Genomic DNA, 70,095 nt, shown 5'->3' on the forward strand with positions numbered 1-70,095 from the left:
CTTGAGGAGACTGTGGTTTACTTTGGGGACTAGCTGAGCAACATCGATGACTTTAAAAGCCAGATAAGTAGATTTCGGCGCTTCTTAAGACCATATTGATGAGGCTGAGGGGCTAGAGAGGATATCTGAGAGCAAGATCCAGTAGCTGACCCTTCCGCAAGGCTGTCCAATTTCCTCACTGCAGCTCTCCCATCTCCCCATCCACTGCCATGGTTTCTGTTTCAAACACAATTAGTAGTGATGCTGATACTGCTTCTGTACGGAACATGGGCATTGGACACCACGGATGTGGCACCACTAAAATGGAGAGTACATGGTAGAGCAATTGATTTTTATTTTTACTTTGGAACCAGAGGGGCTGGACCCATCGGCCACCACATAGAGATTCCTGATTAATAAAACATTGCAGGTAGCCTTACATTTTTCACATCACCTACCAAAGCTTTTATACAGTCAGCAATTTTAATGGGGTGATTTGTAACCCCCCTAAAAGTCTGTGGTTGATTGAGTGTTCAATTGTGATTTCACTATTACTGATTATAAACAGAATTGATCCTGCAGAATAGGCACACTTCATGTCTGTAAGTGTAGCACAGGGAGAACATTGTTTTCTCTGCTGCTGATATTTAAGCTGCAGTCCTCTGCACCTTTTCTATCTCCCTCCCTCCTGTATTTTGGAAAATCACAGGTTTCCGCAGCCTTCTGCGTGCAGGGTGACTGCGTGGGTGGAAACATGGAAGGCAGAAATCTAAATGTGTCTGACACACCGTCCACTGAGCCGCGTTTGGTGGTTCCCCCAGAGCGCTCTGGTTACAGACTGCAGGCACCACAAGAGAGATTAGGGGCACTAAAAGTATCAACAAATACACAAAATGGAGGTGTGCAGATTTATCGTTTCCAATATGCTGAAATGACGCAACCATCTGAGCAACGTTCCATTTCTATGGTAACATTTGTTTCCTTTGTCATAAAATTGATATGAACGTTACATTTAAGCCATATGAGAATGGTGTTCAGCCAACGTTTGCTGCCTAAATTTAAAATCATAAACATTTCCTCTACATGGCATCTAATTTGTTTCACCTCAGTGCCCCAGTCAATAACACTGCTGCTTCTAGCGGTTGTGACCAGGAGACAGTAACAGCCAACCAAAGTCACCTTGTAGCCTGATTACAGGATGGAGGACTGGCCTCTTCAGTCCCCCTCGTTTCGTACAGTAGAGGAGCTGAGGGGGTGAAGGGCACCATCAGTAAAACGTTAGGCCACAGTGTCCCCTAACCCAACGGTGTGCCCTAACCCAACGATTTGCCCTAAGACCACGGTGTGCCCTAACCCAACGGTTTGCCCTAAGACCACGGTGTGCCCTAACCCCACGGTGTGCCCCTAACCCAACGGTTTGCCCTAAGACCACGGTGTGCCCTAACCCAACGGTTTGCCCTAAGACCACGGTGTGCCCTAAGACCACGGTGTGCCCCAACCCAACGGTGTGCCCCAACCCAACGGTGTTGCCCCAACCCAACGGTGTGCCCTAAGACCAACGGTGTTGCCCCAACCCAACGGTGTTGCCCCAACCCAACGGTGTGCCCTAACCCAACGGTGTTGCCCCAACCCAACGGTGTGCCCTAACCCAACGGTGTTGCCCCAACCCAACGGTGTGCCCTAACCCAACGGTGTGCCCCAACCCAACGGTGTTGCCCCAACCCAACGGTGTGCCCTAACCCAACGGTGTGCCCCAACCCAACGGTGTTGCCCCAACCCAACGGTGTGCCCTAACCCAACGGTGTGCCCCAACCCAACGGTGTTGCCCCAACCCAACGGTGTGCCCTAACCCAACGGTGTGCCCCAACCCAACGGTGTTGCCCCAACCCAACGGTGTGCCCTAACCCAACGGTGTTGCCCCAACCCAACGGTGTTGCCCCAACCCAACGGTGTGCCCTAAGACCACGGTGTGCCCCAACCCAACGGTGTTGCCCCAACCCAACGGTGTGCCCCTAACCCAACAGTGTGCCCTAACCCAACGGTTTCCACAAGCAACCTCATCAGCTCTTTTTCTGCTGTAAGACAAGGAAACAGTAAACCAATTTTATTGGACAAGCTCAGGTAGTAGTACTTCCCAGTGTCAAAACATTTTCACCCAACTGGACAACCATGATGTCCACAATACAATGTACCCTAAACACCAGTCATAACTTCCCCTCCTATTACCCACTGACTAGTCAGAGGGAGAACTGGGCAAAACTAAGAGTTAACATTTCCACTTTTTCCATACTCATGTCAGTCTCTCCATTGGGATTTCTCTCCATTTCGTATTGACATTTATCCTCACAAATCTCACTGGGTTTGTGTTTATTGATAAGAGTCATATTTAAATCTTAACCTTTGGAGTTGACAAACACAGCCATGGCTTTGGGAGGCTTGGGAGTCAGGCTGCGTCAACCAGGGTGATTTTCCAGAGCCACGTTCACCGAGTAAAAGAAGACATCTTTCTGAGTGTGCAACTCCAGGACTGTAATGTGCATGTCGGAGAGATGCTTTGTGGCCCAACTGCACAACAGACCCAGAAACAAGAACATAACTATCCTCACAGCCGTCCTACGCAGCAGTCATGACAGAAGCCATACTTGGTCAATTTGTATCTGTATTCTGAAGCCATCTATTGTATCACTGATTTACCTTGACAGTGGTTTCAAGGTAGTCAATGAAAACATCAGTTGATGAATAGCAGAATTGGTGGTTTACGAAAGATTGAAAAGCAGTCCTTGTTCATAGGGTAGACCTACAACCAAAAATAAGTGCAGGTCTGCATGCCAACCATCTGGTATTTGGAATTATGGGGTTGCTTTAAGACCGTTATTATAACCCAGTAGCACGAGTTCAGGACTAAGTTTATTAATTTGACGGTTAAGGATTATGGAGGTAATGTTATAAATAACATAACCCAAACGGGGACTAGAGAGCCATAGGGGTAACAATCATTTATTTACAAGTTTGACCTGTGTTCCTCACTTTTGAGAGGTGGGGGGGGGCTCAGGTGTAGTGGCTGTCAACCAAACTTTGCAAGTCAGTGTTTTCCTGAGTTAACTGAGCATAAAAACGTAACACAAGTGCTGTCTAACAGCCAGCCTATTGACCATGGAATTAACTGACGACAAAAAGTTTAATTAAATAACATTTACTTGCGCCAAAACAGACACATATGGCAGTACAGATGACAGACAGCATGTATGAGGAAAAACAAAAGCAATCTTAATTCATATCATCGAGCAGCACCTGTTGGTCTATACAGAACATGGGGAAATCTACCACCAGACAGGTGGCTGCACTTGGTAATGGTCACTAAAAAAACACAAAATATTGAGCAGCAGTTGCAATCTTAAAACAGACCAGAGGCCAAAGATATGATTGAGAAAACAAGAGTTTAGGACTCAGGAAATGATCAAGCTTTAAAGTATGTACAAAGGGATGTCGTCAGAAAGCCCACAGAGGGGAAGATGAGATGACAGAGGGAGGGGGGGGGGGAACTGTTAAGGCTCAAGTGTAATTGCAGTTCCCATTAGAAGTCAAGAGGTAATGGTGATCACAATCAAAATGTCAACCAGATTATTCTTCACAGACTAAGAACTCAATCACTGACCAATCATAAGCTTAATTTCCATGCAAACCTTCCGAGGCAGACCTAGTAAACACCTGTTAAGAGTCCCTGGACACTCCCATCGTATTAACACTTCAGATTGGAAGTCAACTTCTCCTGGACTGGAAAACTGAATGGAAATTCTACCCGTTTCAGTTTGTCAACCATCAGTGTGAAACTGTCAAGCTTGATTTAATTTCAGTTTAGCCTGAGGATCAACAGCCCCCCCTGCTGGTCTACAGGGGAGGGACAGCCACAGGGGAGCCAACCTAGCCATGGCTCATTAATAAATGATAGTACAGTTAATTCATGTTTAGGCTCTGGGTGGACAGAGGCCACAGATGTCCCTGCTTACTGTCATAATCTGTAGATATTAAAGTCTGGATAAGGCACAGCTACCATCCCCTCCGAACGAACAAGAGCAAATTAGGTGCCATGGTGGTTGAGATGCAAATACTCAGCCGACAAAGAGCTCACATCAACACAGAATATACAAGATTCTGCAGACAACAGAATGGGGGGGGAACGAGTGAGAACCGTAGAAATTCAACAAACCTGGAGAATTGTGATCTGCCCGTGTCCTCCAAGTGCAACAACAAACATTCAGTGTAGAGAACAGGCTCCCAAATGAGACGGAGGGGTGGAAGAGTGAAGGGTTGAAAACAGCATATTCCAGACTAGTTGTGTAAGGGGACAGTTCTTCTAAAGGACTGAAAGACAGTACTGCTACACAGATCTACGTGAATCCAAGGCCTGAATCCTGTCCAGACAGTCAGTACATAACCCCTGTAGGAGGAAGGCGCGCAAAAAAAAATTAAAACATCCCATCAAACAAAGTAATGAACTATATACAAAAATATCGGGAGGCAAAACGTTTTAAAATAGAAACCCGTTGACACCATCACAACAGGAAGAAAAAACTAATACAAAATATAAAAATTAAAATACAAAGTGCTTAGCCAATCAATGAAGGGAATACGCAGAAGAAAAAAAAAAGACCTGAAATCAGATGTTACAATTATTTTCTTATAGTACAAGGTAACTCCCAGTGTGTTAACAAAGGGATTTCCTGATAGAAAAAAGACAAAAAAAAAAAAAAGGATAAAACTTCATTTACAAGCACACTGAAATCATATATTTACAAAAAAAAAAACATCAAAACTCCCATACACTGGCAAGCATTATGTCCCGATTAGCGACAGGCTGCAACCCCAGCGCGCTCCGGGGGGAGGGGGGGGGGGGGGGGGGGGGGGTCGCTGGCAGGAACACAAGTGAGAGACCACTGGACCGCCAAGCCCAAACCTAAAAGCTGATTGATTGGAGGAGCTCCGGGGGGGGGGGTAATGGAGCCATCTCCTGGCTGTTAACTGGCATCTCATACAAGAAGCGTTGATTGGTTTCCATTAGAAGATACGCTTGCGTTTCAGGTAGGAGTCAGCATAGTGGCCCCCAAGGCCCTGGGAGTGTTGTCCCACGTAGCCCCCTTCTGGGCTGGGCTCTGGAGACGGGATCAGACGCTTGTGACCACCAATTGGAGTCTAGAGGGGGCAGAGACATAAACCACTGTAAATGCCATGGTGAAAAATGGAGACAGAACAGGAAATGGCAGACCAACCGACAACGACAAAGAGGCACACTGACCTTCATCCCCAGACCAGAAGGGTACATGTTCGAGTGGCTCAAAGGAGGCATGCCCACAGCCTGAACAGACAAACAGTGTTCAGGGATCAAAACAGCACCACAATGCATTGGTCTCATCTAAAAAAGGCACAATGTACGTTTTGATCTTCAGTAAAGACGGGCGGCTTGGGTCTTTGTGAGCGCAAAACTAAGAGGAACAACCAGGTACAGTAAAGCCCGATCGATCCCTTCAACTTCTACACAGTCCACTCAAACAGAAAGATGCAATATCGAACAGCCGCATGGGACTTCACAGGATTCTGCTACAAAGACACTGCAAGACACTCATACACCATTTAGTTTGTCATCGTTCTGCCAGCATGGCTACTGTGGTTATGCAACCATGTGCGGCTTCAAGCATACCAGATAATGTGTTGTCCGCATTCGTCTGAGTGGACCAAGGACACGCAGATTAAGCCAATAACTTTCACTTAACATTTTCAGCCCAACTGTTTCATAACTTAGATTGTCCCCAACATGGGTGCTAGGCTAGCCAACAGATGTCAAGACCTCTCCGCTAAGTCTAAATAACAGAGGGCAGCCTTTATATTTTGAGCAGACACTCAACCCTCATTCGATCTGTTGATTACATTGGGAAGGAAAAGTGTGTGTTACCCTACCTTGTTGAGATGGCTGGAGGGGAGGCTGCCGGGGCCAGGTGCCACCGAGCTGTAGTAGGAAGACGAGGGCGGGCAACTATAGCGGGAGGAGGCCTGCTCACTGTAGCCGGGGTGACCAAACCACTACAGAGACATTCATCATGTTATTCTATGCTGCATGTACAGTTATACATGTATATATTAAAAAGTCAGACTACAAAGGGGAGTGGAAATTGAAAAGGCAAGAGGTGCCACAGCTTGAAGGCTGGATGTGAATAGTGGAGATGGTTTAGTGTCTTACCTGCTGTCCGAACTCTGCCAGAGCTCCAGTGTCCAGAGCCTCCTGCTGTTCATAAAGATGGCCCAGAGGATCCTGGGAAGAGAGGAGCCAGACGCCATTAAACCTGCTGCTCATGTAACCAAGTTAAGGTCGTACCGTACTCTTACTCCACAGCTGCAAGCTTTTTGGTGGCACATCTGGCTAGTACGTTGTCAAGCTGGCAGCCCCGTGTTTGCGAGGCGAGGACCCTAGGTTCAAACCATTGTGAGGACACGGTAGCCAGACAGGGAGGAAGTGGTGCTGATAAGCAGGCCCACTGTGTTCCGTCACACTAGAAAAACATCCATGCACTGACTGGGCAGCCAGGGAGGTAAAAAAAAACACAGGTGGCCACAATGACCTTAACCAAGACAGCAGTGTCCTCGGATATCAAATAAACATCAATGAGCAGACATTCTATCACAACATCAGATGAGCCAGGCCAGGCAGTAGGGCTGGACATTAAAGGTTAGAGGATAAGGGGGACCTACCTGGTGTATTGGGGGGTAGTCTGGGGTGTAGGACTCCTGGTAGCGCAGCCTGTAGTTACAGTGGATGTTCTGTGTGCGCTGGTTGGATGAGTTGCCTAGCGCTGGTCTCTTCCTGTAAGGGTGGGGCCTGCAGTTGGTGCCTGAGTGAAGGACGGCAGGAATGGAAAAGGAGAAAAACCCTACGGGTCAGTACAGGGAAGGAATCAGAGTCAAACTTCACAGTATGCAGACAGTAGGAGGGGCAGCTCACCTGATGGGAACAGGCTGTGGACATTGAAGGGGTTCTGGGGAAGATTCCCATCATTGGGAGGGTGTCCTAGAATGGACACCTATTGGAGAAGACATTAATAAAAATAAAAAATAAATTAATATGGGGACTTGATGTTATGTAATGAGGCACAATGACTTGAGCATGCCTGCTAGTAGGGACAATATTAGAAAAGTATACAGAGCATTTTAATCATCATCATACCCCAGGTGCTGTAAGCCCCTCTGCCCCCATCACACCACCCAGGTGGGAGATGGACATGCCCTGGAGAGTGGGAGAGGGGTTCTGGGAGAAGCTGGTAGGGGACTCTCTGCCCAGGGGGTGACCCATAGAGTGGGGGTTTAAGGGGCACATAGGGTCTGACTGGAGTCCCAGGGATGGAACCACACCGCCTGGGGACACGAGACAAACTTATTAATATAACACCCCATCACTGCAATGTAGAGAACCCTGAGATCACACTGAAAATCAACACCAACACAGTAAATAACCTAGATGTAATAAGTACTGCCCAAATCCACGACATGTGTAAAGAACCTGCAATGGAATCACTAACAGAGCAGCAGGGCTAGCATAGCATGCATATGCTCAGCATCAATGTAGAGCATTGCTCTATGTGATAAATAAGTCAAACTAGAGAAACGGCCACTAGTGAGTTGTATAGGCAATACAAGTAGACTTTAGACATGCCAATAAAGAATTGTGATGAATGGAAGGCCAAACCTTGAGGCAGGTCTCCCAGCAGATGGACTCCCTGCTGGAGAGGCATAGCAGCCAGAAGGTTGTCCCCCATCAGTCCTGCCTGTAGGAGACACGAGTTAAACACACGCTTCAGTGACCCACAAGATGCTAATAGTCTACATACCCGATATTTACTGAACCAAAATGTCACATTAAAGAATTATGTCAGTCAGAATTCACAGTAAAACACTTCAAAAACAAACCAGTTGCATATTAATATTACTAGAAAACCACCTCAAAAAGAACACAGCAGAAAGAAACGCTTTCCCGAGGGAGAGCATTTACCAGCTTTGGTTTAGGGAGCAGTCCCTTCACGACAAACCTATATCTACCACACACACGCTCAGTGATCACTCACACAGGGAAGTAGTCGATTCTCTTTATTGTGCAGCACCTGAGCCCAGAGAAGATGATTTCCCAATAAGGCTTGCTGATAGTAGAGGAGAGAATAAAGTAGGAGAAGTGTGGATGAGAGACTAATGAACCAACAAAAGAGGGGAGAGGAGCTGGAGGAGAGAGGTGGTGAGTATGCAGGGCATGGTATGCAGGGTACCTGTTGAACTTGGGCCTGGTTCTGGAGGAGGAGCTGGAGCAGAGCAGCAGACAGGGCGGGGTTAGCCAGCAGCGGCATGGTGGGAGCAGCACCAAGGAGACCTGCAGAGAGACCATTTGACCGTAAGACCTGACAACCTATTCATTCACCATGCATTTAAAGGTGCAATATGCATCCTTGTTGCTAAAATTCTAATAGTTTGCCTAATTTCAGTTTGTGGCAAAACAAGCAAGTGTAGAGAATCATTGTGTGATCTTAACTGATGTGAAATATATTTTCAGCTGGTGTACAAAACAAAAAGAAAGAGACAAAACCAAAATCCTTAAATGAGAAGCATAGAAATTGCACACATAGAAAATATCTACCACTTCTTAGACTTCCTTACAATGAGAATGACAGAGCTATAACTCACATTTCTATGTGAATTTGGTCAGGTCGCCAAGAAAGATAACTATTGTAGCTTAAAAGCACATGTCAAACTCATTCCACAGAATTTCTACAGCTTTTGGCTCCTGCTTTGGACTTGATTGATGAATTAAGGTCTAATTCATAAGGAACTCACCTCACCTGGTTGTCTAGGTCTTACTTGAAAGGAAGAAAAAAACAGCAGACACTAGGTCCACCATGGAATGAGTTTGACACACCTGCTTTAAAGCATTAACAGCAGGGTAAGAGACTCATACCATACATCGTCTTCCTTTAGGAAATGGCATGATCTTACTCACCTTGTTTCCTGCCCTGGGTGAGGGGATTGAGCAGCATCTTGAGGGTGGCAGGGTTACTGAGGCCTGTGAGGATCTGCATGGCTGTGGGCTCAGGGAGGAGACCTTTCCCTCGGTTCAGGGCCTGTGGAGAGGGAAGAGGAGCACCATTCAGAACAGTTGTTTTACCACAGTAACATAAGGGAGCAATAGTTCAAACATATGGTCTGGTGTGGCAACCAAGAAGTCTTTACCATGGTCTGGGCAGCGATGAGGGCAGCCAGCATGCTTCTTCCCGGGGGTCCAGGGGCACAGAAGGAGACACGGATGTGGGTCCCACCTAGCGCCCTGCCGTCAACCTCTCTCTGCACCTGCTCAGCCATCTCTGCCGAGGAGAACTCCAACATGGCAAACCGCCGGAAACTGTCATCCTGGCCCTGAGCCAACTGAATAAAGGAAAATTAAGTTAAATATGCGTTCCTTATGCAATCAGTCCAAAACTAATGACTACATTTGCCATTTAAATAGGTTTACACAGAATCCAGTAATATTAAACATCTTGACATTTTTTTTTAAAACACCATCCACACTGATTTCCTCACCACAATTAGTAGAAAGGAGTATTTGATACAATGGTAGAGACTAGAAGTTGACCGATTATGATTTTTCAACGTCGATACCGATTATTGGAGGACCAAAAAAAAAGCAGATACCGATTAAGCGTCCGATTTTTTAAATGTATTTGTAATAATGACAATTACAACAATACTGAACTAACACTTTAACTTAATATAATACATCAATAATATCAATTTAGCCTAAAATAAATAATGAAACATGTTCAATTTGGTTTAAATAATGCAAAAACAAAGTGTTGGAGAAGAAAGTAAAAGTGCAATATGTGCCATGTAAGAAAGCTAACGTTTAAGTTCCTTGCTCAGATCAGGAGAACATTTTTTTTATACACATTTTTTTTTACCCTTTATTTAACTAGGCAAGTCAGTTAAGAAAAAAATCGTATTTTCAATGACGGCCTAGGAACATTGGGTTAACTGCCTGTTGCACACAGAGTCAGGGTATATGCAACAGTATGGGTCGCCTGAAAGTTGGTGGTTCCTTTTAACATGAGACTTCAATATTCCAAGGTAAGAGGTTTTAGGTTGTAGTTATAGTATTTTTATAGGACTATGTCTCTATACCATTTGTATTTCATATACCTTTGACTATTGGATGTTCTTACAAACACTTTAGTATTGCCAGTGTAACAGTATAGCTTCCGTCCCTCTCCTCACTTCTACCTGGGCATGAACCAGGAACACATCGACAACAGCCACCCTCGAAGCAGCGTTACCCATGCAGAGCAAGGGGAACAACTACTCCAAGTCCCAGAGCGAGTGACGTTTGAAACGCTATTAGCGCGCACCCCGCTAATTAGCTAGCATTTCACATCGGTTACACCAGCCTAATCTCGGGAGTTGATAGGCTTGAATTCATAAACAGCAGAGCGGCTAGCAAAACGCACGAAAGTGCTGTTTGAATAAATGCTGATGAGCCCTCTGCAGCATACCATCACGCAGTCAGACTGCTCTATCAAATCATAGACTTACTTATAACACACAGAAATAGGAGCCGTAGGTCATTAATGTGGTCGAATTCGGAAACAATCTCGAAAACAAAACATTTATTCTTTCAGTGAAATACGGAACCGTTATGCATTTTATCTAATGGGTGGCATCCAGTCTAAATATTCCTGTTACATTGCACAACCTTCAATGTTATGTCATAATTACGTAACATTCTGGCAAATTAGTTCGCAACGAGCCAGGCGACCCACACTGTTGCATATACCGACTGCGTGCAATAAATACAAGAGAAGTCACAATTTCACCTGGTTAATATTGCCTGCTAAGCTGGTTTTATTTTAGATAAATATGCAGGTTAAAAAATATATACTGCTGTTTATTGATTTTAAGAATGGCATTGATGTTTATGGTTAGTTACACGTTGGAGCAACAGTCCTTTTTCGCGAATGCGCACTGCAACAACTATATGCAACGCAGAACACACTAGATAAACTAGTAATATCAACCATGTGTAGTTAACTAGTGATTATGATTGATTCAGTTTAAAGCTAGCTAGCAACTTACCTTGGCCTCTTACTGCATTCGTGTAACAGGCGGGCTCCTCGTGAGGCAGGAGGTTAGAGCGTTCGACTAGTTAACCGTAAGGTTGCAAGATTGAATCCCTGAGCTGACAAGGTAAAAAAATCTGTCGTTCTGCCCCTGAACAAGGCAGGCAACCCACCGTTCCTAGGCCATCATTGAACATAAGAATGTGTTCTTAACTGACTTGCCTAGTTAAAAATATTAAATAAAGGTGTAAAAAAAGGGGGGGGGGGGGGGAAGCCAAAATCGTCATCCAAAATTACAGATTTCCAATTGTTATGACAACTTGAAATTGGCCCTAATTAATTGGCCATTCCGATTAATCGGTCAACCTCTACTAGAGACAGTAGGTGGGATTAAACTTAATCATGCCCAGCGGCATTCTGTAATATAAAGTAGAGAAAGTACTTGGGACTTCATGTTCCCAAATCTTCTCTCCAGTTTGCCACAGCTACTACTGGAGTCTCAACGTTTAAAAGCAATTACCAATCAATTCTCTCCAGTTTGTCGATCTACAAGAAAGGCAATAAACAATGTATCAAGACCAAGTGAGCTATGAAAAAAAATGAGCTTCATATTCCTGAGTTTTAACCTGTCCAATAGTTAAATTGCCTCACTCGCACTATTACGCAACAGTGTTCTGCCAGACCTCAAACTACCGTGCCCTAATGGTATATGAATGACTGTGTGCTTATGGTGCCAAAAGAACACCCCTGTCTCATTCCAGAAAGGCCTGTAGGGCCAGAGGCCTGCTGACTGACACCACCTGGGAGTCAGATGGTCATCTCCATAGAAACCAGCAATGCTCATTGCTATAGAAACAAGTGGCCACAGGAAAAGCAGGTCAAAGGTGAGGGCTCGAAAGCCAGATTCATACAAAATACTCCCACCTATAGCGACCTCCTTTATGTGAACTGCCCAAGACCCTGTCATCACTATAGATGCCCCATGTTACATAACACAACCATCTGAACCTTGCAGCACAGCTACCTCAAACACACTTGATCAGTGTAAACAAAAGCAGTTGCAGTGTTTCCCCTACATGCACTTAGCAGCAGTCCACCACTGTTTTTAAATCATGGCCACCACTGAAAAATTGTAATTAATGTAATAAAAATATTTCAGGATGGTAAAACAGTCAGTGTCAACCTGTCAGTGTCAACAATAAAGTATGTAGACAAGACAATGGAGCTCTGATCTTTAACTAACAATCAAAGTATAAACAGTCCGGGACAATCAAATTTAAAAATGTCATTGCATTGGCACTCCATTGATTTTGTTATACGTTTGAGTCACCCAGATCGCATAAGAAAAGGGTATAAGCAATGGCAAAATGTATAATTGCAAGAAATTCTCTAAAACTGCCCATTTCCTCTGCACAACGGCAAAATGTGTAGAATTAGCTTTAAAACAAAATGGTGTTTGAGGCCAAGAGGGCCTCTAATACCGTGCCATTAGCCATGCACACGCTAACTCTGCCACCGCTGCTTCTAAAAAAACCTATGGGGAAACAGTTGGAACAGCTTTCATGACTAACAAAGTAAAAAGGTGTGCCAAAAGTACAAGCAGGTATGTTCTGCTTGCTACTAGAGTACACTGGAGCCACTCCAATACAAATTGAACTGAGAAACGCTAGTAGATATATACACTATTCATTAGAGGCAGATACACATGTTAAATCCTCTGAAAATATCAGTATCAAGTTTGTGTGAGAGGTCGTTGGAGTTCCTGTGCGCGTGTTCACATGTGACTGACCTGGCAAAAGATGGGTGCGTGCGTGTCGGCCAGGGCATTGCCGAGGTCCTGAGCGGTCAGTAGGCTGGGGGGCAGACGGTCCACACAGAGACACCTGGAGTGCAGCAGGGGGTAGGTGAGGGAGCCCACCTCAGTCCAGTGGACGTACAGCATCCTGGAGCCCAGCTGCTTCCCCAGCAGCTCAGACTTAGCCCTAGCCGCAGAGTCCTTCTTCATGTACTCCACGAAGCCGTAGCCCTTGGAGTGGCCAGTGGAGGCGCTGTGGACCAGGAAGCAGCGCTCTAGGTTGCCGAAGGGTCTCACCAGCTCCTCAAACTGCTGCTGGGAGAAAGCGTGGGGCAGGTTGGCGATGCACAGCAGCGCGTCAGTGGGCTGCAGCTGCACAGAGATCTCCCGCTCCCGCAGCATGTGCTGGTGGAACTCTTTGATGGCACATTGTGCCTGCTCCCCATGGAGCAGTGTGACAAAAGCTGAGGGGAGAAGAGAGAATATGAGCTAAGACTTTGAAGAACTATGTGGAAGGTTACATTGCTCAAAATAGGAAGAGAGTTGAGGAATCTGTTTGTCTAGCTCTGTCAGAGAGCCTGCTGCATCCAATTAGTCTTACATTTATTTCAGTCTTTTTACCTACCGGTTCCCTTGTATTTGTCCACAAAGCAGTACTTCAAGTCATAGCTGCGCAACAGCTCATGTACCTCCTGAAAGGGAGAAAGTGTGGTGAGCTACAATCAGTGTTTCCCTATAATTTTTTTCCACAGAATTCCAGTCAATATTTTTAAACGCCCTCCTTGGCCAGAGATGCCCTACCAAACGCCCTACCAACGGTGTAGGCATAAATTCTGCTTAAAACTAAGTGTTAGACACTACAATCACTTGAAACCATGACAAACTAATGTGATGTGTGAACATCCCTAATCTAAAGCCATCTGTTGTGTAGCTTTATCTATATGTCTATTTTATTCACTGACTTGCTTTTCCATTCATTTTGGGGGGGGGGTCGAAGCATGTTGCTATCAGTTTAAGTGTCCAATTAGGGATAGTGTGACATTGACAAGTGCTTTCCACAGCAATATTTGAGTATAGACCATCTGTAGTACCTAAATGCTCAGAAGTATTGATCAAAACAATTTAGGATGATTGCTTTTGTTTCAAATTGCCAAAGACCAATTTAAGCAAAGTCAGCCCCAGCTTATCGGGCAATGGTGGAAAAAAGTTGCCCATTCACTGTGCTAGAAGAAATGTTGTTCCACAATGCTTTGCCTGTTCCACAAACGAATCGCAATGCTGTCTAGCATTTTCTGAAAGCGGCTACGTTGCCTCTACACCTTCAACCCTTTGTCACTGCTACTCACGTTCCCATCTCGAACTCCCAATATGCACCAGGCAAACAATGAAACGCGCACAGGCCACAGTTCCCCACGAGTCAAGCATGTTCCAACTTAAAAAAAAAAAATGTTTCACACAAAATGTTTCAGGGCCATGAAGTTTGTTTCAATGAGGGACATTACCTGAAAATAATTTAACGACAGACTTTTGAACCAGTCACATACAATGTATGGTCAATCCATAGCCTGACAATTACTGGTCAAAACAAAACAAACAGTTCTGCTAACGTTAGCAACTAGCATTGCCTTTCCGCACGAGGATTTTTATTCTGCACTTTCAACTTGTCCATCAACCACGCGTGATGCTGGAATGGGCAATTACAGCCAGGCCGTGAATAACCACCAAACATCACCTACCACGTAGCAATACTTTAAGAGCGCAAATAGAAGTTTATTGGCGACATAATATGGAACTACGATTAGTTCGCAAATCATTGTTAGTTCCTAGGAAACTGTGCTAGTTAACGTTAAGATAAGATAGCTAACTAGAATAAAGACATCACCAGGAGTCAGCGAACTCCGTTAAATTACTGGTAATATAGCTAGATGTCAATTTCATGGCACGGGTGTAGTTATTTATCTTTTACATAACGTTACTAGATTAACGAGCTGCATCCTAGGCTTGATCTGATGAAATTACTGACCCGCGTTAGCTTTTTAACGTTACTGAAAACTAAAAAAAAGTTTAGGAAACGTACCTGATTGCTAACATCGGATGGCAGGTTTTTTATTATGATTTTCCGGCGATTGTAAAACTCTCGACGAGTTCTGTCCAAGCGACTCTCAATCTCTTCAGGGCTAAGCGTCGTCAACTCTTCATCGACCCTTCGCTGACACTCGTTGTCCGATGATGCATCCCCATCACTGGGCTCGAGTTCGGGATCCCTGGACACCCAATTCTCGTGTTCGACAGCGGGGTCATAGTTTTCGTGAAGTGGACGACTAGCGAAATTGGGCCCTGCATTTGGATTTTCTTCTCTGCCAGCTGCGCTAACGGACACCGCGGCCGCCATCACCTTTGCCTGAAAGTTTTCTGAAACTGACAACGCCGTCAGATTTGAGCAGTTTAAACAATACACACATGGGCGCAACTCGGCTTCTAATTGGACGAGAAGATGCATTTTTTTTATACCACGTCACGTCATGAGCGGGGCGGGTAGATGTAGCTTGCCTGTCATAAATCAAAACCAGTTACGCCCACTACAAATTCAACAAACCCACATTGAATTGAATTACCGGTATGAACATATTGATAAAATCACTATATAATTTCTGATTCAATAGAAGTTGAGGTGTTTGCATTACATTCAGCTGTGTATGTCCCTGATTGACAGGAAATGTTATTTTATTTAGGAAAAGCTCAACTAATAGGGAAATTATTTAGGCATAAAATCAAATTAGCTTTCGCCTCTAGGCACACTGGACCTTAGCATGTTTATCATACCACATCTGAGTAGACAGTTTGCTCAAGTTGGCAAACAGAAGTGGACTTCCCTTTGCTTTGCACTCAACTCTCCATTTTTAAAATAAATACACAATTGATCATTTACATTCGGTGAAAGTGTTACAAATGATGAACTAACAATTCACAACCTGGATTTTTTTGGGCTTCGGTCAAATTTATTAAACACCGTCAAGGGATACAAATGCTTCATTTTCAACATTCGCCCACTCAAACATTTAATACATACATAGGGAAAAACATGATATGATACAATAAAATCAGTAAATGTTTTATATTTACACCAATACAGAAATAAAGAGAAACTGTTGGTAATATACATGCCTCAATTGAAGTGTTATATTAATCATGTGAACATTATGAGTGACAAATCATGTGGAACGACAGCTCCTCTCCTCTTCTGGATAGTAAATATTTCATATGAATGGGATCCTCCAACTCGGGCTAAAATGTAGAACCTAAATTAGATCAGTCATGGAACATGGGCCCGATTCTCCTCCCGAGACAGCACTATAGCTGCCATTCAGGGAATTTCACACCTAAAAAAATAATACCTGTCACATCAAAATAAAACAAGTGCCATCACTAAGGGCTCATCTATATGAATGAATGGATGAGAATGACTAAAAACCTGAGTTCCTATTTATTAATACAAAGAGCAGTCTACTCCTTCAGAACAGACAGAGGGCACTGTGGTGCAGAGTGTGGTGTAGACTCTAGAGTAGATTTATGTAGCAAAGTGCTGAGGTATACAGGAGTAAGGCCAGCTGGCATGTGAAAAAGTAAGGTTCTCATTGGCTAATTTGGGACAGCCGCACATTGGGTTGCCGTTCGTATGTCTTGCGAATCGCTTCGATGGACGCAATGAGGGATTTGAAAGATGGCCGTCTCGCGGGGTCAAAGTCCCAACAATGCTGCATCAAAATGCGGACCTGTTCAAAACAAAGACAGGTTCGTTTCCCTAGGTGCATCTGGCTTACAGAAACAATGAAGACTGTGTAAGAGTGTTTAGCTGTATGCTTTACCTCGCTAGGACAGTCTCGGGGGCAGGGCAACCTATTGTGTTTCTCCAGCAGCTTGATCAGCACCAGCATCGTCATCTGACCCTTCACTTTACCCATCATCTGAAAGAACTTCTATAAAAAAAAAAACACACACATACAAAACGCACACGTCACAATTAATACACTCAGCAAACCGCACACAGACTGCATCACAATTATGTAAAGGGTTGGTGGCCTTGGTTAAATGGATCATGCGGATTTAGACGGAGACAGAGGGTGTCGTTTCGTACCACTGGAGGGCTCTGACGATATTCACAGTGGGTCAGGACCTCATAGAGCGTCACGCCAAAGGACCAAATGTCTGAAGAGAAGGAAAACTTGCTCTCCTTCAGACACTCAATCGCATACCTGTAAAATAAAGTCAAAGGTTACCTACCGTAAGATACCTTTTAATGCACACATCTGGACTCTAAATTAGCAGCCCAGAAGGGAAGTAATTGCTCAATGGCTCCAGGACTCACCAGAACACAGGACTGTCTCCATTCTCACGCACGCGGTAGTAAACATCTCCCTCTGGGATGTATTTGGTAAGGCCAAAGTCCCCGATCTTCACCAGATGCTCATTCTCCACCAGTACGTTCCGGGCAGCCAAGTCCCGATGGATGTATCGCTTCGAGTGCAGGTAATCCATCCCCTTAAAAAGGAAAAAAAGCCAAAAGAGCAGGAGGAGAGATGAGGGAGACCAAGGTGAAAGAGTAGCAGTTAGAGAAGAAAATAGAGTACTATAATCTATTGTTGTATAAAACAATACTCCAATATTGGATAGCAAATCTTCAACTTGAACCCAAACAGTGTACCTGCTACATAACTAAACAGAACCCTAGAAGGAATCTAGATTACATATCTTTATATTACCAGCCCCCCCCCCCCCCCCCCCCGTGCAGTGCTCGTCTCACCTGGCAGATCTGCTGTGCAAACAGGAGGCTGTGAGCCACGCCCAGGCGGTGTTTGGCTAGGTACTCTCTGAGGCTGCCCAGAGGTAGGAACTCCATAATCAGCTGCACCGTCTGCCCTCCTGTGGAGACAACGAAACAGGCATTTACAGCAGTCACTCATACATACAGACGCTACCCTACACATGTAAATGTGAACAGATGCTGGAAACCCCCCACACATGAACATGTCATCTGTAGGAAGGAGCCAAGCAAGAAATGTAATAAACAAGCATTGTATGAAAATGAGACTGCCAGTCATATACAGCAGATGGATGACAGACAGGTGAGCTTGACTGGATCACATGCCACTCACCCAGCTCAGAGCAGCAGCCCTTGTACTTGACTATGTTGCCGTGGTAAAGAGACTTGAGGATCTCAATCTCCTTCATCCAGCCTTCACTGAGATGGCTGCCTCCCTCATGCTTCAGGGTCTTCACTGCCACATAGTCCCCTGTCCCGTCGTTGGCTGGGTCATACACATAGAGAATCACCTTCCCAAAGTGACCCTGGAGACAGAGAGAGAGCACAAAGCATTCTCTCAGTTAGAGGGAGGCCAGGGAATAATGTTTTACATAACACCAGTAGATCACAAAGCACAACAGAAGATGAAGAGCACAGAGGGGTTTATAAGAGTCATGTTGTCCTGCAGAGAAATTAACTCACCTCTCCTAAGTCCCGGATCTTTTTCAAGTAGCGTTTGAGGAAAACGTTGGGGTCAGCGTCCGGGAGAGACTCCAGGGGGGATATGTCAGGATCTGATCAGAAACCAGGAGAGCAACATTAAAGCAACACTAATCAATCACGAAAATGTGGTCAATCTAAATGCTAGAAGAGGAAACGGAGAGAAACAGACTGTGATCCAAATAATAAAAGGAGAGGACATACTCTTGATCTGTAGTTCAGTGAGCTCTCGAAGCACAGTGCGGAAGGACGGCCTCTCCCGGGGTTCGTAGGTCAAACACATGCTAATGAAGCTGGCCAGTTCCTGCGACGAGGGCTCGGTGAGGCGACTCCGCGTCTCGTAGAAACGCTCTTTCTGTTGGCAGGAGAGAGGTCAGGGGTCAGCATGAATCACAGGCACGGTAAGAGGATGGCAGATAATGAGTTATGATTAGAGGGAGGAGAATTGAAGGGCAGTGACGATAGGGCTGTAGGTACCTCAGTGAGCGTGCTGCCACTCATGGGCAAATCTCCATTGTTGCAGATCTCCAGCAGTGTGGCTCCAAAGCTCCACTGGTCGGCAGCACTGCCGAATGGGGCACCGCTTGGCACACACTCCGGGGCGATCCATGGGATTCGCTCGACACGCTCTGTAGGGCATTGAGACAGTCTAAGTCAGACCAGGCTATATAATACCACTACATTCAGTAGGTTCATGAATCACATGGTCTCACAACACAAACTAAATAACCTCTAAAGCCTTCCTGCTAAGTGTCAATATGATGGCAAGTGCAAGACAACCAGGAAGTGGGCCTCACAGCAACCAGGTAGTGGTTTACACAGGGCTTCTTGTGACTCAATCTGATCTAAAAGAATGAAGACCAAGCAAAACCACCAGAGACGGAAATTGAGGGTTGACAAAATAACTCACTGTAGAGAGATTGTATTTATCATGTAGTGGGTGTTGCCCAACATGGATGTGGTCTGGTAGAAACTAACTGTTTTATTGGTCAAGTAGGAACTAACCTTCTCTGGACAGCACGTTGAGGGCAATGCCTGGATCGCTCAGCTTGATGAAGGGAAAGGTGCCTTCCTCCAGACCACGGCGAGCCACCAGAATGTTTTTAGCACAGACATTACCATGTACCAGTTGTTTAGTCTCCTGCAGTAACCAGGTGGTAGAGGTAACAACATAAAGTACATTCATGACACTCAATAGTGGGAGATGAGGGTTGGCAATACATTAACTATGGACACAAGGGTTTAGAGTTTGAAACGGGACTATCACAGAAGACAGGAGATCAACATCCTAAAAGGAGTAATCTTAGTTTGTTGTGATGTGAGGGTATCAGGCCGACTTACGAGGTAGCTCAGGGCACTGGCCAGCTGTTTGGCTACAGTAAATTTCCACTGAGGGGTGACCAGCGCCCTTTCCCTTCGCAGGAACACATCCAGAGGCCCAAACTCCACAAACTCCTCCACCATGATGTCTGCAGACAGGTCAAAGACAAGGATTATTATCTCGGATCACACCACTTACTGTTAGAGATGACCCGACACTTCACTGTATTGAGTCTAATTCAAAGGCTACGGTTTGGCTGAGAGTCAGGCTTGTGGTTGTACTGTACACCAGTCCTGTTGCCTAGTAATTCAAACAACCAATACAATTAACCTTCTGAGAGGGAATTGTCAGTGCTGAAGGAGGAAGTTGCACAGCTGAATGAGGAAGTGTGAGGTTGAGTAGTGCCATGGTGACTTACTCTCAGATCCTTTGACAGACACGCCGTGAACAAAGACCAGGTGACTGTGAGATACTTGGCTCATCAGACTGGCTGTTTCAAAGAACGCCTACGAGAGGACAGGAAATAGGAAGGATTATCAGGACATTGTAAACAAAGGTTCACATTTAACAGAGTCTACCATGAAAACGGTAGCTTCGAACCAACAAGGTAACCGTTGTGTGATTGAGGCAAACTGGGTTGGAACCTGGGATGGTGTTATCGCACAGAGCTAAAGTCCAGGCATTATCACACCGAGCTAGTCTTCAGGTCACAGGTAAGGTTACTCATCACGCAATCAATTACTGTAAGAGGATAATGATACATTAATGGTAACTCACTAACGCTATGTCCTTGTGGCTCTGGTCCAAGATCTTAAGAACCACTCGGATCTCTTTGCGATCAGTAAGATTGTTATTCCACTTGTCCTCCTCATTCTCCTCCTCCACTCCGCCCCTCACCAACAGACTGCCAGAGTAGATGTTGGTCCTGGTCCCACGGCCCAGATGCTGCTCCTAAGCACAGGGACAACCAGACATACAACCATTTTAGAAGTACTGGGTACAAACCGGATAAAGATAGAGAAGAGCATCAGTGTTCAGTAGGGAAAAATGTATTGGAATTTAGTGAAACTGGGAGGTACAGTTGCAAAGGTGTGCCCTACTGAATATAACCCAGGTGAAACATACACAAAGGAGGGCACTGACAGAGAAATATATAGAAGAGAATCAAATCAAATGTATTTATATAGCCCTTCGTACATCAGCTGATATCTCAAAGTGCTGTACAGAAACCCAGCCTAAAACCCCAAACAGCAAGCAATGCAGGTGTAGAAGCACGGTGGCTAGGAAAAACTGCCTAGAAAGGCCAAAACCTAGGAAGAAACCTAGAGAGGAACCAGGCTATGAGGGGTGGCCAGTCCTCTTCTGGCTGTGCCGGGTGGAGATTATAACAGAAAATGGCCAAGATGTTCAAATGTTCATAAATGACCAGCATGGTCAAATAATAATAATCACAGTAGTTGTCGAGGGTGGAGCAAGAATGCCCTCTCTCTCACCTGGGTGATCTCCTTGTCTTTGATCTGATGGAACCTCAGCTGAGTCAGACAGAGGGCCACAGAGTCAGGCTGAACACACTGGTCCGCACCCTGCCTCATCACCAAGAGGTTGGACAGTTCTGCAGCACACAAACACTCATTTAAATACAGTATAGGAAAACATGGACACACAACACATCCTTACAGAATAACATCTCTGTACATATGTTGAGCTGTGGTATGTTAGGGGCAGAACAACACCAATGCACATCTATAAAAAACACATCACACACAAACTAACCTGCAGGTCGGGGTTGGCAGCATTTCTTCACAGTGAAATTGTCCGTGCCAGACTTGAGCACAAAGGTCTTGAGGCTGTCGGTGAGCTCCTTGACACTGGAGAACTCCCGGTCCCAGCCTTCCAGAGAAAACACTGAACCACTATGCAGGATCCTGAACTGCTTGTGGATTGCAGCTTGTCCATTCTATAGAAAGCCAGAAAAGACACACACATGCATCCAAATATATAACTTCTAATGACATTATATTGCTTTTCATATTTTCAGACTCTACATTTTCCATGTTCCTCATCCTTCAGGGCTTGGGTGCGGAGGCACGTTTACCTGACTCTTGTTTAGAACAGCTAATATGATGCGGTGGTAGTCGAGGACGCTCCAGCGCACAAGAAAGGCTCCCTCTTCAACTGCTTCCTTCCTCAGTCTCTGCAGCACAAAGTCATCACTGAAAAAGACAGTCAGAATTGTAGTGGGAGCCAGGGCAATGTGTGTGTGTGTGTGTGTGTGTGTTACTCACTTCATTGGTCCATGGAGGCCATTGGTGGCACTGAGCACTACCCTGGGCGGAGCCACCTCGTGACACAGGTAGTGGTGTGCGTCTGCAGTAAGCCGGAAGTACCCGTCCAGCAGGGAGACGAAAGACAGAGCCTCAAGGATGGAATTCATTTGAACCTCCTGCACACATATACACATATTATCCTCAGACAACACCACCTACACACATATCAGTCAGATACTCCGCTTCCGTACAGACATACATCATATAGTAAGATGCAACTTCACACACTAACCTAACTTGAGATCTGCACACTTGACTTAGGTTTTTGCATAAATCATGCAATGTTGTCAATGGGGGATTTGCACAAAACATGGAGCTACGTGTGTGTATCTCAAGATCGGTTTGGGGCCCAACAGAAAGCAGTTGAGAGGCAGGTGCTCGAACCATAGAGAAGTTGTCCTGTTTAATGATGCTGACGTTGGCTCCAGTGATGGTGATGTGGGAGATTTCCGGGAAGTCGCAGAAAGACGTCCATGTGTCAGAGGATTTAGGTTCTTGCTGGAGGGGCGATTGCTTCACAGTTTTCCGATTCCCTAAGTAATCGTTCCCAAAGTAACTGTTGGCCTGGGCCTAGAATGGATAGACACAACTTACAGAGCATCCCACAGAAGGCACACTACGAGAAACACAAAGGCACAGTTCTAACTAGCAGTCAAAGAGCTTGATAGACATCCAATGAGACAGAAATACCTTCTGCACTGTGATCTTCCTCCACTGAATCCCCTTGGTACCAGACACCATGACCTCATGCATGACCTGAGGGCCAAAGTTCCCAGGGTCAGAGGCCCCGTGGGCGTGGCTGGTGTGGAGGTAGGAGCCGCTCCCGTCGCCCCCGTCCTTCCTCAGCTCCAGTTGGGCCGCGAGGAAGGTCTCGGTACCGAAGCAGGGGGCTAGGTGCTCCAGAGTAGACAGGTATTTATACATGACCTCCTGGGAGCCCAGGCGTCCTAAGTCCACAGTGTGCTCCTGGAAGGTCCTCACGAAGTCAGCAAACACACGCCGGATACGGATCTTGGTCAGGAAGTTGTCCCTCGCTATATGTTTGGAGAAGGATCTCGGAATGCAGCGCAGGAAGCTACAGTATGGCAAGGGGAATATGGAAGTCAATCAAAACATTACGGCTGCGTTTGTAAAGGCACTAGTTTCCCTCTATAGTGCACTAGTTTTGATAGTGAATAAGGTGCCATTTTTCAACACAGCCTCAGACTATAGTAATGTCTGAAACCTTGTCAAAGCCCTTCCTAAACAATGCACCCATCCCCTCTGACTCATGGCTTACCTGACAGACTTGGCCACTTCCTGTAGCGTGCAGCCTGAGCGCAGGGCCTGGTGAGAGAGGTGCAGCACAGCCATCCCCAGACTCTCATTCTTAAAGTGACTCAACTCTTCCTTTCCTTGAGCATCCTCCATCGGCGTGACATCATTCACAAAATCAAACTTTGCCTAAGAGAAACAAAAAGGGAAATTAGTTTTTTCACAATATGAAAATGTCCGTGTGACAAAGGAATATTATGTTAATGCACACTTCCACAGGAATATATGAATACAAACACATTTTGGATAAAACACGCCTCTTTCTGAAACACACCTGGCAGAAGAGGTATTCCAGGGAGGTCATTTCTAGTAGAGGTGAGCCCCCGTGCTCTGTCCCTGATCGTGGGGCATATCGCGACACTGACGGCTCCTTCTCACTCAACCCATGCCAATTCCGAAAGTAAAACCTGGGAACAGAAAGAGAAAATTCCCTATATAAATATGCCTGTACATAAAAGCATACAGTGCATAGTCTCTCTCACACACACACACACACACACACACACACACACACACACACACACACACACACACACACACACACACACACACACACACACACACACACACACACACAGTGTTAGGTTAGATTACTCGTTGGTTATTACTGCACTGTCGGAACTAGAAGCACAAGCATTTCGCTACACTCGCATTAACATCTGCTAACCATGTGTATGTGACAAATAAAATTTGATTTGACACACACTATAAAAACATTTGGCTGGTATGCCCTCCCCCTTCTGAGCGGTCAGCTGTGAATGCCCTCACCTGCTAGCACAATTATGCTGACTGGGATTTGGGTTCTGACCTTCCACAGGGTGTCCGTACAGAACAATGCTGATGCTTCTCTGGGTTCTGATGCTCCACAGGATGTCCGCTCAGAACAATGCTGATGCTTCTCTGGGTTCTGATGCTCCACAGGATGTCTGCTCAGAACAATGCTGATGCTTCTCTGGGTTCTGATGCTCCACAGGATGTCTGCTCAGAACAATGCTGATGCTTCTCTGGGTTCTGATGCTCCACAGGATGTCCGCTCAGAACAATGCTGATGCTTCTCTGGGTTCTGATGCGCCACAGGATGTCCGCTCAGAACAATGCTGATGCTTCTCTGGGTTCTGATGCTCCACAGGATGTCCGCTCAGAACAATGCTGATGCTTCTCTGGGTTCTGATGCTCCACAGGATGTCCGCTCAGAACAATGCTGATGCTTCTCTGGGTTCTGACCCTCCACAAGATGTCCGGTCAGAACAATTTTGAGGTAGTCGGGTGTGCTATTTACAGATTGGCTGTGTACAGGTGCAGTGATCAGTAAGCTGATGCTTAAAGTTAGAGAGGGAGATATAAGACTCCAGCTTCAGAGATTTTTGCAATTTGTTCCAGTCATTGGCAGCAGGGAACTGGAAGGTAATGCGGCCAAAGTAAGTTTTGGCTTTGGGGGTGACCAGTGCAATATACCCGCTGGAGTGCGTGCTACGGGTGGGTGTTGCTATGGTGACCAGTGAGCTGAGATAAGGCGTGGCTTTACCTAGCAAAGACTTATAGATGACCTTGCGCCAGTGGGTTTGGTGATGGATATGTAGTGAGGGCCAGCCAACGAGAGCATACAGCATACATATAGAGCATACATGTTTGCAGTGGTGGGTAGTGTATGGGGCTTTGGTGATAAAACGGATGACACTGTGATAGACTACATCCATCACAGAATGCTGATGCTTCTCTGGGTTCTGACCCTCCACAGGATGTCCGGTCAGAACAATGACGATGCTTCTCTTTTCAGGGTTTTAATTTCCTTTTCCTCTCTCTTCACACACTTCTGGTCATACAACATGAATCTTGACTGGGAGTGAATCTTGGTGGAATAGTACTCGTGTTACTCCGAATGATTTGTGATTATTTTGATGCACGCACCACATTCAGGTATTCTTGTTGCTGTCCACAATAAAAAAATTGACCTCAGAAATGTGCGTCTTCTTTCTTCGGACAAAGATAACACTCTGACCTGAGTGGGTGCAGTGTCCAGTTGCGCCTTTCCAAGAGCTCTGATTGGTTGGGAACGGCAGGGCTAACTAAGGTAGGCTGAACAGCCAAACTAACGGGACTCAAGGGAAAATGAAGGGAGTGTGAGGGAAATCTAGGTAGAAAGGAGGGGACGGGATGGCCTTTTTTAAACACACACACACACTAACCTCATGCGATAATGGAGTGTCAGGCTTGTCTGCTCTTCTGGGTTGAAGAAATGGTTGGGACTGTACCAGCAGTGGGATTCAGGGTCATACAGGGAAAACAGGACATGGCACAGTGGAGTGATACCTAGGGGGACAGATATATAGGTTAAGTACACCTTGGATACACCCTTTCAATGACATACAGTGCATTCAGGAAGTACACAGACCCCTTCACTTTTTCCACATTTTGTTACGGTACAGCCTTATTCTAAAGTGGATTAAATTTTTTTAAATGTAATCAATCTACACACAAAACCCCATAATGACAAAGTGAAAATAGTTTTTTAAACATTTTTGCAAATGTAAATTAAAAAAATATATATATATACCTTATTTACATAAGAATTCAGACCATTTGCTATGAGACTCGAAATTGAGCTCAGGTGCATCCTGTTTCCATTGATAATCTTTGATCAATTTTATACAACTTGATTAGAGTCCACCTGTGGTAAATTCAATTGATTGGACATGATTTGGAAATGCACACACCTGCCTATATAAGGTCGCACAGTTGACAGTGCACGTCAGAGCAAAAAAACAAGCCATGAGGTCAAAGGAATTGTACATAGAGCTCTGAGACAGGATTGTGTCGAGGCACAGATCTGGGGAAGGGTACCAAAACACTTCTGCAGCTTTGAAGGTCCCCAAGAACACAGTGGCCTCCATCATTCAAATGGAAGAAGTTTGGAAACAGGACTCTAGGACTCTTTGGCTGCCCAGCCAAACTGAGCAATCGGGGGAGTAGGGCATTGGTCAGGGAGGTGACCAAGAACCCGATGGTCACTCTGACAGAGCTCTAGAGTTCCTCTGTGGAGATGGGAGAAACTTCCAGAAGGACAACCATCAATCAGGCCTTTGTGGTAGAGTGGCCAGATGGAAGCCACTCCTCAGTAGAAGGCACATGAAATCCTGCTTGGAGTTTGCCAAAAGACACCTAAAGACTCTGACAATGAGAAACCAGATCCTCTGGTCTGATGAAACCAAGATTGAACTATTTGGCCTGAATGCCAAGCATCACGTTTGGAGGAAACCTGGCACCCTCCCTACGGTGAAGCATGGTGGTGGCAGCATTATGCTGTAGGGATGTTCTTCAGCAGTAGGGACTGGGAGACTAGTCAGGATCAAGGGAAAGATGAACGGAGCAAAGTACATTGTTGATGAAAACCTGCTCCAGAGCACTCAGGACCTCAGACTGGGACGAAGGTTCACCTTCCAACAGGACAACGACTAAGCACACAGCCAAGACAACGCAAGAGTAACTTCGGAACAAGTTTCTGAATGTCCCGATTGAACATCTCTGGAGAGACTTGAAAATGGCTGTTGAGCGACGCTCCCCATCCAACCTGACAGAGCTTGAGAGGATCCACAGAGAAGAATGGGAGAAACTCCCCTGATACTGGTGTGCCAAGCTTGTAGCATCATACCCAAGAACACCGAGGCTGTAATTGCTGCCAAAGGTGCTTCAACACCGTACTGAGTAAAGGGTCTGAATACTTATGTAAATGTGATATTTCAGTTGTTTTTTTTATACATTTACAAGCATTTCTAAAAACCTGTTTTTGCTTAATCATTATGGGGTAATGTGTGTAGATTTATGAAGAAAATAAATGATTTAATCAATTTTAGAATAATGCTATAACGTAACAAAATGTGGAAAAAGTGACGGGGTCTGAATACTTTCCCGAATGCCCTGTAAAACCCAGATGCCTGGAGTCATCAACTCAAACACACCCTTACGGGTGCCAGGCTGCCAATGTCCTCAAACAACAGAACACCACACAGCTAACCTGAATGCCCTAAATTACTGCTCAATACTCAAACAAAATATTGTTTCTGTTTCATTAAAACAATAAATGGCACTTGTTCTTACCCACAGTCTGTGCTGCAGAGATTGAAAGCTCCTCGGCTGTCACTTTACCCTCTGTGTGGGTCAGATAGCGCTCCCCTCCCTTGGTCCAAAACAGATAGACATGGACGCCTGGTCCCTGAGGAGGCTCACACTGGCCTGTGGATGACCCTGTCCTGGTACTCTTGGAGCGGCCACTTCGAGACATTATGGACCAGGCTGAGTCACTACACCTGTCACAGGGAGGAAGTAAGAGAAAAGTATTTCCCAGTAATCAATTACATGGTAACAAATCCAGATAACAATAAGGACATGGGTTTTATACTTTATACGTGGGTTTTTGTTAATATCAACGACAAAAATATACTCAAATACAATGTAAGCCTTATTGTAGCAAGTAATCACATCTGGATCAAATAGATTTGTTACCATGTAATTGTTCAGCATTATTACCATGTTCTGAGAACTCGCGATATGATCCAATATTTTATAGTAAGGCCTTCCGGGTATTGCACATGAATATCAGTAAAGACGAACATTTAACGATAACATGACACGAAAATCCGGATTTAATTTATCCAATGTTCCTACATTTTCAAATATATATTCTCACCAATACATTAATCACTTCGTCATCGACCTGATTGCTCACGGAGATGGTGGAATATAGCCTACTGTGTACTGTAAACAATTGTAAACCAGAGGCATAAAGCCCACTTCCTATAATTCTGATATAGTATGCTTTATCCGCCAATGCTGGAATAAACCCGGGTATTTGTAAATTGTATTGCACATTTGTCAAACTACAGGTTTCTTACCATTTAGTTGCGTCCCTAAAACGTGTAGTTAGAAAATCCAATGCAGGTTGAACCGAAGTCCACTCTTATGATTTCTTAAAGCGTGTTTCCCCTACTCCTACGCATTCCCGTGAAGCGCACAGATAGAGAAGTCAGCTACAAGACGAAAACACCGAAAGACATGTTTGGCCACTCCCCTTGAACCAGCTGTACTACAGTAGGCTTGTGGGATAGCTCAAATCAAATCGTATTTGCGTCGAATATAACAGTTGTAGACCTTATTGTGAGATGCTTACTTACAAGCCCTTAACCAACATTGCAGTTCAAGAAATACACTACCGTTCAAAAGTTTGGGGTCACTTATGCATTTCTTTGTTTTCCATGAAAACATACATGAAATGAGTTGCAAAATTAATAGGAAAAATAGTCAAGACGTTGACAAAGTTATAAATAATTATTTTTAATTGAAATAATAATTGTGTCCTTCAAACTGCTTTCATCAAAGAATCCTCCATTTGCAATTACCGCCTTGCAGACGTTTGGCATTCTAGTTGTCAATTTGTTGAGGTAATCTGAAGAGATTTCACCCCATGCTTCCTGAAGCATCTCCCACAAATTGGATTGGCTTGATGGGCACTTCCTACAGTACCATATGGCCAAGCTGCACCCACAACAGCTCAATAGGGTTGAGATCCGGTGACTGCTGGCTGCTCCATTATAGACCGAATACCAGCTGACTGCTTCTTCCCTAAATAGTTATTGCATAGTTTGGAGCTGTGCTTTGGGTCATTGTCCTGTTGTATGGGGAAATTGGCTCCAATTAAGCGCCATCCACAGGGTGGCACCCCCAGACCATCACATTGCCACCACCAAGCTCTTTTCCAGAATCTTTTCATTTTTTCTGCATCTCACAAATGTTCTTCTTTGTGATCCGAACACCTCAAACTTAGATTTGTCTGTCCATCACCTTTTTCCAATCTTCCTCTGCCCAGTGTCTGTGTTCTTTTACCCATCTTAATCTTTTCTTTTTATTGGCCAGTCTGAGATATGGCTTTTTCGTTGCAACTCTGCCTAGAAGGCCAGCATCCCAGAGTCGCCTCTTCACTGTTGACGTTAAGACTGGTGTTTTGCAGGTACTATTTAATGAAGCTGCCAGTTGAGGACTCTGTTTCTCTAACTAGACTCTAATGTACTTGTCCTCTTGCTCAGTTGTGCACCAGGGCCTCCCACTCTATTCTGGTTAGAGACAGTTTGCGCTGTTCTGTGAAGGGAGTAGTACACAGCGTTGTACGAGATTTTCAGGTTCTTGGCAATTTCTCGCATGGAATAGCCTTAATTTCTCAGAACAAGAATAGACTGACGAGTTCCAGAATAAAGTTATTTGTTTCTGGCCATTTTGGGCCTATAATCTAACCTATAAATGCTGATGCTCCAGATACTCAACTAGTCTAAAGAAGGCCAGTTTTATTGCTTCTTTAATCAGGACAACCGTTTTCAGCTGTGCTAACATAATTGCAAAAGGGTTTTCTAATGATCAATTATCCGTTTAAAATTATGCACTTGGTTTAGCTAACACAACGTGCCATTGGAACAGAGGAGGGATGTTTGCTGATAATGGGCCTCTGTACGCCTATGTAAACTCAGCAAAAAAAAGAAACAGCCCTTTTTCAGGACCCTGTCTTTCAAAGATAATTAGTAAACATTCAAATAACTACACAGATCTTCATTGTAAAGGGTTTAAACACTGTTTCCCATGCTTGTTCAATGAACCATAAACAATTAATGAACATGCACCTGTGGAACGGTCGTTAAGACGCTAACAGCTTACAGACGGTAGGAAATTAAGGTCACAGTTATGAAAACTTAGGACACTAAACACGCCTTTCTACTGACTCTGAAAAACACCAAAAGAAAGATGCCCAGGGTCCCTGCTCATCTGCATGAACGTGCCTTAGGCATGCTGCAAGGAGGGATGATGACTGAGATGTGGCCAGGGCAATACATTGCAATGTCAGTACCTTGAGACGCCTAAGACAGCGCTACAGGGAGACAGGATGGACAGCTGATCGTCCTCGCAGTGACAGAACACATGTAACAACACCTGCACAGGATTGGTACATCCGAACATCACATCTGCGGGACAGATACAGGATGGCAACAACAACTGCCCGAGTTACACCAGGAACGCGCAATCCCTCCATCAGTGCTCAGACTGTCCGCAATAGGCTAAGAGAGGCTGGACTGAGGACTTGTAGGCCTGTTGTAAAGGCAGGTCCTCACCAGACATCACCGGCAACGTCGCCTATGGGCACAAACCCACCGTCGCTGGACCAGACATGATTGGCAAAAAGTGCTTTTCACTGACGAGTTGCGTTTTTGTCTCACCAGAGGTGATGGTCGGATTTGCGTTTATCGTCGAAGGAATGAGCGTTACACGAGGCCTGTACTCTGGAGCAGGATCGATTTGGTGGTGGAGAGTCCATCATGGTCTGAGACGGTGTGTCACATCATCATCGGACTGAGCTCGTTCTAATTGCAGGCAATCTCAACGCTGTGCGTTACAGGGAAGACATCCTCCTCCCTCATGTTCTACCCTTCCTGCAGGCTCACCCTGACATGACCCTCTAGCATGACAATTCCACCAGCCATACTACTCGTTATGTGCGTGATTTCCTGCAAGACAGGAATGTCAGTGTTCTGTCATAGCCAGCGAAGAGCCCGGGTCTCAATCCCATTGAGCACGTCTGGGACCTGTTGGATCGGAGGATGGGGGCTAGGGCCATCCCCCCTAGAAATGTCTGGGAACTTTCAGGTGCCTTGGTGGAAGAGTGGGGTAACATCTCACAGCAAGAACTGGCAAATCTGGTGCAGTTCATGAGAAGGAGATGCACTGTAGTACTTAATGCAGCTGGTGGCCACACCAGAAACTGACTGTTACTTTGATTTTACCCCCCCCTCTTTGTTCAGGGACACATTATTCCATTTGTTAGTCACATGTCTGTGGAACTTGTTCAGTTTATGTCTCAGTTGTTGAATCTTATGTTCATACAAATATTTGCACATGTTAAGTTTGCTGAAAATAAACACAGTTGACAGTGAGAGGATGTTTCTTTTTTTGCTGAGTTTAGGTATTCCATAAAAAAAATCTGCCGTTTCCAGATACAATAGTAATTTACAACATTAACAATGTCTACACTGTGTTTCTGATCAATTCGATGTAATTTTAATGGACAAAAAAATTGATTTTCTTTAAAAAACAAGGCCATTTCTAAGTGACCCCAAACTTTTGAATGGTAGGGTAGGTGTAGACCTTCTCGTGAAATGTTTACTTACAAGCCCTTAACCAACAGTGCAGTTCAAGAAAATATTTACTAAATCAAATAGTAAAACTAAAGAAGTAACACAGTAGAATAAACATAACAATAACGAGGCTATATACAGGAGGCAAGGGTACCGAATAAATGTGTGGGGGTACAGGTTAGTCGAGGTAATTTGTACATGTGGGTAGGGGAAAGTGACTATGCAAAGATGATAAACAGCGAGTAGCAGCAGTCTCAAAACAAAAGCGGGGTCAATGTAAATAGTCCGGGTGGCCATTTGATTAATTGTTCAGAAGTCTTATAGCTTGGGGATAGAAGCTGCTCAGGAGCCTTTTGGACCTAGACTTGGCGCTCCAGTATGACTTGGGTGACAGTCTTTGACAATTTGTTGGGCCTTCCTCTGACACCGCCTGGTATAAAGGTCCTGGATGGCAGGAAGCTTGGCCCCAGTGATGTATTGGGCCGTACGCACTACCCTCTGTGGCGCCTTACGGTCAGATACCGAGCAGTTGCCATACGAGGCCGTGATGCAACCAGTCAGGATACTCTTGATGGTGCAGCTGTAGAACTTTTTGAGGATTTGGGGACCCATGCCAAACCGTTACAGTCTCCTGAGGAGAAGGTGTTGTCGTGCCCTCTTCACAACTGTCTTGGTGTGTCTGGACCATATTAGTTTGTTGCACTAAGCATTATAATGCAATGGAAGACAGGTGAAACTATCTTACAATGTTTCTAATAAATCTCAATTCAATAACACCCTATCCTGACTCATGTAAACCACATCAGTGATATTTTTAATAGCAAATAATACTCAGTGATTATCCCATCAACTTAAAAGTTGATGTGAGGTGACACCTGCTGGTCAAATTAAGGAGAGAAAACAATGAGCGAAAAGGTCATAAGGGGCCAGTACACTGGATTCAAAATGTCACATGTTGATATGATTCAATTTCAACCTCAGTTACTAGTCTATCCCACGTTACATCACTATGTATAATTCTATCACATCAAGAACTAAAATCCTGCCATGCCTATCCCTCCCTATACATGTAGAATCAGTAGTGAGACTATTGAATGAAAAAGAGAAACAATGTTCCCCAGCAACCGAAAGCACACAAATACAAGGTAAACAACAGATTGGCTGGCTGGCTGACACACACATCCAAAGAGACTATGTACAGGCACACACACGTTTAAGAATACAGCTTCACTAATAAAGGCCCAAGCAAGAATTATGTTTAAAAAAAGAAAAGCATTCAGCAAGTGATATTGGTGTGATACTGTTGTCCACAAAGAGTGGACATCACCACAGAGAGGTTACACTGTTCCAAAGCGTTAAGGAGAAATTCATGAAAAAAAACATTGGGAGTAGCAATAGAAGTGACGACTACATAGATGAAAATATCATCATCGTAAAGTCAATTCATGTCAATCATTCTATCTTCTGTTCGCCCATCTCCTTATTCAGCGCTTCATAAGTAGCGTCTTCCTCCTTGTCGTCTCCCTCGTCTGCCTGTGAGTTAGGGACCCACAGCCCAGAGTCGATGCATCTCTTCATGTGGACCTTAGCCTCCTGACGGGTGGGAACAATGACATTCAGAGCACCGGTTTATAACAACTTCAGGAGGTTTTATGTCACTATTCAGTGTGCCTTTACATTTGTAGAACAATGTATGTTGTCGGTATGCTTGCCCTGAGCACGTGGAAGACAATACAACAAAAGAAAAACAGGAATGGATTTGGTTTTGTAACCTACCGTTGGGTCCAGCTTCGTGATGACAGTCTGCAACATGGCAATGTCCTTCTCGTCAAAACATTTCTGCATCTCCTACAAAAAGGACAAAATCTATTTTTTAAATTTCACCTTTATTTAACCAGGTAGGTTAGTTGAGAACAAGTTCTCATTTACAACTGCGACCTGGCCAAGATAAAGCAAAGCAGTGCGACACAAACAACGACACAGAGTTACACATGGAATAAGCAAACATACAGTCAATAACACAATAGAAAAAGTCTATATACAGTGTGTGTAAATGAGGTAGGATAAGGGAGGTAAGACAATAAATAGGCCATAGTGGCGAAATAATGACAATATAGCAATTAAACACTGGAATGATAGATGTGCAGAAGATGAGTGTGCAAGTAGAGATACTGGGGTGCAAAGGAGCAAAATAAAATAAATAACAGTATGGGGATGAGGTAGTTGGATGGGCTATTTACAGATGGGCTATGTACAGGTGCAGTGATCTGTGAGCTGCTCTGACAGCTGGTGCTTAAAGTTATTTTTTACATTTTGTTTTATTTATTTCACCTTTATTTAACCTGGTAGGCAAGTTGAGAACAAGTTCTCATTTACAATTGCGACCTGGCCAAGATAATGCAAAGCAGTTCGACACATACAACGACACAGAGTTACACATGGAGTAAAACAAACATACAGTCAATAATACAGTATAAACAAGTCTATATACGATGTGAGCAAATGAGGGGAGATAAGGGAGGTAAAGGCAAAAAAAACAAAAAAACAAAAAAAAAGATGAAGATGAGGAGGATGATAATGAGGAGATATGAGTCTCCAGCTTCAGTGATTTTAGAAGTTCGTTCCAGTCATTGGCTGCAGAGAACTGGAAGGAAAGGAGGAAGTCAAAGGAGGAATTGGCTTTGGGGGTGACCAGTGAAATACATCTGCTGGAGCGCGTGCTACGGGTGGGTGCTGCTATGATGCCATGTGAGCTGAGATAAGACGGGCTTTACCTAGCAAAGACTTATAGATGACCTGGAGCCAGTGGGTTTGGCGACGAATATGAAGGGCCAGCCAACGAGGGCATAGAGGTCACAGTGGTTAGTATATGGGGCTTTGGTGACAAAACGGATGGCAGTGTGATAGACTGCATGCAATTTGCTGAAGTCAAGGATCGGTAGGATAGTCCGTTTTGTTTTACGAGGGTATGTCTGGCAGCATGAGTGAAGGATGCTTTGTTGCGAAATAGGAAGCCAATTCTAGATTTAACTTTGGATTGGAGATGTTTGATGTGAGTCTGGAAGGAGAGTTTACAGTCTAACCAGACACCTAGGTATTTGTAGTTGTCCACATATTCTAAGTCAGAACCGTCCAGAGTAGTGATGCTGGACGGGCGGGCAGGTGTGCGCAGCGATCGGTTGAAGAGCATGCATTTAGTTTTACTTGCATTTAAGAGCAGTTGGGAGGCCACGGAAGGAGAGTTGTATAGCATTGAAACTCGTTTGGAGGTTAGTTAACACAGTGTACAAAGAAGGGCCAGAAGTATACAGAATGGTGTCGTCTGCGTAGAGGTGGATCAGAGAATCACAAGCAGCAAGAGCAACATCATTGATGTATACAGAGAAAAGAGTCGGCCCGAGGATTGAACCCTGTGGCACCCCCATAGAGACTGCCAGAGGTCCGGACAACAGGCCCTCCGACTTGACACACTGAACTCTGTCTGAGAAGTAGTTGGTGAACCAAGCGAGGCAGTCATTTGAGAAACCAAGACTGTTGAGTATGCCGATAAGAACGTGGTGATTGACAGAGTTGAAAGCCTTGGCCAGGTCGATGAGTACAGCTGCACAGTATTGTCTCTTATCGATGGCGGTTATGATATCGTTTAGGACCCGAGCGTGGCTGAGGTGCACCCATGACTAGCTCGGAAACCAGATTGCACAGCGGAGAAGGTAAGGTAGGATTCGAAATGGTCGGTGATCTGTTTGTTAACTTGGCTTTCAAAAACCTTAGAAAGGCAGGGTAGGATAGATATAGGTCTGTAGCAGTTTGGGTCTAGAGTGTCTCCCCCTTTGGAGAGGGGGATGACTGCGGCAGCTTTCCAATCTTTGGGTTTGTTAACTTGCAAAACCAAAAACAGAGATAGGGATGATGATTATGATGGAAGGACAGTGCTAAATGGAGGAGGTGCAGCAGTAGATGTCCTGTACCTCAGGTAGGGACTCATACACCTCAGCAGGATCCAGTCCTCCGGGCCCCAGGCGTTTCTGTCTCTCCTCCTCTTCGTACTCCTTCATGGCCCTCTCGATGCGAATCTTGGCCCTGCCGCGCACCCTCCCCTTAAAGGACTCCAGCTCATCATTGAAAGCATCCTGATACTGCTGATCTGCAGTCTGAGAGAGGGAAATATATCTGTCTATATGCTTTGCTATTGAGTGCAAGTGGGAAATGTATCACCTTTACACACAAACAAACCTTTATCTTGGCGAAGAACTGACGGAAGCAACCGCGGGGATCCACCTTCAGGCTCTTAGCCAGCTCCAGGACGAACTGCATCACTATAGTCTGGTGGGCCACCTGCTCCATCAGTGCTTTCTTCTACAGGAGGAAAACATCAACAGGACACTGACATTAACCCTTGTCTATGCTCATCTGTATCAAGAAAAGGAAACTGCATGTGTACTTCGTACTGAGGCATGTTTGGGCAAATAAAGAGGATCAGACGATCACTTACTAACCTACTTCATAACCTTCTCTACACCAGGATTGTGTTCATTATGCACCAAATGTAAGAAGATGGACTGAAACAGGAAGGGTCTACCTGGACTTGTTCAACAAGAAACACTATCGTTTTCTGTTTCAAAACATTTTGCTACCCTGTGCCCTACTGAACATGACCCTGATGAGTGTCCTCTGGAATAATGTATAGTGGATGAAATCCCTCATGGGTTATTAGAGGTGAGGTTTGTCATATTACGGTTCTGCACTCACCTCCTCCACCTCCAGGTCAATGCACATGATGACTAGGTAGTTGGCCGTCTCCTCACACACCAGGTGAGGGTTGTCTGATAGGTACTTCTGGCTGTCGTCCCAGCGTTTCATCATACCTGACAACAGAGACAGATACCATGGCCATGACAACTACCCACAAAGAATGGGGACAACAAAGAATGGGATAATGACTCTCACCAAAGTGTTTGATCTCTTTCTCATACTTCTCCACAAAGGTCTTGTGTTTCTGCTCTTTCTGCTCCTCGGTGTCCTCCTTCACATCTGGTTTAACGTTCATAACACTCTAGGAGAGACAGAAGGAGAGAGAGAGAGAAAGAGAGAGATCGGAGTGGGGCAAGACAAGTGGCATCAGCAAATAACCATCACCATCAGCCAGGGCGCATCAGTGGTTCCACACACTAAACCCACCTTGCTGAAGCCCTCCTTGCAGAGTGTGTCTACACTCCATGGCATCTTCTTCTCTTCCCGCCGGTGGTCCTCCAGTTTCTTCTCCCAGTCTCGCTCCTCCTTCTTCAGCCTCTTCTCCTCGGCCTGTGCCTTGCTCAGCTCGGCTTTGGCATCGTCCGTGACTGAACTGGACAGATTCTTGGTCTTCTTCTGTGCTTCAGTCAACTTGCGCTTAGATTCAGCTAGCCCCTTCTCCAGGTCCTCCCCAGCCTTTATGAACTGGTCCATTCGTTCCACACGCGCCTAGGTGATGGTGGGGAGAGGGGTCAGAACAAAGGGATCTCATCGGGGATAACTAGATATACAACACATAACGCCAAATGTTATGTTTATCTTTCCATTGCGTTTATCTGCGAAAGCAGGCTGTTTACATAACGTAGCTACAGCATCTGCAAATCTAGAAAGCTAGCTAATAATGTGATAATTAGCTAACTTACAGAGACCAAGTAGCTATCAAATGCATCACTCTAATCGACATAACGTTACCTCATGTCTCCATTTGAAAAGGCTGGGTGTATCGATGTTTGGATGAGTGTCATCTTCATCATCTGAAACCTCAATGTGGTCCCACACGCTGTAGTCTATCCTACTTGTCATTCTAGCTACCTAGCTAGCAGGCTACAATTTGCTTGTAGCAAGAGCACGTTAAAAGTGAAAATAATAGATTTTAAATTAGCTAACTTAAAACCTTGTTAAAAAGTATATCGGTAGCTAATATATTTACTATTGCTAAACAACAATAGTGCACAATGTACCATTAGCTAGCTAAGGAAGAAACCCTGGAAGTTTCCGTTTAGACGTATCTACGTAAACTCGTCATTGAAGAACGTCAAGGCAAAGGCATGTGGGTGGAGCATAATATTTTTATAATAAAAAGTATATATATATTATTTAGTAGATTTAATAATAATAGCCTACCATCATTGATAATAATACAACAAATATAAATTTGTAATTTTATTAGTGTTTTTATGACACATAATAAAGAGAGAAAGAACAAACAACAATAAAGTTAATGGATAGCTTATTAATGGATAGAATTATTCACACTGCCTCGCGTTCTAGGGTTCTCCACACTGAAAGTGAACTGTATACCCTACATATATATTTAAACACGTCAAAGTATACTTTATGTTGCAATAACAACAAGAATCAATCATAACAGAATAATATGCTACTATAAACTATTACATGACCAAAGTCTTTAAAAATGTAAGGCGATTCCTTTTTTTCTGTGCGATGGTCTGGCTGACAATGATGACGCTCTCACACCTGTAACAAAACCGTGCAATTGATATTAGAGACAGAAAATATCTTCCCTCTGCTAATCCCCCAAACTTGGACTTTTGTTTTGTAAAGCCAACACTCCACTGTGGGAAAAGTCACACACCTCCAACGTGGCCCTTTTTACCTTCTGACTCCTCAGATTACATACCAAATAAGATCTATGGCTTCTATAACAAGTATGATGGTAGAGAATGCTAGTTCTATCCTCTAAATGTTTGCATTTAACAATGCCCCCTTCACTGTGTCCTCCTACCTTAAGACTTAGTCTTGATGATGAACTGCTTACTCTTCTTGCCAATCTTATTAGAAGAAATGCAGGTGTAGGTCCCTGGAAGCAAGGAGGAAGAGGTAAAAACAGGTTGGTCCTCCATCTTCTCTTTGGGATCTGAAGACTGCCAGCTGTACACAGGACTGGGGCTTCCTTTAGCCGTGCAGTTTAATGTGATTTCATCCCCCACAATGATGTCCAGGGTCTCAGCCTCAGGACTGAGGAAGGATGGGGGGTCTGAGAAAATAATTATAAGGGAAAGGGATGGATATTGCATATAAATGAATACACAAACACAATTGGATTTCATTGTTTCTCATGAAACTATTGATGGTTGGGTTGAGTCAATAGACTCACAGTGCACAGAGACGTTGAGAGGCTCTGATGTCACTGAAGGAGGCGGTTGTGGTCCCTCTGGTCCCAAGTCCAGCTGAGCCACGCACTTGTACTGGGCTCCGTTATCAGCTTTGGTTGGGGTGATCAGGAGGATGGAGGATACTTGGACAGGGGAGGCAGGGGTCAGATCAGAGAAAGAGTGGTTGTAAACTTCAGTCTGCCCTCTGTACCACCTCAGGGTGAGGTATTGAACGGGGGCGATGTTCTGGACATCACAGAGCAGCTGGTACTCTTTCCCCTCCAACATGGGACCAGTGTGGTTCGCTGAGCTGATAGTGACACTGTCTGGAGTCTCTGTGAAAGATCAGCTGGTTAGTGTGTCAAGCACAACACGTACATGTAGTAGTAGTCGCCACAAATAGAATTCATCATTATGAAGTATGGCCTGATGCATGTACTGCAGCCATGCTCTGCCTTAAATTGAGCTAAGATTAAAAAAGCCAGCTTTATGTAGGCCACGTTGACTCACTGTAAAGGATGAGGTTGAGTTTCTCCTCACACTGTCTGGGTGCAGTGAAGAAGACTCCGTAGCAGATAGGCTCCTCGATCCAGTCGATCAGACTGTCCACCTTCCATTGGACAGCACGGTCCTGTTGGGTGTGTGCTGCCCCGATGGCTGACTCCCAGCCTAGGACACGCACCGGGCGAGAGGCCTCACAGCTGACAGACACAGCCTCCCCAAACCCCACCACCACCCTGGAGGGTTTCAGCTCCAGAGAGCATCCTTCACCTGACACTGAGACATGGACAATATCATCATCACCATCATCATCGTTACATTGTCTTCATCAGCATCATCATTTTCACAATCTTTTTCATTATCATCGTGATCATCACATAATCTAGTTAGAAAGTTATATTATTGCTGGCATATCCGAAACATTCATATTTCTTAAACAAAATCACATTTACAGATACCAGGAAAATGTTGCTTTCAGTGATTTGATTGTGTGACTTTAGCAGGTGTTTATAATTGTGGACAAAGCACAGGTAAGTAATTCACACACTCATATACGCAATATTATATAATAGTATTTTGCCAAAGTGCTTTAAAACCATTTATGACCAATTCTATTGCCAAAAAACGTCTTCAAACTACAAACTCGTCGATACAAAGGGGGCCTCTACTGCAGATGTCCCATAACCCTCGACTACACAGAGAATAAGCAAATCTTATGAATAATAAAATGTTGTCTCTTGCAACATCTTACCGGTGCAGAACATGCAAAAGGTTAGGATCCATTTTAGAAAGTAGTTTTCCATCTTTTTGCAGACTTTGATGAGGTCCACTATGGCCGGAGTTGAAAGGCGAGTGGAATTCCGACTTGGTCCTGCTTGGCAACTCCAAAGTGAACTGTGATTACTAACAAAAGCCCTCCCTCACCAAACGAGGGCTCTCATACCGTAGTCTGTGTCTGACTGCAGGGCCCCGAGGGGGAGAAGAGGGGGCTAAGGAAGTTTGACAGGCATCAAGGCCAGACCTCCTCAATGGTAACTCATTAGGCCTACATCCCACAGGGGAAATTCTTCCTTTAATAATTTATTTGTGGTTTAGTTAGAATCTGTATTTAATGTTCAATGAGAGTTAAAATATCAGACCCATGATATATTTCATCCCAAAATGTGTTCCTACTCCTAGAATCTCAGCCTAGATCTTTTGTATTTTTGTTCACTATCGTGTATTGTTACAGCAGCACAACCTCGAGCTATTCAGATGACAGCTCTTTTCTGTTTTTAGAAAATACCCATACAGAGTTCTAGGACTTCAGAAGGGTGCTACGGTTACAATTTTCAGTTCTTTAAACTGAAATGAAACCCCAATGACCTGTGGTAACTTGCCTCAAACAGTTACCGTGTGACTGCGGATTCATATACATAGGTGGTTTGAGAGAACTCACAATGCAGTTCTACTCTCCTTTCTGCAGGCATGTTTGATTCCCATGCGCGCACTGCTTGGAGACCCCATGCTTTGTCAAGACTCAGCAGGTTGGATTGTTGGACTTGTTGTCCGGTATGTAGTGTGTAGGCCTCACACTGTGATCAGAATGTACCACCACTGCACACCAGGCTGCCAGAAACATTGCTCAGTAATTGGATGCTTATTGGGTGTATTTATAGAAGGCTCAGCTGCCAATTCTGTGTCTACAGTATGTCGACTCTGTTTCTATGCTGTGCCCTTGTTTGTGGTGGAAGTACACTATTGTACACTTGTTTCTGAAAATGATCATGTGTGTATAATATAACAGGTTTTTGCTCTAGGACTAAATGTGCTGGCAAATTGCCCCTATAAGTCTACACTGCAGCCAGGTTGTTATAGCAACAGTCAGGCTACACACACAAAGTGTTTCTTGGCAGGGCAGAAGTCCCCTTCACCAGGATGAAGCAGAACCCGAGAGACACAAAAAGGACACACTCAATTCTGAAAAAGGAAGTATTTATATGAGCCACCGTAGGCAGGATAACAGATGGACTTCCATGTGTCGCTTTACAGGGACCTTAGTTTGTAGTGATTAGTATTGATGTGTCAGTGTTACAGTGATGTATGAGAGAAAGGTTCCCAATGGCATACAAAATACAGTAGAGGAACATGTCACAGTGAAAGACTGATTCTTTCAAAACTTTAACTCAATGAGCATAGCTGGTTGATGTTTGACAGCGAATGCTGTGTATGCATGGTAAACATCTCCTGCATTGTCGATGTAAAACTGTCCACCAATTTTGCAGCACTATTGAAATGGAAATGAAAGACAGCATCATTCTAACCTAAATAGGTTGCAGTAGAACACTTCCTGAAACTGAATCTCTGACAATGCTGAGCCTAACAAGTACTGACATTCCGAATAGATAACTAAATGTCTGAAAGGAAGAGCAGTCAGATGGAAACACACACACACACACACATATCACGGGTCATATAAACATAAGCAAGCTGACAAAAATGTCTAAATAAAGTCGAGAATGAGTGTTAGCGACTGTTAAAGACGGCATATAACAACATTCAGTGCTGAAATCAAATGGACAATATTCACATAGTTAGTTAGCGACACAACACAAACATCACATGTAAAAAGCTAGTTTACATCGTGCAACTCAAATAGTTCTGTGCACCTTACAAGCACCATTTGCAACTGTACCAATGCTATTCCAGCCCTGTACAACGTGAACTGAACATACTTTGCACTTAACACTGTAACCATACCTTGAAATATCTAGCATGAATTTGTTTTAAAATGGTTATACAAAAAATAAAAACAAACCTCTGTGATTCAACAAAAAAAGACAACGATTTAAAGGACTGTGCCACTCCACTCGTCAAAACAGAGTATTGTTTCTACTAACACACTGTATAGCAACATCGTAAAGGACCACGTGAGCCACGTATGGTGAGTTATGACTGTGTAGACTATTAAAATACCTGAGATAGATAAAACACATCAGTGGCCTTTCTCTCCTCACAGCCCGGAGACTGCGTCCATGGGATTCATGTCAGTATGCATGTTCGCTTCCCTATGGTCTGCAGATATAGGTTGAGAAAGTGAAAGACAAACAATTAAAGCTATCATCAAACATACTGACATTACTGAGAATCAAGGGTGCTGTAACGGTAAAAGAGAGATAGCGGAAGCATGTGGGCAGAGAACAAAATTAGCAATAGTGAAGAGAAGCTTCCTGTGGCTCTTGGACCAGCAAACTTAAATCGGTTAAAAGGCTCTGGTACCACCATTTTAGAGCAACAAGAAAAAAAAAGGCATTAGACAGGAAGTGATGCATTGCATGGCTCATTTCTCACTGTATAGTCACATAAGGTCACTTGGTGCGGTCATCAGACTACAGCGATCAGGCTAGCCTGTTTATACAGCCGCTTTACCTGCGTGACAGAGACACAGTGGCTGTGAGAAGAGACTACATTCAGGTATGCTTGATTATAAAATAAATAATAAAACAGGACACACGTGCATGTGAATGAATGATGTGTAGTGTCGCGCAACATGCTCACACGGACACAGCCCAAGACACATTCAAAACAACGCATCACCACGTCCAAATGGCACAAAGCTATTGGTTGGAGAAGGCTAATAGAAAGCACTCTTTGGAGTTATAAGCCATGCAGGATTGAAGCGTTCCATCATAGTAATTCAATAAACAACCATTCTTATTCATACAGTGTCTATTGAGGAAGTCCTGCTGGTCACACTGGCGATAGAATTGCTCTTCCTCTGGCCTGGTCAGATGATGGAGTTGGGACCTGCTCTGTATTTGACAACGGCATAGACAATCACAACCACAATGGCCAGGCCCAGGCCCGATCCTATGATGACCCAGAACGTTGTTCTGTCCCCTGTGGGAAGAGGGTGTGGTTAATGAGGGTTTATTTATTTGTTTGTGATGCACCACACAGACAGACACTAGAGCAAAGAAAGCCGGCATGACCACCACTATCCCTGCAGTGGTTCCACGACTGCCTGGAGAAACAGGAGCAATATTAGACATTTAAATATACTGTCAAAGGAGACATTTCTCAGAGCAGTCTATTTGGGAAATATTAAGAAAGTAACACATATTCATGGTACAGGAAAATTGGGTCCCACTTTAAATGAAGTGGGAGGGGTAGTAGGTGAGAATAGAAGCATTTGTGAAAAAGATAAGACTAGGTACTAATTATAAACATGATCCTACCTTTAGGTTTGGGATTCACAGTGAATGTCTTGCTGATCTTGCCTATCTGATTGTAGGCAGTGCAGGTGTAGGTTCCTGGGACCTCGGACGGGGGGGTGAAAAGAGCTTCTTGGAAATCTGAAGACTGCCACCTGTACAGAGGAGTGGGCCTTCCAGTAGCCGTGCAGTTTAAGGTGATTTCCTCCCCCACTCTGATGTCCAGGTTCTCAGCTTCAGGTCTGGAAAAGGTTGGGGGGTCTGAAGAATGAGGAGAAATAAGATAAACATATAACCAATCAACATGGACTGTTCCCACAAGATTCAGAGTTTGGGGAGGATGAAACCATGAGAAGATAACAGATTATTGGAAAACTCCATTAAATATCACAGTCGGGTATCAGATCAAACTAAATGATCAGCTGTAAACATGAATGGAATGATTGAAAATAAGACTAGAGGGAACTCACAGTGCACAGTAATGCTGAGAGGTTCTGATGTCACTGTAGGATGGGGTTGTGGTCCCTCTGGTCCCAGGTCCAGTTCTGCTCTACATCTATACTGATCTCCATCATCATCTCTACTGGGGCTGATCATCAGAGTAGCTGACACATCCTCTGGTCTCTTACTGACGTTACTGTAAGTTACATTATCTAAGAGTTCATTCCCTTTGTACCACTTCACAACCAGGTTCTGTAGAGGAGCGATGTTCTGGATGTCACACTGCAGCTGGTACTGTGTCCCCTCCACCATGGGACCAGAGTGGCTCAGAACAGAGATGGAGACGCTGTCTGGAGTCTCTGTAGACGAGGTCAACAATGTAAAAAACCCTCAATGCTGATATACAGTTAAATAGAAACATACCTTTCACATTCACAAGGAGGAAAATACTCACTGTAGAGAATGACTGGAAGTACTTTTGAGAGTTGTTCGCCGTCAATGAGAGTGATGTGGCATTTGGGTTCTATTGTCCAATCAGTAAGGTTATCCACAGTCCAGGTGACAACGTTGACATCTTGTTCAAAACCTGAACCCCCGAATGTGGCCTCCCAGCCCATCCCCTCATGGTCTGTGGATGATGTGCTGCAGTTGACTGAGACTGAGTCTCCATATCTCACCACCACTCTGGGAGGGTTGAGCTCAAGAGGAAAGGAGGCATGTGTAGGCCCACCTACCGGTCAAAACACATGACATGTGAACAACATGGCAATGATTACATACAACCATAAAGTAACACTGACATAACAATACATTGTCTGTCAATAAATATATCTTTGCTAGTATTTTTGCTGGTTTGTATCACAAACTCTCTGCTGGCCAAGACAACTGGTTTGACTGTGGCCATACACTATCAGAGGGTGAGAAAGTTGCCCATTGTTTTTAACAACTAGCAGAAGCAATGTCACTCAGTCAAGTCAGGAACAAGGGAGTAAATGAATGAAACTTGTTTTAATATTGATAGTGCTCTAAGGCAGGGATTCCCAAACTTCTGCACTCATACCCCCCTTCCAGCATTGGGGAACAATCCGTGCCACCCTGCGCACGAGCCGCGTCTATTTCTATGGGCAAAAGCACTTTTCATGACAAAAACTGTTCACACCCCTCTGGTTGGCGAAGAGAAAATCATGCAGGTTTAAAGCTTATTTTCTGCAATTCTACAATTTTTTTCATGAAGCACTGAGAAAATTTAACATTTTTATTCTATACATTTTTCCATGTCTAATGTGTATCTAAGTGACTCAAACATTACAACAAAATCTATGGGTCGTTTTAAAAAAAAATTTTTTAACGTTTGCTGACTTTAAAAAAATAATAATTAAACTCAGGCTTTCAATGTATTAATGTGGTTGAGAGCTATAACAGTAGAATGCACAAGGTGCAATTTTTTACATGTGGTAGTGTATGGGAAGTTTTCCTCTTGTTGTGTCATTCACTGACAGACATTAGAGAGCTATTTCTAATGTCAGAAATGCACAGTTGATCAACTAACCCATGTTAGCCAGGTAGGTATGTTAGGCTAACCAGCTATCTAAATCTTGTAGTTATCATGGCCATAATGTGTGCCTCGACCCCCAGGAGGCCCCCATTGATTTTGTTGACTCACTCAGGTATCATATGAACACATTTAAGACAATGCTAAATTTGTATAATTGCCGGAAATTTGCTTTAAAACCACAAAATAATTATCCCCGCCGATAGCAAAATATGGAGCATTTTGGGGAAATTAGCATAAATCATGCTAAATGTTATTTCTGTCAAAAAAAGGATTGTGAACAATTTGAAGTCATATGGGTCGGGACTTGCGAGGTGGAGGTTTGTGACTACGCAGATAAAGATTATACCAACCCAGAATTTTACCTCCTAGGACATTTGTGTGACCGGACCTTCTCAAATAGTAGTTGAGTACACCTGGGCTAGTTGATCTGGACATTTCTGACAAGTTATAAATATCTCTCTAAGGTATACAATGACTGACATGACAAGAGGAACTGATGACACACTACCCAATTTCGAAATTGCACCTTAGGGGGACCGCCCCACAGTTTGGGAAACCGTTCTAAGGGACCAAATTCGAGAGAGAAAAACAATTGCTTTTCTTCCAAATGAATCGACCACACCCATCAATAGAGCTCTTTCTTGATCAGAGACATATTGATTCAGTGGGAGAGATTGGACTTCAAATTGTCGAAAACAAGTTTACTATGACTTCCAGTAAGTTAATCATCATACCCTGAAAATACAATTAAATAGTAATTGAGTTGTTTAAACATAATGGGAAACTCATACTGTAACGGGAACAGCAAACATCTGTAGTTTAACAAAAAAGTAGTGACATTGATCTGTAGACCCTACCTGTAAACACCAACACACCGAGTGTCAGAAATCCATAAAGTCCTTTCACCATATTTATTTTATCCGGCAAATATATCCCAATGTTGACCGTCACCTTGAAAACGTATAACTATGGTAATCGAAACTAAAAGCAGCAGAGCACACAAACGCTTTCCCACACGAGTTCACATCCTCTATCCATCCATGGGTTGCCATGTCAGATTAAATTGCTAGCACAATCACATTTTTTTTTAAACCCTCCCCCAATGCCCGAGAGGAGCTGGGACATTTAATCAATATAATCCTTTTCCATAACGTCATCGAGCGAATTAAGAATGAATATCAACGTAACTTGTAATGATGTATGGGGCGAAATTCGGTTTTCTATCAAAACAATAATTATTGCGAGCTAACTTGACTAAAATGAATTTAAATATGGTGCAAGATAAATTATAATTAGCACTCAATAAACTCGCCAGATATTTTTTTTATCATTGGATGTTGATTTAACTTGTTTGTCTGCTATGATTAAGCAATAAGGCCTGGGAAGGTGTGGTACCATATATGGCCAATATATCATGGCTAAAGGCTACAACGCAGAGTGCCTGGATACCACAAACCCGCAGAGGTGCCTTATTGATATTATAAATTGGTTACCAACATAATTAGAACAGTAAAAAGTCATTTTTTGTCATAACTGTGGTATATGGTCTGAAATACCACAGCTTTCAGTCAATCAGCATTCAGGGCTCAAACCACACACTTAAAAAATGAATGTTGGGCAATTTGTGACTTTATTATGTGCAAGATGTTAAGACTATAAACAGTTATAAATGGCCTATTTGCGAGATTGACTTGTCATTTCAATAGGCATAGGCTAGGCCTACTGACTAAAATCTGGGTTCATGACTGTAAAACTCTGCCATGGTTTGGTTAACTAGATGCAGGTAGCCTATAGCCAGTGATTGGACAGGGGCGGCAGGTTAGAGCATATCTAAATTGAGATGGCCTAAAGTAACCTAGGCAAGATGTTGCTTTGTTCAAATTGACAGACTCATTTATTCAACATGAGTAGCGAGGTGATTTTGAGGTAAGAAGTGTTTCTGTTGCCCTGTTGGAACAGGCTAGTAAGAATGGGGTCGTAATTTTAGTCACTGAATCAAATATTAATAATATGGATATGAACTGAATAGGCCTATGCTTGTCATTCAGTGTTTTATTTAGTTTTACCTGTAGCCTAATCTGACAGACTGTTACCTTCAATCGAATGCATTCTAATTACAGCTGATCGGCAATCGCACTAGAACTGTTAACTAAACATGGACATTAATAATTACATAATAACACAAGGCTACAACAACAATAAACTGAAGGTATAGGCTATTTATTAAACCGGTTGACAGCTCCAAGAAGGCTACACAAGTTGTGTAACAGTATAACTTTAGACCATCCCCGAACCAGGGACCCTCTGCACACATCAACAAGTCACCCACGAAGCATCGTTACCCATCGCTCCATAAAAGCCGCGGCCCTTGCAGAACAAGGGGAACCACTACTTCAAGGTCTCAGAGCAAGTGACGTCACCGATTGAAACGCTATTTAGCGCGCACCACCGCTAACTAGCTAGCCGTTTCACATCCGTTACACTTGCACAAATCGATTTGCAATGACTCCAGTAATATAGTCATTGTCTCAAATGCTAGGCTACAGTAGCCGCCATAGACATAGAAATGAATAGGCTACATGATGGCCAACAGATACAAATGTAGGATATCATTTCCACTTTTAATGTCAGTTTCATTGTGGTCTTTTTCCCTTAACAGAAGCATGCGAGGGAGTTCCATAACTTCAATTTAAAATGTCCACTGAGCATGTGTAAAACACTTCGCTTACTATGGTTTTAAATAAGCAAAGTCGACATTAGAATGCAGTTTAAACCACCTAGTGAATTTATCTAATGCGCACTAGACCACCTAAAGTTTTTTGTGCCGTTATTTCTTGATGCGCATCAGTTCTAGCGTGTTAATGTTTCATAGAAAAAGGTTTGGAAATAGAACTCCATAATGACAATCTAAATAGCCTGCTTAAAAATCTATTTGAAACGCTATTCGCGCGCACCATGCTAACGAGCTGGCCATTTCACATCGGTTACACTGGCATGGGAAACATATGTTGACATTTTTTTTATTATTTAACCTTTATTTAACTAGGCAAGTCAGTTAAGAACAAATTCTTATTTTCAATGACGTCCTAGGAACAGTGGGTAAACTGCCTGTTCAGGGGCAGAACGACAGATTTGTACCTTGTCAGCTCGGGGATTTGAACTTGCAACCTTCCGGTTACAAGTCCAATGCTCTAACCACTAACCACCTGCCGCCCTTGTCCAATCACTGGCTATAGGCTACCTGCATCTAGTTAACCAAACCATGGCAGAGTTTTACAGTCATGAACCCAGATTTTAGTCAGTCGGCCTAGCCTATGCCTATTGAAATGTCAAGTCAATCTCGCAAATAGGCCATTTATAACTGTTTATAGTCTTAACATCTTGCACATAATAAAGTCACAAATGCCAGAAAATTGCCCAGCATTCATTTTTTAAGTGTGTGGTTTGAGCCCTGAATGCTGATTGACTGAAAGCTGTGGTATTTCAGACCATATACCACAGTTATGACAAAAAATGACTTTTTACTGTTCTAATTATGTTGGTAACCAATTTATAATATCAATAAGGCACCTCTGCGGGTTTGTGGTATCCAGGCACTCTGCGTTGTAGCCTTTAGCCATGGTATATTGGCCATATATGGTACCACACCTCCCCAGGCCTTATTGCTTAATCATAGCAGACAAACAAGTTAAATCAACATCCAATGATAAAAAAAATAACAAACAAAAGTGAAATAAACAATAAAAATTAACATAAACATTACACTCACAGAAGTTCCAAAAGAATAAAGACATTTCAAATGTCATATTATTTATATATAAAGTGTTGTAACGATGTGCAAATAGTTCAAGTAAGGGTTGTATTTGGGCCAGCAGGGCCAGTAACCAAAAGGTTGCTAGATTGAATCCTCAAGCTAACAAGGTATAAATATTTTGTTCTGAACAAGGCAGTTAACCTGCTGTTCCAAAGCAGTCTTTGTAAATAATAATCTCAACACACACACAACCACTCTGGCCCTCCCCATCATCACTCAGAAACAGTCAGCAGCAGGCCATAGTGAATTAGGATACATTTTCGTCCGCGACATCGTTTTCAAAGTTGCTCAATTGTACGAAAATCGCGAACATGGCAACCCTGAATCACCGCCCTCGTATTGGTGCTAGCAAGCCATATACTGCTAAGTATCAACAGCCAATCCAGTAGGGTCTGGAAACCATGATGAGCTTCGATTGGTCAATAGCAACGCGATGTCGCGTCAACGACAAAAGTTCAATAGTTAAACTTTCCCAAAGATTATGGATATACGGACTTTCCACAATTTTGGTACCGCCCTGTTCACGCTCCCTCGCCCCGCACACTTCTCTTCCTTCATAGAAAATGAATGGGCTTCCGTTGCTTAATCGATGACGTTGTTTCCAAAGCGCGCGTCGCAAAGAAAATGTTGTGCAAGATCAGAATGATGACCAGCTGTTTTGAAATCCTGTAGATTTCTCAAATGAGCAACGTACAATAAAAATAAAGTTATGAAAATCACACAACAAATCTTATGAGATAGATTATTTGAAATGAACAAATTAGTGCGTATTCAGGTCTCTTCGATAATTCATTAGGGCTAACACGGAACCCAAACCGGCTGCGCGCGTGCGCCATCGTGCATAAATGTATTTTGTCCCCCTACACCAAACGCGATCACTACACGCAGGTTAACATATCAAAACAAACTCTGAACCAATGACATTCATTTGGGGACAGGTCGAAAAGCATTAAACATGTATGGCAATTTAGCTAGTTACCTTGCTAGCTAATTTGTCCTATTTAACTAGCTTGTTGTTGCTAGCTAATTTGTCCTGGGATATAAACATTGAGTTGTTAGTTTACCTGAAATGCACAAGGTCCTCTACTCCGACAATTAATCCACACATAAAACGGACAATCAAATCGTTTCTAGTCATCTCTCCTCCTTCCAGGCTTTTTCGTCTTTTGAATTTATATGGTGACATTTTTATAGTATTACCACGACAACCAACAAAACTTTTAGGCTTTCAATCACCCACGTGGGTATAACCAATGAGGAGATGGGAGAGGCAGGACTTTCAGCACGATCTGCGTCAGAAATAGAAAGGAGTTCTATTTTAGCCCTTGGCAACGCAGAGGCTCTTTGGCTCGTGAGCAGTGTGGGTGCAATAATTGAATAACATGGATTTCTACATTTATTTTGTGATGCTCGTGCACGCGACATGTCCCGTCTGGTCAGCATTTAAAATAGAAGTCATTCCAAATTTCTGACACAGATCAGCTGCAAGTCCTGCCTCTCCCATCTCCTCATTGGTTTATAGAAGCAGGTACCCAATATATATTTATATATATGTATATATATATGTATATATATACACATATATATAAATATATATATTTTTTAATTATCATTGTTTTGCTAAAAATATGGGTCTCAAATGACGGGTCGCCACTGAATACAACAATAATTATCATAATAAAAAACTAAATATTTTAATGATAACTCAAAGCAATATTATACAAAAGGTTTCTTAATACAGTAGTATTGACATGAGAGGACTGTGAAACAAAATATCTCCACAGAAGTTTGTGTAGACTACATACAGTGGCGAAAGGGGATCAGGGGAGATACTTTCTCTCCTAACAACCAGAGGACCAATATTGATAGAAATTCGATACTGACCATCCCTTTGTACAATATGATTTGTTCTCTCCTTCCCTATAAGCCCCCCCCCTCCCCCTTTCAATCTATTAGCCAGGTACTCTATGGGCCCTTGAGACACTCATTTTTACAGACTTTAATAAATATACAGTTCTATATTTTATATTACATACACAAAAGGCTTTGAGTTTACATGAAGTAGCCTAAAACGTATGCATTTACATTGTAGTTATATACACTCCATGGCCAGTTTATTAGGTACACCCATCTAGTTCCAGGTCAGACCCCCTTTGCCTCCAGAACAGCCTGAATTATTCGGGACATGGATTCTACAAGTCAAAAACGTTCCACAGGGATGTTGGTCCATGCTGACGATGGCATCACGTAGTTGCTGCAGTTTGAACGGTGATACACCACCGCCACCAGCCTGTACCTCCACACATTCAGAACTCACATGCAGTCAGGCATTACAGTGATGCAGTTAAAACACTGAACACTCCAGATGCAGTGGAACAGTGTAGAGTAGTAACAGAGTTGCTCCGACCCCCAAATTATACATGAGCTCCCCTAAATGAGTTCCCCAGTTCTTTCAATCGCATTCATTCTCCGCCTGTCTGCCTCTCTGATGTCTGTTTTGAGCTTTGCAACAATGTTTCAACTGAGCCCTCGCATGAGCTTGGGACAGACAGCTGTAGTTGCGTCCCGTATTTCAGCCCCTTTTCAGGTGTCCACATTTTTATATATTTTTTCTGTCAATTTGTCAGCAAGACGCATCAATGAATTCAGGCTACAAGAGTGTAGGCTTCCTGACAATCGCCGAATGTCATCAGACTTTTTGGTGTTTTGTAACAGATGTCTCTTTCCCTTCATGAAATGGCGGGTGCACTGTTGGAAGCTGGAATTATTTTGTGGACAAAAGTGCACAGGTAGCTTCATTTTTGAAGTGATTTCTTTGCGAATCAGTTGAACGCATCATGACTGTTTGGGTTCATGCCACATTAAAAGGTAATAATGTTTACCATTACAATACATCTTTACTATTAGTCCCCCCCCCCCCCCCAAAAAAATGTAGGAAGTCGCGTAAAAAAATGGAGACCCCCTTCATGTCACGATATAATCCGTACTCTGGGGAAAAAATACTTTTCACATGTAGGCTACATTAATTGGTTTCAGTGACCATTGTGCTCACAACCTAAAGAGGTTGTGTGCATATACTGTAGCACAGGAGGTTGGTAGCACCTTAATTGGGGAGGACGGGCTCGTGGTAATGGCTGGAGTGGAATTAGTGGAATGGTATCAAATACATCAAACATGGTTTCCTTGTGTTTGATGCCATTCCATTCACTCCGTTCCAGCCATTATTATGAGCCGTCTTCCCCTCAGCAGCCTCCATTGTACTGCAGGTTTACACGGAAGGAGACATTCTCACAATTTCAACCATGTGCTGCTCTTCAAGCAATTGCTTAATGTGACAGAAATGACATTGTCATCAGACCAAACTAAAAAAAGACATTGAAAATGACATAACAATTCCCTTGTTGGTGCTTATGCAACACAAACCAGTCATATAAAACATATATTTCAATTAAGCCAATTCCCAAAAAGCTTTCACCTTGTCCATTTGCTGCCTCATCTTGTCCTTCAGAGAAAAGATCAGCGATTTTGAATGTGTAGAATAGATCATATAGATCACACTAAAAACAGAGGTTATTCTACCTCATCAGGTTCTTCAGTAGAAGGGGAAATAGAGGGACTGATCTGTACTTAAAATCTTAGTGCTAAAGAGGAAAGGGAGTGCATATGAAGCATAGGGAGGTTGGAGGAGAGTCAGGAGACACTCCCAACTATCACAATCCAGACCTGCATCTGACAGCTGAATGAGTTGTGACCAGCCCCTCAGCCACCTCAACCACTTGGTCTCTCACTTTGTCACTTAGTCTCTCAGCAGGGAAAGAGGGCTCTTCATTCAGTGGCCCATCCCAATAAAACTCGTTCTCCTAGAAGTAGATGTTTGGCTGAGACAGTTTAGTCATCGGGAGCGGAGTGTCCCGGCCGCCGTTCTGCGCCACGTTGCCGTTGGGCGTGCTGCTGAGCTTGGCCTTCTTCAGGCTGTAGCGGCCCATCTTGTTGTTCTTGTAGTAGATGGAGTAGATGACGACGAAGATGACCGAGATGACCACGACCATGAAGGCCACGAAGCCCGCTATGAGGGGCAGGTAGTCCTCTGTGACCAGAGAGACATAACAACAAACACCCATTAATCCATAACACTCTGTTAACGTTCTGGCGCCACCTCAGACTGAACCATTTTCACCATCAAATAGAGAAGCGTCAATACACTGATTTATCCTACTTCCTCCAACAGGAAAGAATAAGCACATATTACTTAACATAATATTACATGATCCCACCAGTCAGAGTAGATCTACAACATACCGTAAGAGTTGGGACATTGCTCAACTTTACCCTTGAAATAGTCTTCTACAAGGCAACAGTCAGTACTGAGCTAAACTGCCAAATATTCAACAACTTTACCCAACACTCTTCAATGAATGATGGATGTTCTACCTAGCCTCACCAGGTGCCCTCCCCAAGCAGTTTGTTTGATGCCTGATCTAATATGTGAACGAAAATATACTGTCCCCTCGTCATCTCCTCATGTTTTTCAGCTTTGGTTCAAACTCCCTCACACAGCAGAGATGTACTGCATGTATCTGACTACAGAATGTGGCAGGAGGAGAGCAGTTCAGAAACCAGTAACTAAGAGGTATTGGATTAGTCAACGGGTAAAGGACAATGAGGAAAACTGCATAGTGAAAAGTTAATAAGACAATTTGTTCAGAGAACATTAATCCGTCAACCAAAGAATAGCAGACACAAAGAGAGAAAGGAGACCAGAAAGACGGGAGGAGGAAGCAGACCAGCAAGAAGAAAACGTCCTACAAGACTTTCATAAACAGTAAATAATGGGTTAATAAAGTGTTTAATACAGTTTAATAAAGGTTCCATTACCATTTAAAACCACCTCTACCACAATGAAGCTCGTCGCCACGTCGTTGGTGGCGGTGCAGTTGTAGAGCCCTGCCTCAAAGACAGTCAGGTTGCCTCCCGCCTCACTGACATGCTTCGCTGGGTCATAGACCCACTTTATCCTGGGCTGTGGGTAACCCTCAGCCTCACACACTAACTCCTCAGGATAGCCCCTGAACACAGGTATCCTCACTGGCAGTCGAGATGCATTGATGCATGGCTTATCTTAGAGAGAGAGAGAGAGAGAGAGAGGGGGAGTAAAAAGGCAGGTGGTGAAAATATGAAAACACATTTCTTGAATGAATTACTGCAGTGAAGGAAACAAACACAATTGTAAGTTTGATTATTTTCTTCTAACATTAAAAGACAGTGGAGTGAGACTTCACCGTAGAACATTAGGCAATTATGGAATGTGCTTTGAGACAAGATATTATCAAACGTTATACAACGTTAGCGTGGTTTGTATATATGAACAGTTCTCAGCAACTCACAGTGCACAGTAATGCTGAGAGGTTCTGATGTCACTGTAGGATGGGGTTGTGGTCCCTCTGGTCCCAGGTCCAGTTCTGCTCTACATCTATACTGATCTCCATCATCATCATCTCTACTGGGGCTGATCATCAGAGTAGCTGACACATCCTCTGGTCTCTTACTGACGTTACCGTAAGTTACATTATCTAAGGGTTCATTCCCTTTGTACCACTTCACAACCAGGTTCTGTAGAGGAGCGATGTTCTGAATGTCACACTGCAGCTGGTACTGTGTCCCCTCCACCATGGGATCAGAGTGGTTCAGAACAGAGATGGAGACTCTGTCTGGAGTCTCTGTAGAGGAGGTCAACAATGTAAAAAACCCTCAATGCTGATATACAGTTAAATAGAAACATACCTTTCACATTCACAAGGAGGAAAATACTCACTGTAGAGAATGACTGGAAGTACTATTGAGGGTTGTTCGCCGTCAATGAGATTGATGTAGCATTTGGGTTCTATTGTCCAATCAGTAAGGTTATCCACAGTCCAGGTGACAACGTTGACATGTTCTTCTAAACGTGTACCTCCGAATGTGGCCTCCCAGCCCATCCCATCATGGTCTGTGGATGATGTGCTGCAGTTGACTGAGACTGAGTCTCCATATCTCACCACCACTCTGGGAGAGTTGAGTTCAAGAGGAAAGGTAACTACTGTAAAAACATACAAGAATGAAGACATCAATGTGAAATCCACATCAAATATAAACTGTTCTGCCTTGTGAGATAAGTGAAGGTGAATTAAATAATGTGAGCACAGAGATGAGCTGTAAAATACCTTTTGGCTTGGCTGTTCCTGGAAGGGTGGTCATAGTTTCTGGAGTTGAGGGTGCTGTGGAGAGCATCGTTGGGTGTTGTTGTGGAGGTACATCTACTAAGACATGTATCTGCTTGGTGATGGAGCCCAGTCTATTTGTGACTATGCAGTTGTAAGTTGCATTAGCTGTTACTCTGGAGATATTGAGAGTACGCAGGCGCCCCACAGTGGTCTCAATGGCATTTCCCTCTGCAGTGTTGTTGGTCCACCTCAGCTCAGGAGGAGGGTTCCCCTCAGCACTGCAGTCCAGAGACACATCACTGCCTGCACTCACCTCCACTGTGTCATTTCCTGGAAGGAACTCAGGAGCGTCTGAGGAGAAAAGTAGGTGCTTTTAGACAGTTTTAAACGTATACAGTTGTAGAACATCCCTCCTGGTCAGGGGTACAGAGGCAAGATCGAGTATTGATAAACTCACAGTGCACAGTAATGTTGAGAGGTTCTGATGTCACTGTAGGATGGGGTTGTGGTCCCTCTGGTCCCAGGTCCAGTTCTGCTCTACATCTATACTGATCTCCATCATCATCTCTACTGGGGCTGATCATCAGAGTAGCTGACACATCCTCTGGTCTCTTACTGACGTTACTGTAAGTTACATTATCTAAGGGTTCATTCCCTTTGTACCACTTCACAACCAGGTTCTGTAGAGGAGCGATGTTCTGAATGTCACACTGCAGCTGGTACTGTGTCCCCTCCACCATGGGACCAGAGTGGCTCAGAACAGAGATGGAGACTCTGTCTGGAATCTCTAGAGACAAAATAGTTACATGTAGTGAGAACAAAATAATAGTTTTCACTGACCAAACTCACTACAAGACGCAAAAGAAAAACAACTTACTGTATAAAATGACAGGGAACGTTTCCAAACACTGCTTTCCATCTTCTGATGTGATGTAGCATTTAGGTTGTATTGTCCAGTCTGTCAAATTCTTCACAGTCCAGGTGACAACTCTGACATCTTGTTCTAAACTTGTACCTCCGAATGTAGCCTCCCAGCCCATCCCCTCGTGGTCTGTGGATGATGTGCTGCAGTTGACTGAGACTGAGTCTCCATATCTCACCACCAATCTGGGAGGGTTGAGCTCAAGAGGACAGGCAGCATGTGCCAGCCCACCTACAGGTCAGACCACATGGCAGAGACCATAATCAGCTAATTTGCATTCTCAAGCAGACATACTGTAGCTTTAAACAAAAATTGTCCTATGTCTAGGCCTAGAATGCAGAATGGTAAACTAACAAGAGGTTCAAATTAGTTGCCTTTTTCAGAAGCCAGTTGCTAATCAGTAATTGAAATATAGGAAATACATTTTAGAACGTTTTATATTGGACAAAGACATAACAATTAAGACACAACTTTAAAAAAATACATGTTGTGTCATATGTCACATCATCTTCACTGCCAGCATACAGATCTTATTCGCTACTACATTGCCCTCTCCTGGTTATTCCAAAACGTGTTATTGGTTCTTAGTTTATCTCTCTGGGCACTATGAAAGATGATCCAGTTATTGCGGATTTTAATTGTTCTTACCCCTCTTAACTGGAATGTCTGGTATAGTTTAGCGTTATCAATGTTCCTATTCTGCTTGAAATTCGTAAATCTTTCAATACCGGTATAACAAAAGTAACTGTACCTGCCATCCAGAGGAGAAGTACGGGAAACCCAAGAAAAATCCGACTAAATATTATTTCACACATTTGATATTAAACTAATATTTTATTCCCAGAAAGACGTAGAAAAATGTAGGTATTCCTTGCGGTCAGTGTCTGGTGTCCAAGTGTCCAGTCCCCACACGCATAGTACAGCCCAACTCTTCAACAGGCGCAGCGGTCAGTTGTCTCACATTATATTTTGGCTCTGTATTGAATCACAAGAACAGGACCGGGAAAGAGTGAGAAGTCACGTGCTCTTTACTGGAAGACCCCTTCGAACGATTTCAGCCATCAAGCGCAAGAAACCTAACAATATAAACTTGGGGAATTTCCATGGAACAGGACCCGGCACCTCGTTTGGACTTTTTCATTCCGGAACCCATTTTCCCTGATGCGGTAGCTCTCTTCGAATGAAAAATGATTTCCACTGTTTGTAATGTAAAAATTATAATAAAAGCAATCAGAGTTCATTCAAGTTGCCTGCTCTGTATTAATTCTGCCTCCTAAAAAACGTAATGTGAAAACGTGCCTGATATTCATTCTACAGTAAGAATTGATTCGAGTTGGGCCCGACACGGTTTATGGTTTGCGAAACATTGTAGGGTCTACAGACCAACGCGTGGCCATTGCTGTGGTCGGAGAGAGAAGCGCGCCTGTATCTCTCATAGAACTAGATTTGAAATTCACTTTGTGACCTCTCTCTGCTCTGATAGATAGGAGCCTGCAACTGTCGTCTCTTCAGCGTTGCTCTTAATCATTTATTTCACCACTGATAAATTGAAATACATTTGCCAAAATTATAGAATTATTGTCTGTTCAGAAAGAAATGAAACAATTCGGAAAACACCAGTAGTAGGCATATCATTCATCCAAAGAGGATCAATAGTTTTTATTTATTTGTATAGCCTAGTTGTGGATTGTGTGTAGCCCAATCACAAGGCATGCCTATAGTCAGGGAACTAAAAAGATTAATGGAAAATGACAAGATAGTTACACCGGGTGGAACAGGGGAACCCAAGAGCAGACTCAGACGAGGAGACTGGGATAAAGTGACCAAGGTATTTATTGAAAAACAGGGAAGCTCGGGTGGGTTGCAGGAAACCAGGTGCGGAGGCTGAGGCTGGAGCGAGAGGGTTTGGGACAGGGTAAGCAGGTCTGGAGGGGAATCCAAGGGAGTAGTAGAGTGGGGAATCCAGGACAGAGTAGCAGGATGACGAGACATGGAGACAAGGACCAGAGTCAGAGTAGGCAGAACTGTAGCTGAGAGGAAAACAGCGTCAGGCAAAGGAAACCAGGCACAACAAACGGCAAGCAGCATAGACTGACTGAGCAGAGAATACAATCTGGCAGTGTGGAAGTGGCAGGGCTGAGTATTTGTAAAGGTCTTGATTATGGAACAGGTTGCAGCTGGTGGGGATCTGCTCTGACTCCAGCACACCTGTCTCCGCCCACACAATCACACACACACACACACACAGAGAGGGAGAGAGTACTGGGGGAGTGGCGGCAAGTCAAGGAGACACAGGATGAGCAGTAGAGGGCGTGGCAGAAGCAGATGTAACAAAGATAGAGATTTAAATAGCAATATACATTTTTTGCTGAAAGGCTTTATGCCTAATCATCTCAGGTCACCAGCTCGCAGATTGACACCCACTCAACAGCATTAGGCAATGTGATGCAGCGTTTGTGTTCTTCCATTTCAAACAACATTAACAGTTCCATCACATTTACATAATAAGTAATTTGTCTTTTAATTTTGTTGTGTATATTATTTATTTCAGGGGAACAGTCGCTCAATTGATTGCATCTATTTAATTTCACAATATTTATATTCATAGTTTTATTATAATTTTTCATAGTGTTGACAGCGCAGTAGGGCGGAATCTCTGTGCATTCTAGAATGACCTGTTATTTCCAGTTTCTCTCTGCAGTTTCCTGTCTATTTATGAGACTCTTGGAAAGTACTAAATATCTTGGTCATGTGATGTGTGCTCTGGTAGAGTGGATGCAGAACTGAGTGGTGAAGTGGTGATGATATAATAAGTCATCAGATGAGGGGGAGGTAGTGGGTGGTGGGATGGCTCCATCCACAAATAACATCTCTGTTGACTTAGACTGATATTTAGTTAGAATAGAGATGTTGAGAACACAGAAATGCCTCACTATCTTATACAGAATACAGGCTTTATAGCAACCCACAGGTGGGCAAGTGCAGGTGGGAAAACTCAAGAGCTCCATCCAATCAAAAGGCGTATCTGCTACTTGTCTGAATGGGTCCCTCAGTCTAGTTACAGTAGGAGTCTGGACTAATACAATGGAATTATTTAGCTAAAGCTCTAGCCTTTTAGATGATTTCTTAGCCCTGCATCATCCATCAGCCCAGGTCTTGTCTGTGTTTATAAGATACGGTGATGATAAGTCATACCAGGGGATCAGAACAAGAGAAGTATTTACAAAATTCCAGCTGTTGCTATTTCTAAGCAGTTCTAGACTTGAGTTAGGGTCAGAGGCGGTTCTAACTAGTTGTCAGAGAAAGGGGAGGTGAAGGGAGAGGAGAGACAAAGTGATATACAGGGGAGGACTGGACTCCCCGTAAGAACAAACAGTGTGTTCTTGTTGCAAAAACAAGCATTTGAATTCCAATCATGTCTCTGACACACTCACTATTCAATAGTGCTCTCATACTGTAGTGCTCTCATACTGTAGTGCTCTCAAGACACTCTGAGCCTGTGTTATATGTCCTACATCCACATGTAAAGTCTCTAGTCAATGTCCAAAAACACTATAGAAAGTTCATACACAGACACTCAATGTGAACAATAGTATTCAATGTAAATGAATAGATCAAAGACGTTGTTATTGACCACCAGCCAAAAGGAAACTTGAATCTCCACCCAGGGGCTCTGCGTATCTAAGCAACAAGGTCAAAGGAAAAGTAAATAGTTACCAAATGGGACAGATATTTTCAGAGCTGTAGCTGAGGAAACCAACACGCAGCTTTCCTCCCGCTGCCCTTTGTCAGCCCTGTGTATGTTTTGACTGACCAGAGATCCTGTAGCTCCCCTGTACATTAAAGCAGAGAGACCTGGAGGGAGTTGACACGTTGCATGTTGGGTTTCAGTTTCCTGTGGATACAACATTTCAATTTCCTGTGGATCAAAGGACTAGTTTGCACCTCAGTGTACTCAGATGTTTCAGAGAGCGACATGTCAAACAAATGCAGATATACTAGAGGATTTGAAACACAGTAGCTGTTCCTCCCACACATGACTTTCCCTTAACATGACACTTTCAGTCCTTTTTTTAAAGCAACATTGACACCAGAACACGTGACAACAGTGCATCATTTGCAGGACAGTACATCCCTGCTAGCAACATAAAAAGAACAGAGAATGCGCCAGACAAATGAATACACTAACACAGAGGAAAACAGTACAGTGTGTTCCAGAAGGTAGAAATTGGGGAAAAGGAAAATGTTGGCACCCTCTTACACTGTTTCTGAAATGTAGAATGTGGCCCCTTGTCCCCTGTGTCCCTCTGACAGAGTATTCATCTATTCACCCTTTTGCAGGCCTATCCCATTCCATTTCTCTCTCCTCACTGTTTCACTGCTCTCTGTGCCTCTCAATGTGTACATGTGTGTGTGTGTGTGTGCGTGCGTGTGTGTGTGCGTACAGTCAGTGTGTGTCCCACTCCAAGGCCAGCTTCTGATAGCTTTGTAATGCCTTGATACAGGACACTGACGGCGTGACCTTGTACCCTGTTGACAAACTAAAGACCATGTCAGCTTTGGTGACCAGACTGTATTTTCTCACACTTCTGAGTACAGTCAACAGTCTCGTTGTTAACACAGTTCAGTAAGCTGTTTAAAAGTGTAAAAGATAGCAAGTAAAAAATGGTTACATTTTGTGGAGCACATTAAAACAATCTGGTTGTTGTTCATTTAATCCCTGATGCAAACCTCTGAAATATCATTATGTAGAATACATGAGCTCAACAAACGCCCCTCTGTGTCTACACATTCTTCATGGGGATACTGGAATTTAAAAGCCATTTCCCATATCTTGCCAATTAGAATAAGGCCTGGTGAGTGGATGAGTAAGTGGGTTGGGTACTCTGTCCAGCGGGTACTTTCCCAAACAGAGCTTTTGAAAGGGGGTTTCTAACTAAACATCCACAAGGATGAATCAGGGTTTGTGAAACACATATTATTCTCAGAACACACACTCGCAACCAAGTCTGCACATGCTCTGCGTTTAGTCCTGAGTTTTAGAAAGATAAAAACAACCCTGACCTGTCAGCTGCCCCAGACTGGTCTCATAGACTAGACGTAACATAGTTAACGTCAAATCCAGGACACTCAAATTAGTATGATATGTTATGTTTGGTACGGTTACATACGATTGTAGGTTACCTATGCAAAAATGAAAGGATGGTAGGTGGGCGTATAACGTGAACGTCTAGCAACCCAAAGGTTGTGCGTTCGAATCTCATCACAGAAAACTTTAGCTAATTAGCAACTTTGCATCAACTTACTACTTTTTAGCATGTTACTTAACCCTTCCCCTAACCTTAACCCTTTAACCTAACTCCTAACCTTGACCCTAACCTTAAGCCCTAACCCATAGAGCTAGCCAATGTTAGTGTTAGCTGCCTAGCCATCTAGCTAACATTGGATTGGAATTGCAATTCGCAACATATCAAACGAATTGTAACTTGTAACCTATCATACGAGATGGATGATGGACATCCACAAATGAATACTTACCATACGAAACATAACATAGCATGGAGTGTCTCGGATTTACATAGAGAATGATAGGAAATGCTCTGAGACCAGTTTGCAGAATGATGGCTGCCCAGAGGACTATAACTACTTCCATAATGATTCTTGTCTGAAGACTCAAACTGAATTCTTCCGCTGCTCTATGTTTGCTACATATAGTACTACATACAGAATTTTCAAAACGCCGCTTTGCCCACGTGTGTTACAACTCTGGCTCAACCCATTGGTGTCTGGAACGGTTAGAATGTCATAGCATTCTAGAAATCGTTGGGGAGGTACTCAGATCCAGACTAATAACAGAGAAGAAACTAACGTCTGTAGGCGTATCATTTGACTGGAGCAAAGAGTTTGGGTAGCCAGGCAATAATGATTCATGATGACAACAGAACTGCAGTCTCGATCATCTGCAATGGTGTGATCGATATCAGCTGATCTTAGCTCAAATCAGTCACATACAAGTTTCACATGGCCATAATCTTATTCAAAGTTAACATGATTGCCATTAACATTTTTACAAATGATTTTGTTACAAAAAAAGTTAACCTGTAAATGTAATTTGACATTGGTATGTCCTAGGGAGAGCACAAACGGCTGTTTTGAGCTTCTCTGACAGATTCGTCTTGGGGAGGCTGACGTGAGCCTGACATACCCCCAACCTGAGTCTTATGGACTAGACAGGTTTGTCTGCTCCAATATGGCATTTTATTTTCATTGACCAGTTAAATTGTGATGTTTGGAAAGAAACTTTTTTTTTTAAATTGATTTGTAAATATTGATATTTATAAAATACAATTACACATCTGAACCACCATCCTCTTTTGTAAATAAAAGTCAACGTCTGCACCAGATTCTGTCTGACTCCTGAAACTCTTCTGCTCTTACACCTGCTACACGGTCCCTATTTTACAATGATGTAAAGGCTTTCTCCTGATCATTCTTTCTCTGTCACACGCCCCTCAGTGCTTATGTAAGTTAACAAATACCCTGGCCAAAACCAGTCATTTGTTTTCCCTGATTGGGTCCAATCTGGACTACGTACTGTATGTGCTCTGAGAGAAGGTATACTCTAGTTCCATACAAACTGTTCTGGGAAGGATCCAGCTATCCAGATGTTGCCGTTCTTTGTTTGCCAATCATCATGAGGAGTAATTCAGGGAAAAATCACTCACGGAGAGCATAATGTTAGCCAGCACAATGTTTGACTATTATAAATTAAAGATTTTTTGGCTGCGTTAACACAGGCAGACCAATTCTGATTTTTTTTCCACTAGTGGGTCTTTTGAGCAATCAGATCAGCTCTTTTGACAATAATTGGGCAAAAAAAACTGAATTGGGCTGCCTGTGTAAATGGGCTGCCTGTTAAGCATAAACTTGGTTCTGTCTGAACTTTTAAGAATACTCGTATCACATGCTGATAACTAGATGTGTTTTTTATCATACAGTATACTAGAGTCATACTCCAGAAGGGTTTAGCCATTACTCCCCATATCCACTGTAATTTGGGTGGCCGTGGTTGTTAATGGCTCAATCGTAGACTTAAAAGTCGTTATCAGCGTTACTTCCACTTTTCCAGTCATCTTAAAAGAAAAACCATTCCACACTGTACAGCAAATAGATGGGTGGGGAACTTTCTACACTCTAATGAACAATGGTCAAGGTACTTAAGGAAAATAAGCAAAGCAAAAAAACTGGCAGGAACCAGATAACAGACAGGAAATGTCTACTTTACAAGGATATTGCCAAATCAAATCAAATCAAATACATTTTTATTTGTCACATACACATGGTTAGCAGATGTTAATGCGAGTGTAGCGAAATGCTTGTGCTTCTAGTTCCGACAATGCAGTAATAACCAACAAGAAATCTAGCTAACAATTCCAAAACTACTACCTTATAGACACAAGTGTAAGGGGATAAAGAATATGTACATAAAGATATATGAATGAGTGATGGTACAGAGCGGCATAGGCAAGATACAGTAGATGGTATTGAGTGCAGTATATACATATGAGATGAGTATGTAAACAAAGTGGCATAGTTAAAGTGGCTAGTGATACATGTATTACATAAAGATGTAGTAGATGATATAGAGTACAGTATATGTAGACATATGAGATGAATAATGTAGGGTATGTAAACATTATATTAGGTAGCATTGTTTAAAGTGGCTAGTGATATATTTTACATAATTTCCCATCAATTCCCATTATTAAAGTGGCTGGAGTTGAGTCAGTGTGTTGGCAGCAGCCATTTAATGTTAGTGATGGCTGTTTAACAGTCTGATGGCCTTGAGATAGAAGCTGTTTTTCAGTCTCTCGGTCCCAGCTTTGATGCACCTGTACTGACCTCGCCTTCTGGATGATAGCGGGGTGAACAGGCAGTGGCTCGGGTGGTTGTTGACCTTGATGATCTTTATGGCCTTCCTGTGACATCGGGTGGTGTAGGTGTCCTGGAGGGCAGGTAGCTTGCCCCCGGTGATGCCGACAGGATGCTCTCGATTGTGCATCTGTAGAAGTTTGTGAGTGCTTTTGGTGACAAGCCGAATTTCTTCAGCCTCCTGAGGTAGAAGAGGCGCTGCTGCGCCTTCTTCAAGATGCTGTCTGTGTGGGTGGACCAATTCAGTTTGTCTGTGATGTGTACGCCGAGGAACTTAAAACTTACTACCCTCTCCACTACTGTTCCATCGATGTGGATATGGGGGTGTTCCCTCTGCTGTTTCCTGAAGTCCACAATCATCTCCTTAGTTTTGTTGACGTTGAGTGTGAGGTTATTTTCCTGACACCACATGGCGCACAACGAGTCTCCTCCAACCAGAGTCTAATCAGGAGTTGAGTCAAGAGCAGCAGAAACAGTCTAGTGATAGTTGATGACACTGACGGAGGTTGCAGCTCTCCTCCTGCTCTTATTTGTATCAGGGTCACTTAAGCCCAGTTGCTCTGGATAAGAGTGTCTGCTAAAAAGTACTTACATTTTTTTTAGATATATATTTTTTTAAATATATTTTTTAAATATATATATTTATATATCTATATATATATATATATTTTTTTAAGTAGTCAACAGGATACAGAATTTGAATGAAAGGAAATATAATTTAATTCAGTGAAATTCAATGAAATCCAAATAACTCTTCTATTAAGGTTAGGGTTAGATCTTTGACATCAACATCAAACATGTTGTTATATACATATGTAACAGATGTCATCACACTTCGTAACTCGCTTGTGTTGTGTTTAAAAAAAAAAGGCCTGTCCAGCCAGCAATCCCAGTTGATTGAAGCAACTCAGGTGTGCAGCAATAACAGTATGTTGATGGCTGTAGATTCGTGATTTGTCTGTTAGCATGGAAATAACTGTGAATTAGCAGGGAGCTAATGTGACCACTACAATTAGAGTATGCTAGCTAACTTGCTCTTACAGCAATAACATCCAAGGTAACAGGTACACAAAATGCTTTATTTCAAAATGTGACCTACCGCTTGCATGTCAATATCAGACTGGGAAGAATTTAAGTTTGTGATCTCCCCCTTCCTTATTTCACTCTGTCATGCAGGTTAGTATTGTGGATTAACTATGTTGTTGATCCATCCTCAGTTTTCTCCTATCACAGCCATTAAACTCCGTAACTGTTATAAAATCACCATTGGCCTGATGGTGAAATCCTTGTGCGGTTTCGCTCCTCTCCGGCAACTGAGTTAGGAAGAACGCCTGTATATTTGTAGTGACGATTAACCTGTACCCCTCAGTACCGGTACCCCCTGTATATAGCCTAGTTATTGTTATTTACATTTATTGTGTTACCTATTGATTGATTTGATTTTTATTTAGTAAATATTTTATTAACCATTAAAAATCATCCTAAACGTAATTGATAACTTCACCATGCTCAAAGGGATGCTCAGTGTCGGCTTTTTTTTTTTATGCATCTATCACTAGGTGCCGTTCTTTGCGAGACATTGGAAAACTACTTGACTGAGTGAACTTACAGATAACCATATGTGTAAATTCAGGCTGTAGCACAACAAAATGTGGAAAATGTCAAGGGCTGTGAATACTTTCTAAAAGCACTGTAGAAGGTACTGTCTAATATACAGTAACTGCATTGCTTGTCCAGAAAATATAATTGACTATTCTTATCACTAAGGAGTAAATTAACATTGTTTTCAGAGGAAGGGAGTGATATATTCTTTGGTATGAGGAAGTGTGACCTGTTAGATTCAATAAAACTCTCTCATGTACTATGGCACTGTCACATCCCAACCATAGAAAACCTGTATTTTCTATGGTAGAGTAGGTCAGGGCATGACTAGGGTCTTTTGTTCTAGTTTATATTTTCTTTGTGGGGTTCTAGGTTTGATTTTCTATGTTGGTGATTTGTATGATTTCCAATTAGAGCTGGTAATCGTTGTCTCTAATTGGGGATCATACTTAAGTAGCATTTTTTTCCACCTGTAGGTTATGGGATATTGTTTATGTTTAGTTGCCTGTTAGCACAGCATTGTCGTCACGGTTAGTTTATTCTTTATTGTTTTGTAATTGCTTAAGTTTCACTTTATTCCTTAAAAGTATGTGGAACTCTACGTATGCTGCGCCTTGGCCCGACCATCATTATTACGAACATCGTGACAGGCAGTGGAATTTCTTTGAATTGCACTGAATTAAATACTACTCCCTGTCACTCAAACTCTAATTCTACATCCTGTGGGTTGTGGCTAATTCAATTCGAATTTCAACTCATGAGTTGAATGGGAGTCAATTCCAAAATTCTGAATTGAGACCCACCCTAAATCCTATAATTGAATGATTTCCTGTATGTCCATCTTTCTGGATCCATCCTGAATGTGCCCCTGTCCCCTTTCTTTTTGTGTTTATCTTTTTGTCTTGTTCAGTAAATTTCTATATTGTCTGAGCCTGTTTCCCTCTTTCTCCTTCACTTTCACCATGTATGTGGTAAACTAATAAGGACCTGAGTTTCACAGGGAGAAAATATTTTATAATGTTACACTTCAGCCCCTGTTCCCCAATTCAGATTAGGCTGCCCTGAATATGAACAGGGACGTTATTATGGGTGGGAACTAGGGGGGCTGGCCCGCCCTACCGTACGTCTTTGGCGTCCAAATAAAATATAGAAATTTGACCGAGACACGCGCAGACAGAAAGACGCATCAATCTCAGATAAAGCATCTGAATGAGCCAAACAGCTCCCCTCTGTTGCGGTATGTGTATCTGATGCTGTCTGGACAAAATTAGTATGGCATGACATAATTTGTCTGTCCAGACAGCATCAGATAGTGTCGAAGCAAGAGGGCTCACTCTCGCCAAAATCTTTGCTCAATAAGCCCAATACATTTCTATGGGCATAATATGCAGACCTAAGCTTGTTGCCTGCATTCCCCCCTTTGGGAAAACGACTAGTATTGTTAGGGCGGAGACATGTGCATCTGTCATTATATACAGATCTCTGGTTTCAGCCACTTGTGAATTAGAAAGGAAAATTGGCGGGGTCATGGTGCACTGTTTGGATGCTGGCTTCCCCTAAAGTAAATTGATGTTTTGCCAACATTATATAGTGACTCCTGTCTAAATACTTGCCTAGTTAAATAAAGGTAAAATAAAAATACATAAAGAAATATGTATTGATTTTGATGTATGTTCACAGTGTTTTTGATACTCACATGGATGACAATCCTGAAGATCTATGGTGGACAATAATATGCATTGTGAACAATAAGATTTGGAAGAGAATATGTATTATGATTATAAAACTACTTTTTGTCACCTCAAACATTATTTTAAATAAATCTAAACTAAATTAAAAAGAAGAAAAAAGCTGGACTCCAAAAAACAAGGTGACGTACAAGAACTTCCTATTAAATATGTAAATCATGTTAAGTAGCCTAACAATGAACATATTGATGTTAAAACAGATTTGTATCTATATGAATTCATCTGTTATGTTTGTAGAATGTGAGATCAAACTTCAATAAAGATTATTTGAAGGAAAAAAAGGCTGGTGCTCTTGTTTAGTTGAATATGAACTTTTTGATTTTTATCATTTAAATTAAGATTTTAATAATTAACCATATTATTATTGAAGTGAAACTGTTCCACAAAAATGTGCATATCAAAATAATCATACACATGTGCAACACGCTGGTAAAACCTGACAAAACAAGACAAACTGGCAACAGACAAACAAAGAACACAGGGATAAATACACCAGGGAAACAGGAGACAAAGGGCTGTGAGACATAGGTTTAATTCTGGAAAAATGAAAAGTGGGATGTATATGGAGGGAAAGAGGCAACAGAAGACAAACAGCAGAGGGGCTAAGGACTTTAGAGATGGGGAAAGGACCAATACAATGGGGGGAAAGTTTAGTGGTGGCTCCTTCCTGGGAGACATCATTGTGGAGCTGGTCTGAGTCTGCTGGTCATGGCATTCTGCCAGGGTATGGAGTCCAGTACAGGACGGCAGGCAGGCTCGGGGTCATAGCAGGCAGAGGTTCATAATCAGGTCAGAGTCAGGGAGGTACAGGACGGCAGGCAGGCTTGGGGTCAGGTCAGGCAGAATGGTCAGAATACTTATTTTCCACCATAATTTGCAAATAAATTCATTAAAAATCCTACAATGTGATTTTATGGATTTAAAAAAAAAAAAATCTAATTTTGTCTGTCATAGTTGAAGTGTACCTATGATGAGAATTACAGGCCTCTCTCATCTTTTTTTAAGAGGGAGAACTTGCACAATTGGTGGCTGACTAAATATTTTTTTGCCTCACTGTATATTGATTAACATTACGTACGTCCAAGCTCCCTCATTGTCTTAATCGAAATTACGGACTGCCTCTTATCTGCTTGATGTCCTCATAGTTTGTACATTTCAATTGTCATTAGAAACCACATTTGTTTAAGCAAGTCAGCCATATCAGCTATGTTTTTTTAAAAGGCAGTAAATGAGGCTGAATGAACTGTTTCGCTGCCAGACAAGGCTCCACTGATAGCCAGGTGTAGCAGTGGCAAGATGTTGGGACAGCTTTATGTAGGCCCTAACAGTTTGTGGGCACCGTTTGTCATCATTAGAGTGCAATTAATGCATTGTTTAGTGTTTTCCCCACCAAGATTTACATGCTAAAATCGCCTCTGATAACACCCATTAGCAAGCGTTTGCTCACAGGAAGTCCCGTAAAATAATCAGGCCGGCCTATAGAAATCAAATTCCCTTCCAACTGATTCATTCTGGAGCCAGCCCTGAATGTGAATAAATGTCTGGCACATCAGCATGAGGTAAGCATTGGCTTGATGTATCAGAGGCTCATTCACCCTTTCCCCCTTTCTCTTTGCTTCTAGTCTTCCCCTCTCTTCTCTTATTATGTCCCCCCCCCCCCCCCCCCCCCCCTCCGTTGTCCTTTACTCTCTATTATCTACGTATATGTTATTTCCTACCAGTTCTATAGAACAATGGCCTGGATCTCCAGCTACATGAGGAGGGGTTGGGAAGGGGGGTAGTGATGGCTGTTGAGGGACAGGATATTACAGTCCCCCCCACCCATTCCCCTTCAGATTAATCACATGGTTTCAGGAAAGGGACCTCACTCTCGCTGCTGAGTCATGGGAAAATAAACACTCCTGCACTTCCCAAGTAGGAGTTAACCCTCCTCCTTTGCTCCTCCCTCCTCTCCTCCGCATTGACAACAAGCAGATCCAGCTAGCACCTCCTGTGTGGTTGAGGAAGCTCTCCATCATAAACTGCAGCTGCTGGCTGACTAGCTGTTATCATGTTATCATGTGACTGAATGAAGATAGATCCTGTAACTATGTGCGTGGGGGTGATATGTACGGCTGTGCCCAGAACAAAAATAGCCTGGGCTTTATCACCCGCATCAAGCCAAGGCAACGTCTAACAGGAGTCAAACTGCCTGACATCATACTATAGTCCTCTGGGAATGGTCAGTAGAAAGGTTGAATGAGAGGGTTCTGAATGATGGCAGCTCCAGCATGCAACTGTTGCTTGGAACTGATTAATTAAACACAGAAGTCAGATGTGTTATGTTTTATGAAAGTATGGACCTGGCTGTGCTGGGTGGTTTATGTTTAGTTTTTTTATTATGGGGGGGGGGGGGGGGGGGGGAGATTGTGGAGGAATTGTAACAGATTGTGTAATGCATTAGGGGATAATAAAGTGTAAATATTTTCAGTCAAGAGACCTTTCAATATTATCTGATGAT

The 70,095-nt window shown here is 43.2% G+C and overlaps 6 protein-coding genes across 7 annotated transcripts; all 6 read right to left on the reverse strand.

The window, feature by feature from the left end:
* Positions 1–2,962: 2,962 nt before the first annotated feature.
* Positions 2,963–15,328, reverse strand: LOC139364768 (ribonucleoprotein PTB-binding 1-like). Its single transcript, XM_071101823.1, has 14 exons — positions 14,987–15,328; positions 13,535–13,601; positions 12,904–13,373; positions 9,238–9,429; positions 9,008–9,128; positions 8,283–8,383; positions 7,712–7,790; positions 7,193–7,380; positions 6,971–7,049; positions 6,721–6,860; positions 6,212–6,283; positions 5,932–6,054; positions 5,273–5,332; positions 2,963–5,169 (listed from the first exon to the last, which is right to left on the reverse strand). The coding sequence occupies exons 1-14, from the start codon at positions 15,299–15,301 to the stop codon at positions 5,035–5,037; spliced, it is 2,142 nt and encodes a 713-aa protein (XP_070957924.1). The 5' UTR covers positions 15,302–15,328; the 3' UTR covers positions 2,963–5,034.
* Positions 15,329–15,882: 554 nt separating this feature from the next.
* On the reverse strand, positions 15,883–28,441 carry LOC139364767 (non-receptor tyrosine-protein kinase TYK2-like). Its single transcript, XM_071101821.1, has 24 exons — positions 28,282–28,441; positions 27,488–27,696; positions 25,579–25,702; positions 23,667–23,799; positions 23,358–23,521; positions 22,769–23,153; positions 22,463–22,648; positions 22,037–22,194; positions 21,847–21,964; positions 21,525–21,708; positions 21,245–21,363; positions 20,529–20,702; positions 20,170–20,257; positions 19,772–19,899; positions 19,436–19,571; positions 18,908–19,059; positions 18,635–18,785; positions 18,413–18,504; positions 18,063–18,255; positions 17,711–17,829; positions 17,276–17,448; positions 17,045–17,162; positions 16,776–16,886; positions 15,883–16,682 (listed from the first exon to the last, which is right to left on the reverse strand). Exons 2-24 carry the CDS (start codon positions 27,669–27,671, stop codon positions 16,542–16,544), a joined length of 3,531 nt encoding a protein of 1,176 aa, XP_070957922.1. The 5' UTR covers positions 27,672–27,696; positions 28,282–28,441; the 3' UTR covers positions 15,883–16,541.
* A 3,907-nt stretch (positions 28,442–32,348) lies between these two features.
* LOC139364770 (hsp90 co-chaperone Cdc37-like) lies at positions 32,349–37,618 on the reverse strand. The gene is made up of 8 exons (XM_071101825.1): positions 37,264–37,618; positions 36,739–37,020; positions 36,508–36,613; positions 36,310–36,425; positions 35,794–35,916; positions 35,529–35,711; positions 33,337–33,408; positions 32,349–33,153 (listed from the first exon to the last, which is right to left on the reverse strand). The coding sequence occupies exons 1-8, from the start codon at positions 37,372–37,374 to the stop codon at positions 33,013–33,015; spliced, it is 1,134 nt and encodes a 377-aa protein (XP_070957926.1). The 5' UTR covers positions 37,375–37,618; the 3' UTR covers positions 32,349–33,012.
* Positions 37,619–37,721: 103 nt separating this feature from the next.
* Positions 37,722–40,143, reverse strand: LOC139364772 (vascular cell adhesion protein 1-like). Its single transcript, XM_071101827.1, has 5 exons — positions 39,940–40,143; positions 39,198–39,464; positions 38,690–39,022; positions 38,318–38,569; positions 37,722–38,049 (listed from the first exon to the last, which is right to left on the reverse strand). Exons 1-4 carry the CDS (start codon positions 39,989–39,991, stop codon positions 38,319–38,321), a joined length of 903 nt encoding a protein of 300 aa, XP_070957928.1. The 5' UTR covers positions 39,992–40,143; the 3' UTR covers positions 37,722–38,049; position 38,318.
* Positions 40,144–41,145: 1,002 nt separating this feature from the next.
* LOC139364771 (intercellular adhesion molecule 2-like) lies at positions 41,146–46,437 on the reverse strand. Of its 2 annotated transcripts, XR_011626496.1 has the most exons (6): positions 46,235–46,437; positions 44,277–44,552; positions 43,852–44,181; positions 43,406–43,642; positions 42,892–43,067; positions 41,146–42,242 (listed from the first exon to the last, which is right to left on the reverse strand). XR_011626496.1 is itself a non-coding variant. In XM_071101826.1 (5 exons), the coding sequence occupies exons 1-5, from the start codon at positions 46,284–46,286 to the stop codon at positions 42,955–42,957; spliced, it is 1,008 nt and encodes a 335-aa protein (XP_070957927.1). In that variant the 5' UTR covers positions 46,287–46,437; the 3' UTR covers positions 41,146–42,954. The 2 variants fall into 2 exon arrangements, 1 of the variants encoding a protein (XP_070957927.1); XM_071101826.1 differs by having other exon boundaries at positions 41,146–43,067.
* A 4,426-nt stretch (positions 46,438–50,863) lies between these two features.
* Positions 50,864–57,767, reverse strand: LOC139364769 (vascular cell adhesion protein 1-like). Its single transcript, XM_071101824.1, has 8 exons — positions 57,065–57,767; positions 56,269–56,544; positions 55,849–56,178; positions 55,392–55,742; positions 55,004–55,267; positions 54,576–54,908; positions 54,067–54,309; positions 50,864–53,278 (listed from the first exon to the last, which is right to left on the reverse strand). The coding sequence occupies exons 1-8, from the start codon at positions 57,126–57,128 to the stop codon at positions 53,052–53,054; spliced, it is 2,088 nt and encodes a 695-aa protein (XP_070957925.1). The 5' UTR covers positions 57,129–57,767; the 3' UTR covers positions 50,864–53,051.
* Between the last annotated feature and the right edge of the window lie 12,328 nt (positions 57,768–70,095).

The sequence above is a fragment of the Oncorhynchus clarkii genome, chromosome 13, assembly GCF_045791955.1.
Source record: "Oncorhynchus clarkii lewisi isolate Uvic-CL-2024 chromosome 13, UVic_Ocla_1.0, whole genome shotgun sequence".
Classification (NCBI taxonomy): domain Eukaryota; kingdom Metazoa; phylum Chordata; class Actinopteri; order Salmoniformes; family Salmonidae; genus Oncorhynchus; species Oncorhynchus clarkii.

Excerpts from the sequence above, each read along its gene's own strand:
- LOC139364768 (XM_071101823.1), bottom strand. The coding sequence starts at position 15,301 with ATGGCGGCCGCGGTGTCCGTTAGCGCAGCTGGCAGAGAAGAAAATCCA. Across the intron at positions 13,602-14,986 it reads CATCCGATGTTAGCAATCAG|GAGGTACATGAGCTGTTGCG; the intron begins GTACGTTTCCTA and ends TCTCCCTTTCAG. Across the intron at positions 6,055-6,211 it reads TGGCAGAGTTCGGACAGCAG|TGGTTTGGTCACCCCGGCTA; the intron begins GTAAGACACTAA and ends ATGTCTCTGTAG.
- LOC139364767 (XM_071101821.1), bottom strand. The coding sequence starts at position 27,671 with ATGTCTCGAAGTGGCCGCTCCAAGAGTACCAGGACAGGGTCATCCACA. Across the intron at positions 17,830-18,062 it reads GGGCTGCTGCTCTGAGCTGG|GAGGGCAGACGGTGCAGCTG; the intron begins GTGAGTGGCATG and ends TTGTCTCCACAG. Across the intron at positions 17,449-17,710 it reads TTGCACAGCAGATCTGCCAG|GGGATGGATTACCTGCACTC; the intron begins GTGAGACGAGCA and ends TTCCTTTTTAAG.
- LOC139364770 (XM_071101825.1), bottom strand. The coding sequence starts at position 37,374 with ATGACAAGTAGGATAGACTACAGCGTGTGGGACCACATTGAGGTTTCA. Across the intron at positions 36,614-36,738 it reads GCAAGGAGGGCTTCAGCAAG|AGTGTTATGAACGTTAAACC; the intron begins GTGGGTTTAGTG and ends TGTCTCTCCTAG. Across the intron at positions 36,426-36,507 it reads GAAAGAGATCAAACACTTTG|GTATGATGAAACGCTGGGAC; the intron begins GTGAGAGTCATT and ends CTCTGTTGTCAG.
- LOC139364772 (XM_071101827.1), bottom strand. The coding sequence starts at position 39,991 with ATGGAAAACTACTTTCTAAAATGGATCCTAACCTTTTGCATGTTCTGC. Across the intron at positions 39,465-39,939 it reads CTTTTGCATGTTCTGCACCG|TGTCAGGTGAAGGATGCTCT; the intron begins GTAAGATGTTGC and ends TCCATGTCTCAG. Across the intron at positions 38,570-38,689 it reads TCTCAACGTCTCTGTGCACT|ACCCCCCATCCTTCCTCAGT; the intron begins GTGAGTCTATTG and ends TTATTTTCTCAG.
- LOC139364771 (XM_071101826.1), bottom strand. The coding sequence starts at position 46,286 with ATGGTGAAAGGACTTTATGGATTTCTGACACTCGGTGTGTTGGTGTTT. Across the intron at positions 44,553-46,234 it reads CGGTGTGTTGGTGTTTACAG|GTGGGCCTACACATGCCTCC; the intron begins GTAGGGTCTACA and ends TTTGACCGGTAG. Across the intron at positions 43,068-43,405 it reads TGTGAATCCCAAACCTAAAG|GGGACAGAACAACGTTCTGG; the intron begins GTAGGATCATGT and ends CTCTTCCCACAG.
- LOC139364769 (XM_071101824.1), bottom strand. The coding sequence starts at position 57,128 with ATGTGTGAAATAATATTTAGTCGGATTTTTCTTGGGTTTCCCGTACTT. Across the intron at positions 55,268-55,391 it reads AGGAACAGCCAAGCCAAAAG|TAGTTACCTTTCCTCTTGAA; the intron begins GTATTTTACAGC and ends ATGTTTTTACAG. Across the intron at positions 53,279-54,066 it reads GGTAGAGGTGGTTTTAAATG|AGGACTACCTGCCCCTCATA; the intron begins GTAATGGAACCT and ends CTCTGGTCACAG.